This window comes from Erigeron canadensis, chromosome 2 (genome assembly GCF_010389155.1).
Source record: "Erigeron canadensis isolate Cc75 chromosome 2, C_canadensis_v1, whole genome shotgun sequence".
NCBI classification, from domain to species: domain Eukaryota; kingdom Viridiplantae; phylum Streptophyta; class Magnoliopsida; order Asterales; family Asteraceae; genus Erigeron; species Erigeron canadensis.
Genome location: NC_057762.1, coordinates 36,999,588 through 37,053,347, shown reverse-complemented (window position 1 = coordinate 37,053,347; position 53,760 = coordinate 36,999,588). Strand labels below are relative to the sequence as shown.

The window sequence follows — 53,760 nt, the reverse complement described above, 5'->3', positions numbered from 1 at the left end:
AAAACTTATAATAATGTGTATGTGTATAATAATTGTAAAATTGACTCTTAATTTCTTTTTTTAGCATTATGCAAAGCGCTTCATCTCTAATGGTCTTTACGTCTATTTTGGGACGGATGCCACTACAGTCCACAGAGGTCATAGACAACCTTGATAGCCAAAAATTAAAAATAAGTTTGTATGGGCAAACCAAAAATTCATCCTAATTCAAAAAAAATTTGTCATTTAATGGCTGGCCTCACGATAAAAATTTGTCACTAAAAGTAATTTTTCTAGTCGTTAGATCGAGTAAGTTTACACGACTACACACATGCAAGGTAACTTGTTTTCATCATCCACGTTTAGGTACATATACGAAAAAGGATGGGTGGGTTGACTTTGCAATTGGATAGTTATATATTTGTAAGAAAGATCCAGGACCAGTCAGTCTATTAAGGCAATAATAAGCACAACCCAAAGGTCAGCAAGTAAGGCTGCTTGCCTTTGACAACCTTGGAAAAGCCAATATCAAAAATAATTAAGTACGTCTTGGATTTTATTCTATTCATTTGTAAAGTGGAGTTGAAATTCCTTCTAACTAAATCTTCTCTGACCAGAATAGATTCTCTATTGCTATAAATGCTCGATTATTATCAATAGATCATCATGCATGCATATGTCTGAAATACACCAGTCTATCTCAAACTTAAAGCTAGCTAGGTGCCAATATATTTAGATAGAGAAAATGCTTGCATATTATTCGATGCTTTTAGTCCAATATTATTGCTATATAAATACGACCGTGAGTCCTTGATAAACCATATATAGGAAATTGTCGATCAGTTAAGTTCTCTCAACAAAAATCTGATCAGTGGTGTGTATGGTAATAAGAGAGAGATAGTTTGACAAGCCAAGGATGACTTGCCTGTTAGTTTCTTCCTTTCAAAGGGTACATTTCAATGATTTGAGACGACCCTTGTTTGGTCGGTTACCAGGTAGTCATCCTGGCTAACCAGACAATCTCTCCTCTCTCGTATGCACGTATACTATACGCACATCGTTGATCATTATGTCTTTTGTTTCTCGGCTTTTAATTATAGGATTTTGCTAACCATAGCCCCTAAGGTTATGGTTAAGAATTCTATTTTTATAATATTCTCCAATAAATGCTATCAATATTAATTTTATAAAGAATCTCTAATAATTTAATTATAGTCACGCCTCACAACAATATCATTTTTTTTGGCAGATCGATCTTTGCGAATCGAAAAACCTTGTTGTATGGCATAGTTTTTGTAGAATATGTGTGCCTCTTCAAAAGTCGAAAAGGTTTGGCCAACGAAGGGCTCTTTCTCAAATGGTTGGGCAATCAATGATTCATCCTCATTCTCATTTGGAATATTATTCAGATCAATATTACGCATGACTCAATGTTGTGGTATATAACCATAAACATTAGAATTAAAACTAGTGTAACATACAAGAATATGCATAAACAAATCAAATATAAATAAATAGACAATAGCATGGCAACATATCACTTACAAAATACACGTACAAAAGTTTATTTAGTGAAAGGAGAGAAAAAGGTACCTTATAAGACTGATGACTGCTAATGGATGAATAGACTGTATCTTTTTTCTCAATAGGAATAAATCAACGAAAGAAATCCATAAACATGTTTGACTATTCTATTTTCTATTGACCGTAAAAGATGTGTAAATTAAAAAGATCAATATTGAAAAATTTAATAAGCTACTATAATTAGATAAATTAGAGATTCTTTATAATATTAATAATATTGATAGCATTTATTGGAGAATAATTAAAAAATAGAATTCTTAATCATAGCTTTGGGGGCTATGGTTAGCAAAATCCTTAATTATAATATAGCATATAATAATTAGACGATCAATTACAGAGTAATTAAATATGTTGAAAGTGACACGGTTGTACGTACGTCGCCTCCTTGTATTAAAGGTAAGACAATGAAGCAACTTATGAAGCGTGTTGGGCCTAGTTAAGACGCCACCCCTTCTATCACTACCACATTTAGGGTACGTTTAGTTTTCGAATTGAAAATGTTTTCAACTTTTCCCATTTCTGATTTTCCGTAAAATAAAAGTAGTGTTCTCATCTCTTGAAAATGTAAAATAAAAGTAGTGTTCTCATCTCTTGAAAATAAATGAAAACTTTGAATTGAAAAACCAAAAAATGAAAAGTAAAAAACAATAACAAAAAAAAGGTTATTTAATTTTTTTATAGAAAAGTGGAAACCAATGTTTTTTATTTTCATAAAAAAATATTTTTTGAAAATTATGATTTGAACACGTTTCCTGTTTTCCATGTTTTTACGGAAAAATTTTTTTGAAAAACAAAGAGTATTTTTTCAACTAAATGCACTTTTAGTTTTCCTAAAAGTTTTCTTTAATTTTAGCTCAAACACATATAAATTATTTTAAAATGAAAATTAAGCCTTTAGTAATAAGACAGTAACCATTAGCATCAATCTTATTATGTTTATGTACAGTATTCCAATAGCATAAAATAAAGTAACTTCCAATGTCGTCTTCTATGGATTTTGGGTCCCAGTATCGTCAAGGATGGTGTATGAGGGAGGTTGATATGTAGACTACTTTACCCTATCAAAAGTAGAATGGCTGCTTACCAAAGGTAGAAAAGAACCTCCAGCCTTGTTGGACATGAGGATCAAACTTATGACCTATGTCTCCAAAGGCAAAGACTTCAACCACTATAAGCAAGTGTAAGCTAGTGAAGTGTGTGGATCGTGAGATTGGTAGAAGAATAAAGGAAGATTAGCATTAGTTTCCTGATGCTTAGACTTCCCCGTTAGCTATTATTTGGCTACTTATTAATGACTTATGTTTTATGTATTGATGTATCATGTATGATATTTATGTTGGTGTCATAATTTGGATTTATTATTTATTGTTGTGACGATACGATTTAGTAACAACATCTTTATGAAATGTATCATTCAGTTACGGATGTGGCAGTCTTATATGTAGGTTTTTTGTAAAGTTTAAACGTCGTTAGATAAAGTTTTTATAAATCTAGGTTTTTAAAATGACGGATCAATTGGTTTTCAGTATTCCAATAACATGAATACCAAAATTAATTAATTTATTAACATGCATGCATATGATTTATTTATTTATTTGTTTTGACCAGCGTCATTTGATTTATATATTGCTTTTAGTTTCTGAACACACAATTGCAAGACAACATACACATAATAAACAATGGAAGATCAAAGAGCTCCAAACAAGTGGCAGGATATTAAGAGTTGGTTTAGTAAATAAACAATGCAACAATACTATAAAAACACTAAAAAAAAGTTTTCGTTTGTACGTACCACTTTTTAAAAATGTGAAAATTTTTCCTAAGTTGTTCGTACTTAAAAATATGTACAAATAGTCTACACTAAAAAGTGTGAAAAAAAGTTGCAAGTTTCACATTTAAAAGTGCGAAGAAAATTTTTACACACTAATAAGTGTGTAAAATATTAGATTTGTACGCACTTTTATTTGTAAAGATAATTTTTTCGCGGGTGATTTCTACGCACTATAAAAATCATTTCTTCGCATGTGAATTTTACACAAGTGCGAAGAAATCGGCCGCGAAGAAATGATCTCCACACTTATAAGTGTGTAAAGTATAAAATTTGTACACACTTATTAGTGTGAACATTTTTCTTCACACTTTTAAATGTGAAGTTTCTAGCTTTCTTCGCACTTTTTAATGTCGACTATTTTGTACACATTTTTAAGTGTGTAGAAATGATTAATTTGTTGTAATGAAAAGTGTCACTCAAAGGCTATGCTTTGCTGCCTGTGTTTACATGGTATGGAAAGAAAGGAATGCAAGAATGTTTAATAGCTGCAAGGTACCTAAAGAAAAGTTGCAGAGTTTGATTGTGGAAGTTATTAGAAACAAACTAGTCACCTTGAAATTTAAAGAGGGGATTTCATACACAAAACTCAAGAGGAAGTGGAACATATGAGAGTTCAAATGGTAAAGGTGTTATGTGTTAATTAATACTACTGTATAATATTAGGAGATTGATGTTATGTGTTAATTAATACTACTGTATAATATTAGGAGATTGATGTTATGTGTTAATTAATACTACTGTATAATATTAGGAGATTGAGATAGATAGTTGAGACAGATTGAAGGTAGAGGTGGTATAGATGATTATATAGCTGTACACTTGGGTTGGTCCAAATTTCATTTTTTTTTTATGAATTGTAATTCTTTTTGATTAGTAATAAAATGAGATGTTTATATATATATATATATATATATATAAAGGATTATTTGAGAACTCTTAAAAAAGAACTCAAAAACTCCTCTACACCCTAGGATCAAAGAAAATGGATGGACAAGATTAAAAATAAAAAAACTCCTCTCAACACTAGAGGGGTATTTTCGTCAGCTCATTTTTTTTCTCTCTCTTACTTTAATATAATTCTATCTAATTCACTAAAAACTTTTTATCTCACAAACCGTAAATCGTTAGATGAAAAGAAAAGCAATGGTAGTCTTAAAATTTCATCCTCTTTCATTAGAGATGCGATTCGATATACTTTTGATGACTTTTTAAATTTCGTTTTTTTTCTCATCACGTTCATCTTACACATGTGTAAGTTGTACTTACCCCTAATACATCTCGCTCTAGGGTTTAGGGTTTGAAGGTCAAGGGTTAGCCGTAACCCTCGGGCTTCAAACCCTAAACCCTAGAGTGTGAACCCTCATCCTTTTTAGGTTTTTAGGGTTTAGCATTTAGGGTTTAGATTTTCCAGGGTTCTTAGAATGTAGCGTCCCCCAGGGATTAGCAATTAAGCTTTAGGGTTTAGGGTTTGGAGTTGTAGGGTTAGTCTGGTTAACCCTACAACTTCATACCCTAAACCCTAAAGCGTACCGTGTAGGCTAACCCTCGGGCTTCAAACCCTAACCCCTAGAGTAGGAACCCTCATCCGTTTTAGGTTTTTAGGGTTTAACATTTAAGGTTTAGATTTTTCAGGGTTTTTAGAAAGTAGCTTCGCCCACGGATTAGAAATTAAGCTTTAGGGTTTAGCATTTAGGTTTTTACAATGCGTCCTCATCTTTTTTGAACTTTATAAGTAACTTACCCATGTGTAGGTTGTACTTACCCATGGGTAGGTTGTACTTACGCATGGACAGGTTATACAACTCACTACTTCTAGGTCTTTCCTACACATGTGTAGGTTGTACTTACACATGTGTAGGATGAACGTAATGAAAAAAAAAACGAAATTTAAAAAGTCGTCAAAAGTATATCGAATCGCATCTCTAATGAAAGAGGACGAAATTTCAAGACTACCCATGCTTTTTTTTCCGTCTAACGATGTACGGTTTGTGAGATAAATTTTTTTTAATGATTTAGATATTTTTTGATTTAATAAGAGGAGAGAGAAAGAGAGTGCTGGACAACTTTTTTAATAATGACAAACATGCCCTTCTTGATCTTGATGAATGGAGGGCTGAGATTGGTTCTCGTGTTCTTTTTTTTTAGTGGTTCTCAAAATAACTCACCCCTATATATATATGAGATAATTTCAGTCCAGCTAAAAAAATTCCATTGATTTTCGTAACTTACACACTACCATCATCATCTACTACGATATACAAGACTTTTTTGTAAAAACACTAACATTTTCCGGCGACAGGCCTACTGGAAAATCATGTGTAAGTTACTTACACATGTGTAAGTTAACTTACGCATGATTTTCCGGCGACCCGGTAGCCGGAAAATCATGGTGGTGGTCGGAGTTGTGTAAATTACATGGACTTTTTTTAGCTGGACTGAAATTATCTTTCACCTATATATATATATATATATATATATATATAGGGGAAAGATAATTTGAGACCAATTAAAAAAAGTCCAAAAAGGACCATTGATTTTCGTAACTTACACACCACCATCATCATATACTACGATATACAAAACTTTTTTGTAAAAACACTAAGACTTTCCAGCGAGGGGTCCACAGAAAAATCATGTGTAAGTTAACTTACACATGATTTTCTGGTGGGCCCGTCGCCGGAAAGTCTTAGTGTTTTTACAAAAAAGTCTTGTATATCGTAGTAGATGATGATGGTGTACAAAAATCAATGGTCCTAGTTGGTCCTAAAATAAGAGGTGGTTTCAAAATATCTCACCTATATATATATAGGGAAAAGTGAGTATGGGGTTGTTCCCCATCTAAGCTTAGATGGAGAACCACTCACACACAAATATTTTAATAATATATGTATTTTAAACAAATGATGGGGCCCCCATGATATTTATGGATTAAAAAACTAAATTGTGAGGGGTTCCCCATCTAAGCTTAGATGGGGGACAACCCCATATATATATATTAAAGTCGGATAAGTCAGCTAGTATATGTTGTCTTTTTGTTTGTTGCCGACATATATACCATCGATCTTCTGCCACTTAAGTTTTTTTTAATGCTGTACGGAACACCCGTGGCCCTATATTAACAAACCCGTTTGCTTTCTAAACATTTTTTTGCAACATAATATTAGGAAAAAAAACGGTAGATTGATAGGAACCGTCTAATTCCATGTACTGAATTGATACCCACATAATCCCCAGGAATAGTGTCAAGGTAATTCAACCACTTAAATTCAATTTTGCCTCTGGCAAGATTCGAACCCAGGTTACTCTTAGAAAGTGGCAGCTGGTGGCCAACTCTTCTACGAAGAGTTGGTTGCAACATAATATTATCTCTTTCATTTGTTCCTTTTTTTTTTCTTTTGTAAATTTCAACCGGAGTAGATCGATCAAATAAATTAGAAAGAATATGGAAGGGGGAAACACTCGCGAGTATGCTAACCTTGTCCGACAAACCGACGAATATGGGAACCTGATTCAGGGAGGAGTACTACAAGATGATGATGGAAACATGGACCCCGGTAGTCGTTATGGGCTGGGGACCAACGTGGGTCATGCCACTGGTGGTGTCGGGTGCTATTATGACTTTGGTGATTCTGCTCCTGCCGGTGCTTACATAAACCAACTTGGTCACACTGACGCGGGAGGCCGCCGTGGGGAGAAGGAGGAGGAGAAGGCCCATGGTGGTACTTCGGATGAGCTAGCTAGAGAACACACAAAAATAATAAACATGTACCCAAAGCTGACTAGTATAATTAACCATATAACGAGTATTTTGTACGTGTAATGTATTGTTTATTTGGTTTGACACGTAAAATTATATATAGATGTATCCAAAGTCTGTCAGTTTATTTCAAACTTTGTGTATATATTAAATATAAATTTGAAGAGTTAACTTGATCGTGTTTTATGTATACTCTTAACTTGTTTGTACGTTGTTCACTTGTTTGTATCAGCTGTGTTCCATTTCAAGGAACTCCCTTGGTCCCTCAACTTGGAGTTTGTTTATTCTAATTCAATGACTTTGTCTTAAAAAAAATTAGTAGCAATAATTTCAAATATTGTCATTAGTAGATACGAATATGTATAAAAAGTTCAAAGTAAATAGTATTGGAGTCTTTTAATACTTTACTACAATAATATGTGAATAACAACCCAGTCATTAACAAAGTTAAAAGGCAAAAAAAAAAATAAAAATCAAGTCACGATCGACTCGAGTCTCCCAACAAATTAAGAAACGAATATTAAAGGCCATTTCAAGATACGTGGATACTGTGGATGGGCCTAACCAATGGGCTTGTACATTAAAAACGGAAATTCAAGTTATTAATGGAGATGGATCCATGAAACCTAGCGGTCCATAGTATATCCCTATCTACTACTATTTAATTTTGTTTTATCTCGCATCCGTTCGAATTTTTAACTACATGTTACTTAATAATAACCTTTTGCAGATTTTTTTTCCCTTTCGGGTTCCGACCATGAAACTTTTTCATGACCACATACAACCCATATCACTAGTTAGATTTATCATATCGCATCTTGTTTAAGTTTTTCAACTAAGTTTTCATACTACAACTTTTTCGCGGTCACATCCAATATCATTATGTACCACGACTTTTTTCACACTTTTTTCATTTAGCGTTTTTCAGAAAACTTTCTTATCAACATTTTTTTTTTCTTTCAAATTTTGAATTTTGGTTTAATGCATGTATACAATATATGCATTCCATTATATAAATTTAGAAGCGATTGTGATTTTAACTTTAGATATATTGTATATCGTGAAGTTTTTATCTAACATATACAGTGACATGTCATCAATAATAAAGCGTAATCACAATACATAACTAAATCTATGAATGGTACAATGATTTTTAATTAAATACATAAATAAAAAATCTAATCTAATCTAAAAATATACTTAAGTACTCGGTTTGTTACTCGTATTTTAGATGGAGAAACCAGGCCAAGGGTAATTTGGGTAAATAACACGAGACTAACATCCTTTTGCCAAAAACAACATTTCTGGGGAGAGTGTTTGAAAGGGGGGCGACAGGGGTTTATCAGGTTTGTCTCATAAAACCATCATATTTCTACCTTTTTTATTTTTTATTCTATATCAATAATAATTACAGCATTAGATCTTATTAGGAATGTTGTGAATATATCTATTACAGGGTTTATATATATCAACTTTTTGTAGGGCATTTATCTGTAAATTAAGTTGTAGGTTTACAAAGTGATTACTTTCTCAATGACATGTGGATTATTACTATTTTTTTTTTATTAAGTGATGATTAACTTTTAAAGAAATGTGGATTTTGTTTAAGTTAATGGTATTGTTTTTTGCAAGATCAATATTTGCAATTCGATTAATAATAAAAAAAAAACTAATTAAAGTACTGCTTTTTGCAAGATCGGTTTTTACAATTTGAAGATTGGAAAAATCGGAATTCTGATATTAAAATTAGAGATATTTAAGTTTCTTTTGCATCGATATCGATTCATTAGCTGAAATCTCACAGTTAGACCAACAAAAAGATAAAAGGAAGCCTTTAAATGTAAGACCTAATACAACTTCATAGCATATTGTGTGCCTTTAGCAGCGCCTTGTACGTATGCTTTTTCGTATTCTAAAACGTTTAATTTCAGTTTTGTTTGGCTTTAAGTTTTTGCCTTTGGTATTGTCTGTTTATGTTCTCATATAGACCTGGCAATCTCAAATCCGAAGAAGAAAAACTGGTTTGGTGTCGGTAAAATAATTTAGCTCACGGGTTGTTTTGGGTATGTCAGAACCATGATTACGGGTCCAAATGGGTGATACTGAGATGTCTAGTAAGGTATGAGCAGATCGAACGGGTTGATGTAAGGGATGCCAACCAACTTCTATCGCCCGTGTTAGTAAAATCAGTGTTCATAGAAGATTCAGTGTGACTAAGTGCAATTATCGTTTTGGCTACGCAAGTTCCCTATTAGATGTTGGTTGTTTCGTACTTTTGTTATTCATCAAAGCCCTAGAAACTGTTAAATTGTGGCATTGAAAGTAGTGTGCCCTGCATATATAGCTTAAATTGTAGACTTAGGTGTCATATGATACTTCTTTTTAAGTGCTAGTTGGCTTGTGGTGGTTGGTGATATGGTGTTGCTCTTCAAAAAAGATTTGCACACTAAGGATTTATTGTACAGTACTTCTTAAGTTAGTGTTAAATATATAAGATGATCAAAAGTTGGACTAAAGCTTCATTAGTTAAAGTACCTACTGAAAGTTCTAACCAATCAATTCTGTTGCAGATATAATCTAAGGAAAACATCATGTTCACCACAGCAGTAAAATATCTTGGTACAAAGCCAAAACCAGCAATGAAGGCATTAGAGCCTAGGTTTAGGCCGGAGCAGAATCAAACCATCACAAGGGCCATTTTTGAAATCCTGAAGGAGCATGGTCCTCTTAGTGTTGCTCAGACATGGGAACGTGTTCAGGTGTCTTTATATGAATTTTCCATCTGCTCATTATGATTTATGTTTGACGCTGTAATGTAATGTAATACATATTTTGTTTGAAGTTCTCATTGTTACAAATATTTTGCAGCAAGTTGGTGTACCAGATTTGACAAGCAAAACTCAGATGAAGACTGTATTGAGATGGATGAAGGAGAGGCAGAAGCTTAAGCAAATATGCAACCATGTTGGTCCCAACAAGCAGTTCCTGTACACAACATGGTTCACTAAACCACCCACTGTCACCCAGCCAAGAGCCACCAGGGTCAAGTCTTGATCTAAAATTTGAACTATATAGACTGGAATAATCATGTGCTTAGACTAGCTCTTTGTTACGCTTTTGTCCTTGAAATATGACTTGCTTACATCATGTCCCAGATTAGTTTTGGTTATGCAAAACAAGTTAAAGATCAGCTTTGCAATAATAAACATGTGTTGTTTTGCCATTTTGTTTAGCTTTATGAAGCTTATATTTTTGTAATCGGTAATATTATACATAGTGGTTTGATGTGTTCTGAAGAGTCTTGTTGAGATTCTTGCTATCTACAAAGTTATTGTGCCTTCAACGAACAATGCCGCATTCAGAGATTTAGAAAGTTATCATTCTTAGCTGATATGTGATGTCAATTTAGTCGTGAGATGGGTGAAATATCTTAAACCCAGTGTCATTAGGACTGGGTATAACTAATGTGGACCATGGTTGACCCAAACCAGTCTTATATTTTGCTGATGCTTTACTATCATGGTTAGACTGCATCAGACACATATGATTGTTATGTATGTTGATCTCGAAATCATTTAATTTTATCTTCAATCTAATCAAGATCATGATTGACCTTTGTTCTAACGGGATCAGGTACTTTCAATCTCTTAATGTAATTCAATCTTGGCAGATCAATGATTGTAAAATCTTGAATTAAAATCATGCATCAGTTACATAGCCTTTCAACTGACTACATGATCTAGATTCTAATCAAAGCCTGTAGTGTGCAATTGGGTTTATAAGACCATAATGAATGACCAGCAAAGGCTCAATCCCTTAAGTGTGATTTGCTAGGTAGCAATATGGCAATATTGTTGCAGACTGCAAGACAATATTGCATTGATTCTCGATACTCTAACTACTGGCATAAGGGGGATGCCAATCTAAATGAGAAGAATAAAGTGTAACAGCCTGATCAGCAGAGTTAATGTTAGGTTCAGGGGTCTTCTGGTGAAGGATGTTGCCCTGTGGCTCCAATTATTAGCACGTAAAAATAACGGTGGTATACAAAAGAAATTTTTATATATGCAGTTCAACTAAACATGAATCAACTATAGATTGCTGTCCTTTGCAATTCTGATTACAGACCAACAAACATAAAACTCGTGCAGAAGACAACAACTTTGCTATACTCTATCTAATATACAAAAAACCTTTTCAGGAGAAAATCGACATTAATGGTGGCCCTTTGCCGTTTGCAATACATCCTTTAGAACACCAGCAATTCTATCTGCCATATGTCGCTCTAAAAACATTTGTTTCACCCTCTCATACCCTCTTTTCCCCATCGTTAGCCTCTTTTCCACATGTGTAGCAAGTTTCACAATATTTAAAGCTAGAGGAGTCACCCCTTCTTTTCCAGCAGGATGCAGAAACCCTGTTGACCCGTTCACCACAATTTCTGCAGTCCCTCCTGCTGATGTTCCCTGTCATTTTACAAATGCAAAATGTAAATAGGAATCATCAATATAGCTAATAACTTTTGTTACGTGGACAGGGGATAAAGATGTATACCAATACAGGTAACTGGAATGCCATAGCTTCAATTGTTATCCTTCCAAAACATTCTCCTCGGCCCTACACAGAAAAACAAGATAAGAAATTGAAGTCAAAGGTCGAGTTCCATTTTGTATGGTTACAACAAATACCTAGAACAAATCTATTGCTATTTGCTAAAGGGTAGGAGCTTTGCTGTACTCCTTAGAAAGAAACCAAACTGTGTACCTGAGAATTCTGAACTAAGACATCGATTGCTGCTAGATACGGGGCAACAGTAAGAGTTTTATTCACAAAATGAACTCGATGTTGGATTTTCTTCTGTGCTACAAAATCCCTAAGTTCTGTTTCAAATTTTGTTTGGACACTCATATCACTCCCTACAATCACTGCATGTATTGATGGCACTTGTAGCTTCTTTTCTTGGATCAATTGTAAGCTCTCATAAAATGAACGTAGAAATAAGTCTTGACCTTTTCCCCGTGAAACACCTGCACATACATCATTAATTCATTATTATGTGCATCAGAAAAAAAAAACGTCACATTTTATCAGAAAAATATGATAGATAAGGAGATTGTTCAAATAACACCAAAAACACCCTCCCGAAACCTTTTGGCTAGAAAATATGATTCTATCTTCTAGTAGAAACAAACCTAATCACATTAGAGTTGAAGTCTTACTGTTGATAGCAGCATATAGTATGTCATCATTCCGCACCCCAAGGGACTCTCGGACATGCTCTCTCAAAACCCTATTGGCCACATTATCTTCAGCAACATCCATAAGTTCTTTGCTATTACCAAGGTGAACAACATATGTCTTTGGCATCTTAATTCTGCAAATTGAAAAATATATATATTTCACAATTTATGAAAAATGATCAAAGAGCCAAAGATCAGATTTTTGTTTGCAGGAAAGAAGAAGGATGAAAGGGCCTACTTTAAGCGTTCTTGAGTCCTGTTCTCCCAATATTCAGCTGTTACATGGGAATCAATCATAGAGCCAGCAACAAAAGGAAGGTGTTTGACATAGTCCAATTTGAAGTAATGGCCTCGCATTTCGTGAATCCACCATAACACCTTTGGCAGTACACGAGGAACATCTTTGTTCAATACAGCATCAAGCCATTTTCCAGCAACAGCAGTGTTTAAAACTACTAAATCAGCTTTTAGGGCTGTATCTATAGCTTCTTGACCCTTGGCAGAGAAAACCTAAAATATGCTAGAGAACATTAGAAAGCAAGCAAGAAACATAAGGTGGCATCTAAGTAAATATTGAGAATTACAACTATCACATCAAGTGAAATCTTGTTTAAAAAGATTGCATTCCAACATATTTTAATATATGACTAGCCTTGTATCCATGCAATGTGGGGGTGCTAGCTAAAAAGAAAGAAACGAGAGAGGTTTTGTGTTTTTTGGCGTGTTAGTGTGTGTGCACGATTGGTTGTTTGTCAATAAAGCAAAAGGGAAGAAGGGGTTGTTTGGTTATAGATTTAAGATATATCAGGACTGAGAATTTTTAAGGAATTATCCAAGGGTTGGGAGTCCCCAGCTATTCTAAGAACATTGCCTCACAATTTGGAGGGACCCACAAGATAAGTCCTTTATATAATACTCCTTGGTATATAATTCAGAAATCGAAGACGTACCTGCACTCCACGGTCCAACATCTTGTTCTCCAGGTTGTATATCACCTCATCTGTTCCAGATGGTTTTTGATTTGTTATCCAGTAAACTTCGGCACCAACACCACGCAATAAAAATGCCAGTTCCATTAAAAGCAATGGACCACCTAGACAATTAGAAAATGAAGCGATTATTTGTGGTACTGATTACTCATTTTTTCAATTATACTTTCTTTGATTTGAAAGGAAGTAGATCATTAGGAATACTCCTCTTTCTTTTGCTATATGATAAAACTAAAATTTTGCATGCAACTTTTCTGTAGTTCTTTTTTGAACAGCAAGGACTCACACACCTATATATAAACTACTTTGATACACTCATCTCTCAATTAAGTCTCGAATTCACAATCTCTTGATTGACAGGTCACCCGAGTACTGCTAGGCCAAAGGATAGTCAGTAATTGCATGTATGACTAATTGACTAGTAGTCGAACAAAGTTATTAGCAATATTCAAGTGACGGAAGGTATATTTAACATTCATAGTAAATTCACAATATAAAAAAATGACTTATAAAACTGTTTGCAAGTCAAGGCCTTAAGTGACTCCAAGCAATTCTACAACAATATACACAACCTACAGGGGAAAAGTAACTTCCCAAACATACGGAGAAAACCAAGAAGTAGGCATGGTTATATTTTTCTAATACAAGGCCACTGGTAAAACTTTTATGTTTAAAATGTATTAGAGCATATATCCATAGCAGAATTGTATTTCCTCAGCATTGACTAAGTATTACAAGTGAACGCGAGTCAGAAGATCACTTAATTTAGAACCACCCATTTTTACTTGTTATAATTCCATTATCAGAGATAACAGTGAGAGACGAAATAGACGCAAAGCCAGGCAGATTGTAAACAACTTATCCGTAAACCAGCTTCAAATGAATAACATAAGAGCTGAAAAACTATCTGAAGTTCCTACTGCGTTCATAGAATCTACTCCTATGCATATGCTAAACTTTGTATCAAGTCAACTAAACTTTTTGAGGTCATGAGTTGAAGACTATAAAATCTGAAATAAACTGGAAGGAATTTGAGTAACAATTGTTGGGGATGTCCAAACTATAACTTGGATGCACATGAAAAAATAGAGAGCAAACAGAATTATATGGTTGGGCAGATCAACTCAATCTGCTTAGTCCACAACAGAAAGAGAAAGATATTATATGATTTTGATACAATCTTTACAATTACATTGAGGTCCATATGCAGAGAGTCTAATTACTTGGACACTTGCTCCCTAAGCCAAATACCCCCACACCCTCACCAAGGAATATGCCAACCTGCCTAAATCTCAGACCTAAAGTTCCAAAAGAGCCAAACATATGTATCAAGCCAACTAAACTTTTTGAGGTCATGAGTTCAAGACTATAAATCTGAAATAAACTTTAGGGAATACAAGTAATCCAATGATATTGGAAGGCGATAGTAGGTTGTGTCTAGACAGTAATTCCAGTAACAATTGTTGGGATGTCCCAACCATAACTTGAATGCACACGAAACAATAGAGAAAATAATTATATGGTTGGGCAGATCAACTTAATATTCTTAGCCCGCAACCGAACTAGAGTGAATTTTTTGATTTCGAGGATACAACATTCACAATACATTGAGGTCATATGTATAGAGTCTAATCACTTGCTCCTTAAGCCAACTACCACCGCTTCATTCAAGGAAAATGCCAACCGACCTAAATCTCAAACTTTAAAGTTCCATACGAGCCAAACCAATAATTCTAATTTTTCATCTAGGGGCTACCCTTTGACGCACACCTAACCGAGTCACTCAAGCACCCTTGGACTCATACTTCATGGACTGGAATCGGGTCATCATCACAAACATCAGACTCCAAAACTCAGCAACCATAATCTAGAGAAAAGATACTAGTAACTATTGTTTCTAACATTTTCTGAATCCGAACTCTCTTCAATCACCATAAATGTGGTTTTATTGCATCATAGGCAAAGGGGCCAAAAGGGGTTCTTTAAAGTTTCATTCTTTCTACTTCAACAAGGCTTCTAAACTGTAAATTATCAACTACATTATCTGGGCAACAATAAAGATGAAAACTTTATACAATATATCTACAACCAATCTCTAAAAACCATACAAATTCTTATAAAATCATTAATTAAGGGATAAAGAATTACCAGAAAGGGAGAGTTCATGTGAAACAAGAAGAACACGTTTAGATTTCATGAAACTGAGTGGACTAGTACTTGTTTCAGCTTCACTCGATTTCGGCCGATTACCGACAACATTAAAATGTTCATATTGTTGAGGAGAATGATTATCACAAGAAGAATCATAAGCAGCCCTAATTATAAAAGCAACAGCTGTTGAAACAGACAGCATTGCTAACAGAAGTAACAGCCAGTGTTTCTTCTGGAAACAGGGTGCTGATGATGTTAAGAAACCTGATGTGGATTGTTTGGCCATAAATAATATTTTATTTTATTTTTTGTTTGTTTCAAAAGTGGTGTTGTTGTGTAGATCGCATGTTGATGATTATAGATTGGTGATTTGTTATATATGTAGATGTATATATATAACGAGCTAGGTTGTTGGGAATCTGAAGCTAAAATGTGTTTTGATTTGACTCAAAAAGAGTGAGTGTGAGTGTGGGTTTTGTTAACTTACACAATTTGGGTTTCTTGGTTTATACTCATTGGGTGTCGGTATGATCTGATCTCACCCTCGATTCTATATGGCAAAGTGCTCGAGTAAATTTTTAAAAAGCACCCAAAATACAACGATATCCGGAGAAGGCTCTTTATTACCCAAGAGGTAATCACATTAGCGTTACATTATTTTTTATCGTTTTTAATTTTATTGGTTAATTACCTGTTTATTTAAGCCTATCGACTTGGGAGGCTAATGTCAATAGTAGAGCTACACAATATGTAATTGGCGAGGGTGATAGGGAGCAACGATGGGGGCGTATAAGACATGGTTGATTTAATTTGAGATTTCTAAAATTTAAAAGAAAAAAAAAAGAAAAACGGACAAAAAAAAATATTTTTTTTTTTATTTTCTATTGAAAAGTAGATAGCAATGTTTTCTGTTTTTTTAAAAACTTTTTTTAGGAAAATATTATTTAATCACGTTTTCGTTAATTTTGTTTTCTTAATAAATAAAGAATGTTTTTCCCTAACTAAACGTCTCCCTAGTTTTTATGATGTGCCAACTCATAAGAAGGCAAACATAAGGTGCCATAATCACATGGTGGAAATGTGGAAGGTAATACAATAACATAAGTTCAAATAAAAACATATAATTTAGGACCTTTTGTAAACAAAGTTTTAGATTCTTTGAATAATGTACAAGTTTTAATGCAAAATATGCTAAAGATTTTGGCAGTGATCATTGAGCTCTAAATTTGAGAAAGAGATACCTAATGATTGAACAAACATTTGTGTAATAGTTGACCTAATTCCACAACAATACAATTTCAGCCACTCCATATTAGAGTGAAAAGATTAAAGGGACCCTAAATTTGGTAGCAGGAGGTAGTAAGATTGTACTATAAGTTCTAGATATAGACATTCTAATCAAAGTAATTAAGAAGTAATAAACTTTCTAGTCATATTCTTTAAGATATTGTGTGCAGTAACCTAATTTTGGTTCGTGCGTAATATTTGATTTTACGTCACGTCCCAAGGTGTAGTTTTGCTTACAGCACGAATCATTTCCCAAAAATAATGATATAACTATTATGTGATTATGTCATCGGATTCATCATTAACATCTTAAAAAGTAGAACATGAGTTGAAAACTAGATCAAATTTCTAGAGATGGTTTACTTAGACATATATTTTTATAAGAATGGAAAAATTGAACCGAGGTATACATAGATTTTGATCAGTTAAGTACATAAATTTTGTTTAATTGAAACAAATACAATATTGATGGTATTTTTGACCCTTTATTTGTTAACAAATACGAGGATTTCCCCAACCCCACCACTTTCTATGAGTAATACCCAGGATTTCACTTGCATCATAAGTTACTAAAATAATAGCCTTCATTGACCATACAAGTCTTGGGCTATCATTGCTCCAACAATGGCCAAGTCACCAACAATGACCATGACCATAACCATAATGTTCATAGCTATCATTGCTCCAAACCCGCTTTGCTACTCTAGGATAACTAGTGGAGGTTACCGGCCTCTACCGTAGTTTAATTGGTTTTAATAAGTTAGAAAGATCGAAAATATATTATCAATGTCTTTTAATTAGTTTTAATATTTAATGAATATCTATAGTAGTTTGCAAAATATAAACAAATATTAAGTTAGATCAAGTGGTTTGTGCATAATAATAAAAGCTAGATGTCATGAGTTCTAATCTTGTATTCGACTTTTATATTTGCTATTTAAAATTAATTAAAAAAAGAAGCAAATATCCACGTAGGCAAATGATGATGTGGCAAATGAAATGCCACATGGGCATTAAAAATATAAATTTAAATGTCAATATATCTAAAAAGACATTAAAATTATCAGAAAATGACACCTAAGCAAAAAGCCTAGTTGGCACGAAAAGAGAAATGACACATAAGAAAAAAACCTGTCATCTCTTAGTTATATAGAGAGAAGATATTGTGTGAACCAACATGCTTGGTTCATGCGTAGTTTTTGATTTCACGTATCAAGAGATGATCCGTATATATATCAACCACGTTAGACGCAAGGTGTAGTTTTGCTTGCAGCACGAATCATTTCCCAAAATAATTATCTATTATCCCTTATAAAATATATTGGACTCCTTATTTCAACAATCTTTTCAATATTTCCATATTACCCCTAATTCACACATTACCTCTAATTCTATATCTTTAAACACAATCAGACAAACACATTACCAAGATATAACACACAATCACTTATTTCTCTCATTTCTATTTACACACACACATATCGATTCCTCCTCCACTGTTTTGTATTATCATCACCATTTAACCGCCGCAACGCGGGGGCACCAACCCTCGTATAACTATATGTCATTTGACTCACCTTTAACATCTTAAAAAGTAGAACATTAAAAGTTGAAAACTAAATCAAATTTTTAAAGATGGTTTACTTACACATATTTTTTTATAAGAATGAAAAATTGGATCGAAGTATACATAGATTTTGATCAGTTAAGTACATCAATTTTGATTTAATTGAAACAAATACAAAACTGGTGGTTTCGACCATTAAGTTATCTGTTAACATACACGATTCTAGATTTCCATCAACTAAAATGGTCTTTAGCTCATAGTTGGAGTAACTCCACACCTATTTCAACTTAAAAAAGAAAGAAAAGGTACCAACTCTCTCCTAAACAACCAACCCCAACCCCACCACTTTCTATAAGTAATACCCAGGATCTCACTTCCATCATAAGTTACTAAAATAATAGCCTTCATTGACCTGACCACACAAGTCTTTGGCTGAAACCATATCACATAGTCACTAAAATGGCCAAGTCACCAACAATGACCATAACCATAATGTTCATAGCTATCATTATTGCTCCAAACACACTTTGCTACTCTAGGATAACTAATGGAGGTTACCTCTACCCCCAGTTCTATGATCAATCTTGCCCACAGGCTACTAACATAGTCCAAAGCCTTGTTGCAAAAGCCGTTGCAAAAGACCCTCGAATGGCTGCTTCATTGCTTAGACTCCATTTCCATGATTGTTTCGTTAAGGTTAGTGAACTAGAAACTCTTCAATATTTCACAATTTCATAATTTTGACATTATTGATGTTATTGCAAAAATGATCATATTTTTAGGGATGTGATGCATCAATATTGTTAGACAATGGTGGCGCACGTAATGTAGTTAGCGAAAAGGGGTCTCTACCAAATAGCAATTCGGTTCGTGGATTTGAAGTCATTGATGATATCAAAGCTGCACTAGAGACGGCCTGTCCACAGACCGTCTCTTGTGCAGATATTCTGGCTCTGGCAGCCAGAGACTCCACAATGCTGGTATATATTTTGTATTCTAACAATCCTATATAAATGATCAAGTTCTATAGTATAAATATTAAAAGAAAACTTATATATATATATATAACAGGCTGGGGGACCGAGTTGGGAAGTCCCGGTTGGAAGAAGGGACTCACTAGGTGCAAGTTTGCATGGGTCTAATCACAACATCCCAGCTCCAAATAGTACTTTTCAAACCATCCTCACCAAGTTCAAGCTCAATGGTCTTGACATTGTCGATCTTGTAGCACTTTCAGGTAATTATTTATAAAAATAATGACAAACAAGTAAACTAAAATTACCTATCATTGTCAAGAAACCACATGTCATAATCCAAGAAATTAAATATTGCATTGCAGGAAGTCACACCATTGGAAATGCTAGGTGCGCCAGCTTCAAGCAAAGGCTATATGGAAACACGGGCAACGGGCAACCTAACCAATTGTTTGCTGCACAACTGCGTGCAAACTGCCCGAGATCAGGTGGAAATGACAACTTATCATTTTTGGACAATGTGACACCAATAAAGTTTGATAACGAATACTACAAGAACTTAATGGACACCAAAGGGGTTTTGAGTTCTGATCAAATATTGTTTAAGGAAAACCAAGAAACAATGCAGATTGTGAAAGAATATGCTACCAATGAAGACATGTTTTTCCAACAGTTTGCCAAGTCAATGGTCAAAATGGGGAATATTAGTCCATTGACCGGATTCAGAGGACAAATCCGAAAGACTTGTAGGAATGTCAACGCTTAATTAAGATCGCTTTTGCAGTTCGTATGTCCAAGTGGTGGAAAGTCGAAACTATTCATAATTAAGGTTCTAATGAGTCTGAATCTTCTAATCAATAATGCCTAATAAGTTGTGAAAGAAATGTCACCTCTTAGATACATTTATCATGCATAATGCGCAGTATGTTTCTTGTTATTTAAAGTTTTATTAGTTGTATATCTCATATGTGTATGTATTGTGTTAGAATTATAGAATGTATTGATGATTTGCTGTGTAATAGTATGATGAACAATAATTCAGGGATGTGATTTGTAATTACTCGAAACATTTTTAATTCAAGAGCAAAACGTAAACACTAAAAGCTGAGGGGCTGAAAGGAAACATAATTGTAAATAAAGTATAGAAAAAAAAAAGATTGGTGTGACCGCCGGGAGTCGAACGCAAGTCTCAACGCCCACAGCAAGGAGTTCTTACCACTAAACTACAACCACCTAATGATTATTTTATTATATTTTTTTAAAAAAATCCATAGTTAAAAAAAGAAAAAAAACATAAGTTGTCTAATTTTGAGCTATTAATATAAATGTCGATAACCAACGTGATCTACTGATCAAATATATTCACATCTTTTATAAGGTCTTAGTGTTGGAATTTTACTAGTTAATATCTTAAAATTATTTACAAAATGATTAGAAACTCACGTACCAATAAATTAAAATAGGATTGTAGACTTCTTAAAACTACATGTGGCGTAATCTTTATACGACATGTATTTTTTTGAATTATAATACATTTATTATAATTATTATTAAAACTTTTAAATAATTAGTATCTATACATTTATTAAAACGGTAGAAATCCGAATAATTCTAAAGACTCAAAGAGCTCAAACCTATCTTATAATATTGTCACGTAAGATTATAGCTCCCATCAGTTAAATCTTATAAATGTTACAAATAATTTCAAAACTCCATTCAATAATTGAAATTTTTAATTAAATCTACCAATAAACCAAAACAATATTGTAGCCTTTATTTAAGAACACGTGACATTTTATTAAAGCAACAAGTATCTTTTTAGTCATGTATGTTAAGAAAACCTTTTTAAGTAATAGTTAATTAAATAATATACAAATTAGTATATATCCCTATTAAAAAAATACTAACACGTTACACGCGCAATGCGGCGGTGGTCGTGACAATGCCGTTGTAGTGGGGGGTCGAGTGTTGGTGGTGGAGACGGCGTCGAGTGGTGTGGATAATTGATGTAAATGGTTAATGAAAATATATTAAAGAATAAAGGATTGATAGTGTAAATTAATCATTAATATTATGGGGTAGTGTATATGGAAATATTTTAAGGGGTGCTAAGTGAAAATATTACATATTTTCAACACTTCCATAAATAAAAGGAGCTATTTCTTTTATAATACTAGCATGGTACCCGCGCGTTGCAGCGGATACCATTGACAATGCGTTCAATGTCGTGATTACCAAAAACAGTATCAGTGAACAATTAATTAAGCGAGATACTACGATGATACCTTAGCTTCAATATCAACCAACAGTAACAAAAAATACACGTATTAACAATATAAATGGATATTCAATTGAAGTGAAATTGTGAAAATAGTTTAAATAGGAATGCATTTTAATTGAAATAAAGGAAGAGCATTCTTGTACATTCGTATGGTTACATTTCAACATTTGATGAGAGAGATTGTTATTTCTTTTATATAATAGTATAGATAGTATAGATAAATGTTATATCCATATAAATAATAATTAAACATATATACATATCCGTATATAACACTTTCCATGTGTGTCATTCTCCAATTCTTTATGTTTTTTTTTTTTTATTATTCTCCAACCACTTCCTTTATTTTGATTAATGATTGATAATAATATTTTAATACCTTATATATAGAGTCTTCGAAAACCTATATATACTTTCAAGAGGATTAAGCTTACAATCAATAATTAAATCGCTGTTTTTAAAGGTTTTAAAAGAGTAAAACAATCATTATTATATCATCCGAAATTAAACTAATTGTATTATGTTGTTTCATTGTTTTTGAATACACTATTAATAATATAGTTATATGTCTGATGTTAAAAAAATTGTTTTGAACGAGTTAATGGTAAGTAGTTAACAGTTTATCTGATGTTAAATTACATTGATTATGATAATTATAGCTTTTTAAAAATATTACATACTGTATATACATTTAGTATAGTACTATAGTATATACATATGATTATGATGAGATTTATTATATAAATATATATTGAACCAAAGTTAATGATTGTTGATCATTACCACTTCAATGTTTTCGAAAAAATTGCACACATGCGTATAGTATATATTCTATTCTATTCGTATGATACATATGATGGGATTTATTATTGGTATAATTTTGTTGACTACATGTTAAAACAAGGTGGAGACTTCTTCAGGTTATTTTTAACTTGATAAGTTAGAAGTATCTTCACTATTTTAGCTCCTAGATGGAAATCAAGGGATAACTTTGATTTTCATTTAAGGGTCAAGTTTTCCCGACTTAACTTAAGCTGGGGAATTAACTTGAAGAAATTCTTATCCATTAAAATATTTGTTACCATCAGACATAATGACTGTCACTGAAAACATCATTGTTATTACTGACATATTGATAGAAGATATCACTCGCGAAGCAATTGATCTTTCAATTTGTTTCCACATAATTCAAAGATGGAAAACACCTTTTCTTTTCCCAATCTATTGTTGCCTCAAACATTGAACATATCTTTGTTGATCAAAAAGTTTACATTACATATTTTTAAAATAAAAATATACATAGTTATAAGTCAACCATGCATCGTGCACTGGTATTAGGACTAATATATAATATATCTAAGTTAAAAACTCATTTTTCATACTTCCCAAATAACTTAGAGGGTGTTTGGTTCATGGAATTCTTAGGAATTCCTTAGAATTGGAATGTTGAATTCTATTCATGGGGATGTTTGGTTGGTAAAATGATGGAATTGGAATTCAAAACTTTCCATTGAATTCCTTAAAATAGAGAATCTACAATTCCATCAATAACTTGATGGAATATTTAACATTTCATGTAATTCATACTTCTTTTACCAAAATACCCTCTCATAATTTAATACCAAAACAAAAAACTCTTCCCCTTTTGATGTACTACTGATGTTTGCTGATGTCGTCTTTAAACCACCATCACCGTCACAATCCACCACTTGATGTTCCACTAATGTTGCTGGCTTGCTGCCGACTTTTGACAGCCATCATCATCTGCCATCATTGCTGGCTACTTGATTATAAAAGCAGGAGATCTATGTGTATATGTTGTTATTATTATTATTATTATTATTATTATTATGAAAATGAATAATGGATAAAAGATAAACAAAGTTGAATGATAGAGTAAAGCTGCCGATGATGGTGTGTTATTTGTGTGGTTGTATGGTAGGTGTGCACAGTATAAACCAACTCAGATTTATCATCAATTAATTTGTTTATTATTATTATATTTTTTATTATAATTATTAACTAGAGATATACAATAATATACTCGTATATGTGAATAATAATAAAACACAACACAAAGGTTACTTTTGTCAATTTATATAGCTTATGCTTAAATTCTTTTAACTGAATTCCATTAAATTCTGTAACCAAACACAACACAAATATTAAAAGTTTCATATTCCAATTCCTTTAAATTCCAATTACTTTACCAAATTCCAATTCCCTCAAAAACAATCTGCGAATCAAATGCCCCCTTAAGATAGAAAATATTCATTCATTCCTGTATTATTATAATAGTTACTAAAGTTGGAAAACTTTATAGATGAACACATTTACTGGTATAAGTATGTGTGTAGATTCATAAATTAACATACTCAGATGATGATATGATCAATAATGTGTAATATTATTCATCACTAATTAGCATAGTGATTTAAGTTTAAAAATCTCAAGTGGAGATACATGTTCAATCTCTGCTTTTGGGTCAACCTCCTAGTGCATATATAACTCAAATGCTATGTAGGGAAAGAGTTCGAAAATATATAGTCGCATTTCTCCATACACTCTCTTTAGCAGACTGTCGTTGCTTTAAACATATCGTACTTAGACAATAGAAACATTGTCTAGATCGCATTGGCTATTAGTGTTTTATTGACCATCTGTGGTTAATTTATAAATGGTGTTGACGATGAATTAACAGCCAATTATAAAACTTGTTTTGGTGAGCATCAACTACATGGCAGTGTAAATTTTTAAAGTCATGATTTACAACGAATTTTGTTAATTAATGATAAGTCTCTTGTATTCAATAATATATCTCAGATTAGTATCGATCCGTAGAATAGACGATCACTAATGACTACATGTGATATCCTCATATTTGTTTAGGTTTAGCAATCAGCTAAAGCTTACTTAACCTATTCCTGATAGTCCATTTGAATTTCAGAAGTTAAACTTGATATTAATAATAAAAGATACAATATGTTAGTTGCATGTATCCATGAATCCAAGGAACGAGAGTCTTGGTAAATTACATATATTACCATCATTAATTCAAAAAAAAATAATAATAATAATCTATCCACTCTTATCTTAATTTTTTGGACAATGTGACGACTGACACCAATGAAGTTCTGTTCGATAACAAATACTACAAGAACTTAATGGACACCAAAGGGGTTTTGAGTTCTGATGAAGTATTGTTTAAGGAAAACCTGTTGAGAAATATAAGTTGTCACAATCTTAGCTTTCTACGTGAGCATATGGAAATTAAGAAAGAGTTACCACTGATGATAATGTGGGCTAAATAGAAAAGCTTAATGGGCCAATGTTATTGATGGGTTGAATATAATTGTTGGGCCAAATAGGAATGAATGTCAACGGTCATATCTAGTTCCATATATCTATTCAAGAGAAAAGAACATCAGATTGTCACACTCACGACCAGATAGCCAGTTTTTTGTGTCTCTTCCTTTTTCCCAAAGTTCACCTCACTATGAGTTTTTTTGTATTTGTTTAGTTTAGGATTCATCCCACTTTTGGGTATTGAATCATGTATTCATATATCTTGTTTAATTAAAACTCTTCTTTATCATCAATCTTTAATTTATCCAAATCTGATTGTTTAATTGTCGTTTATTGTTTCTTATATTTTCTTCTATATCTTTTATATCCATATCTATTCCTCATATTTTAGCAAAACCAAGAAACAATGCAAATTGTAGAAGAATCTGCCGGACTATTAGTCCATTGACAGGATTGAGAGGACAAATCCGAAAGACTTGTAGGAATGTCAATGTGTAATTAAGATCGTTTTTGCAGTTCGTCCGAGTGGTGGAAAGTCGAAACTATTCATAATTAAGGTGCATAATGAGACTGGTATTGAATCCTCTAATCAATAATGCCTAATAAGTTGTGAATGTCACCTCTTAGATGTATCATGTATAATGAGCAGTATGTTTCTTGTTATTTAAAGTTTTGTTAGTTGTATGTCTCATATATTTATATGTATGTATTGTGTTAGAATTATGATGATTTGTTGTGTAATAATATAATGAACAATGATTCAGGGATGTGATTTGTATTACTCGAAACATTTTTAATGCAAGAGCAAAACGTAAACATTAAAGTTGAGGGGCTGAAACGAAACATAATTGTAAGTTAATTATATATAAAAAGAAAAGATTGGTGTGACCAATGCGAGTCGAACCAGGTCTCAATGCGCACAACGAAAAGTTCTTACCACTAAACTATAGCCACCAGATGATTTTTTTATTATATTTTTTATTTAAATCCATAGTTTCAAGAAAAAAAAAAAAAAAGACAACGTAACTTGTGTTATTTTGAGCTATAAATATAAATATCGATAACCAACGTCATCTACTGATCAAATATCTTCACATCTTTTATAAGGTTTTGTGTTGGAATATCACTAGTTAATATCTTAAAATTAATTACAAAATGATTAGAAACTCACGTCAATTAAATCACATATATAAGTTAAAGACTCCGTTTTCCTTACTTCCTAAATAATTTAGATCGCGTTTGGTTCGTGGAATGTTTTTCAAAGGAATGAAATTTGATGGAATGAAATTTAATGGAATGAAATTTGATGGAATGGAATTAAATTCAGTCAATGTGTTTGGTTTACAAAAATATAAAAAGAATGTTTTGTCATAATTGTTAAAATGACATGTTTGCCCTTTTTCTTTATATACTGAAGTAACAAAGTTCATTTTTGATAAAAAGCAAATTCCCATTTAATCAAGAACACTTTCCTTCACCAAACATTTATCTCCCTTTTCCTTTTTATCCCAGCCTCCCTTCTTTAATTTTTCGGTCAAAAATTTCCCGACCACATCACCAACCTCCATGGCTACTTGCTTGTTAGCTATCAGTTAACCTAAAAATAGTCAGCTTAAAGATTGTCGCTAGCCGTGCCTTAGGTTGCGTTTGCCATCCACCGCTTCGTTTTTCCGGTAACAGAATCGGCAAACACCGTTGTCCTCCATTAAAACCGACCTACAGCTAAGCGCCATCTTTTTTTCTTTCTATTAGGATTTTTGTTACATATTCCCAATTTATTCTTTTATATATAACAACATATGCAATCACCATCTAGCTATAAATTTTAAAAAATACTATCTTCGTAAAAATCTCATGTTTAAGATTACTTCAACAAAACATTGGAAAAATTTATTAGGAAAAAATTCGAAAATGAGTAGTTATGACCACATATATATTTTAATTTTATCCAAGAATTCATCATTTTTAAAATATAATAATAATAATTAATAATTTATTATTATTATTATTATTATTATTATTATTATTATCATTATTATAAAGTTTTTATCATCTATGCTCAAAATTTTTTGGATTAAATTTTGGCTAAATATGGGTATTATAGTCTTTTGAAGATAAAAGTTGCCATGGAATCAAAATCCACCCATATCACCTAAGGAATGACAATTCGGTGAATAAAAGAATCTTCTCACTCCATAGAATTTGATTCATTTAAAATTTTCCAACCAAACATACAAATGGAATGGAATTAGATTACAATTCTATCAAATTCCTTCAAAATCCACGAACCAAATGCGCCATTAGAATAGAAAATATTCATTCGTTCCTGTATTATTGTAATAGTTACTAAAGTTGGAAAACTTTATAAACACCATTTTTTATGTGACTCCCTGGATTAGATGAACATATAATTTTTATACATTTACCCGCGGTAAGTATGTGTGTACATTCACAAATTAACATACTCAGATGATTATATGATCAATAATGTGTAATATTCATCACTAGTTAGCACAGTGGTTTAAGTTTAAAAATCTCAAGTGGAGATCCATGTTCAATCTCTTCTTTGGGGTCAATTAACCTCCTAGTGCATAGCTCAAATGCTACGTAGGGAAAGATTGAGTTCGATTATGTAGTCGCATTTCTCATCATGAACATACACTCTCTTTAATTAGCAGACTGTAGTTGCCTTAAACATATGTCATTGAGACGAGAAATATAGTCTAGATCGCATTGGCTATTACTAGTGTTTTATTAACCCTCAGCACAGTGGCGGCTTAAGGTTTTTAGAGTCCTCAAACGAGATCAATTTTGGGGCCTAGTTCGTTACCATATAAATTAAAATAGAAAAAAAAGCAAAAAAGTAGCTCGACTTTTGTTATTCAACTACTAAATGTGCGAAAACCAAAAAAGTGTTACTGCAATTCAAATTATATAATGATACTTAGTCAAGAATCCAAACATTAGTTCTAATATACAGAATATTAAGGCTTTATAAATTTGGGGGCCTAAAACGATCACTTAATCCCATAGTATTGTTGAGCCACTTGTGCTCGGCGGTTACTTTATAAATGCTGACGATACATTAATTGCCAAAACACTTGTTTTGGTGTATCTTGAGCATCAACTAGATGGCATTGTAAAATTTTAAAGTCAAGATTTACAACGGATTTTGTTAATGATAAGTCTCTTGTATTCAAGAAAATATCTCAGATTAGTATCAGTAGAATAGACGATCACTAATGACGACATGTGAATATATATGTGATACCCTCATATTTGTTTAGCAATCATTTAAACTTTTAAAGCTTACTTAACCTGTTCCTAAGGCCGGTTCTTATAAGGACTAAAGTCCTCAAGCTTCTTGTCTGCCACGTCAGCAGGACCCTTCACAGGACTCTCCTGATGACTCTCCCTGCCTATAAAGGCAAGCTTCTTTACATCTTGGTCCCACCTCTTTACATTCTCCCTCTCTCTTTATCTCTCTCTCCGTTGCATTTTGGTCCCACTCTCGTGCGTCCTTCATAGTCCTCGTGAGAACTCTCTGCCCAGGACTCCCATTTTGGACGCTTGGTGACAATAGCGTCTTGCGTCTTCTTCTTCAAAGACTCCCCCAAGACTCCCCTATAAGCAGGGGCCTAATAGCCAAGTTGAATCTCAGAAGTTAAACTTGATATTAATAATAAAAAGATGATATTATTACCTATGAATAAAACTAACTATGAGAAAATGTCTATGTTATGTAAATATCTCGTAAAATGTCTATGTAATGTATTGAACTTTCAACTTTTGATTATTGGATGTACTCGGATATATGTGTCAATCATATAAGCTGTCACGTGTAAGTTTTTTATTAGTTAGGTACATCCAATAATCGTAATTTAAAAGTTCATTACATGACATAGACATTTTACAAGATCTTTACATAACATAGACATTTTGTCATAGTTAGTTACATCCATAGGTAATAATCCCTAAAAAGATACAATATATTTGCATTTATCCATAAGGAACGGAAGTCTTGGTAAATTACATATATTAACATCATTAATTCACAAAAAATATTTATAAAAAAAAACACACACACACAAAATTTAATCTATCCACTCTTATCTTAGTTTTTTGGACAATGTGACACCAATGAAGTTCGATGATAACAAATACAAGAAGAACTTAATGGACACCAAAGGGGTTTTGAGTTCCGATCAAATATTGTTTAAAGAAAACCAATAAAAAAGTACTATGCGCTACCAATGAAGACATGTTTTTCCAACAGTTTGCAAAGTCAATGGTTCAAATGGAGAATGTTAGTCCATGGACAGGATTCAGGGGACAAATCCGAAAAACTTGTAGGAATGTCAAGTTCGTTCAAGTGGTCGAAAGGCGAAACTATTCATTAGGTACATAATGAGTATAAAATCCTCTAGCTATTCAATAATAATGCTAATAAGTTGTGAAAGAAATGTCACCTCTTAAATAAATATCATGTATAATATGTTTCTTACTATTTAAACTTTTGATAGGTGTATATTTCATCTCATATATATATAGTGTTAATTAGATTTATAGAACGTATTGATTTGCTGTGTATTATATATGATGAAGTGTTGAACAATAATTCAGAATGTAAATTGTAATCACACGAAACATTTATTATGTAAAGCGCAAAAAGTAAACATTAAAGGCTGATGGACTAAAAGAAACCATAAACGGAAGTTAATTAAAACTTATGGTGTGGCTGCTGGGATTCGAGCCCAGGTCTCCACGGCCACAACGTGGAATTCTTACCACTAAACTACAGCCACCAGATGTTTATTATATTATTTTCTAAAAATTATATAATCGAGTTTTCTAAAGAAAACTTAAGTGTGTACAATTGGGCGATCAATGTAATTGTTGATATAATACCAACGTGATCAACTGATCAAATATCTTCACATCTTTTATAAGGTTTTAGGTTGCAATTTCACTTGTTAGTATCTTAAAGTGACTAGTAAAAAGATATAAAAGTGTTATAAAAACGTCAGTTAAACCACATACATCTGAGTCAAAGACTTGTTTTCTCCGTAACTTAGAATAAGAACAATTCATTCTCATTGTATGATTATAATTGTTACTAAAATTAAATAACTTCATTGTATGATTATAATTGTTACTAAAATTAAATAACTTTATAAACACCATTTTCTGGATGACTCTAGATTAGGTGAATATGTAATTTTAATACATTAGCATAGTGGTTTAGAGTTTAAAAATCTGAAGTGCAGATCCATGTTCAAATGTTCAATCTCTTCTTTTGGGTCAACTTTCTGGTGCATAGCTCAAACGTTATGTAGGGAAAGGGTACGAAAATATAGTACATTTCTCATCGTGGACATACACTCTCTCAAGCAGACTATCGTTCCCTTGAACATAATGTCATTGAGATGATGAATTAATAGCCAAGACACTTGTTATCGTGTATCTCAAGCATCAAATACATGGCAGTGTAAATTATGAAGTCAGGATATACAACGAATTTTGTTAATGATAAGTCTCTAGTGTTCAAGAAAATATCTCAGTAGAATAGACGATCACTAATGGACCTGCATGACACATCCTCATACGTATTTGTTTAGCAATTATCAAAAGCTTACTTAACCTATGCCTGATAGTCAATTTGAATTTCAGAAGTTAAACTTGATACTAATAATAAAAGATACAATATGTTGCATGTATCCATAAATCCAAGGAACGGAATCTTGGTAAATTACATATATTACCATCATTAATTCAGAAAGAAAAAAAAAACACAAAAATTTACTCTATCCACTCTTTTTCATTCAGAGTCGGAATCATAATTCGCAGAAAATCTCACAGTCCTGCGTCTACTTTCATCATATTCAGCTTCTTCATCATCTTTCTTTTTCTTCTCGTCAATTATGCCTACACAACAGATGGGAATCAGCGAATAAGTTACCACCATCAGCAAATGAGGTGATAAAATGAGCGGGTAAGGAAGGGGGTCGAAAATGGACTGCGTTAGAGATACATTTTGGAGAACTAAAACCTGTTTAAACCGATTAACCAATTTGAGTCATTTGACCCCTTAGAGATAGAAGATAACTGATACATTAGTTTTGTAAAATAAATAAAAGAATAAAGATTTAGCATCAATTGTCAAATAGTAATAGTTAGGGGGGTGTTTTGTAATATTTCTTGTTTAGTCGTTGTAACCGTTTTTTGGGTTGTTAAATACCCGATCATGAGCTAATAGACAATTTCGGCTTTTGATTGAACTAATTCTCTCTCTCTCCGAATTTTCTGCATCATTTTTGGTATCAGAGACAGCCACTCCGGTTACGATCAGATTCCGATCAAAATTCCGGTGGAAGTCTTCTTCTCCGGCAATTCTTCTTACAGTTCCGACGAAATTCTCTTCTATCAATAAAATTTCGTCTTCTTTTATCAATTTACGATGGTTCAAACACGAGAAACGTATGAAGTAGAGCGTTTAACGAAGGAATTATCACTTTCTCAAGATCAGATCATTATGAAGGCGGCGATCGAAAATCAGCAGAAATCTATGGCGGCGATGCAGAATTCCAGCCGAATGATAAACCTAGCAGATGAATCTCGAATTAACCATAACCGTTTCACTAAAATTGAGTTTCCAAAGTTTGAGGGAGATGACGTGGATGATTGGATATACAAGTGTGAGCATTTCTTTAATATTGATGCTACACCTGAAACGTCCAAAATCCGTTATGCTGCTATACACATGACTAGACGAGCATTATCTTGGCATCAAGGTTACATGAAATCTAGTGGAAAAACGATGGAAGATATAACTTGGAATGAATACTCAAGATCAGCGATGGCTAGATTTAGTACCACACACATGGAGGATGCCATGGGAGCGTTGAAGGCTTTGACTCAAGATGGAGAACTGGATGTTTACTGTGATCAGTTTGACAGATTGCTCAATAAGGTAACTCTTTGTGAAGAATATGCTGTTAGTCTTTTTGTGGAATGACTTAAACCGGATATTAAGTGCTACTTGAAAATGTTTAAGCCCAAAACGCTAAGAGATGCTTATTCTTTAGCTAAGATACAGGAACAAGCCAATAAAATGGTGGGGAAATCACATGTAGGAAATTATGCCTCTAGCAGTAGGAATGCTAGTTCTATTCCTAAGTATTCTAGTCTTCGTAATGCTGGAAAACCACCTCTGTTGGCCACACCAGTTAATTCTGCTCCAAACAATGCTATTGTACCAAGAAAAGTGAATAATAAACTTTTTGAGGAAAAAAGAGCAAAAGGAGAGTGTTTTTGGTGTAATGAAAAGTTTGTTCAAGGCCATAGTAAGGTGTGTAAAGGGAAAAAACAACTTTTCCTGGTAGAAGTAGAAGAGGAAATGGAAGAAGGGGTGGATAATGTCACTTTGGCAAATAATGCAGTCAGTGTGCAGGGGAACCCACAGATTTCACTCAATGCCATTATGGGCATCCCTTCTTATTCCACAATGCAGATTTTGGGAAGAGTAGGAACTAGGAATCTACACATTCTAGTTGATGGTGGATCTACTCATAATTTCATGAGTAAAGTATTGGGTGAGAAATTGAAATGTCTTTTGCTGGAAATTCCCAATATAAATGTGACTGTGGCCAATGGTAATAAGATGGATTGTGTCAAATTATGTAAGGATTTCCAATGGTGCATGCAAGGGAATTGGTACACTGCAGACATGTTACTCATTGAGCTTAATAACTATGACATTGTCTTAGGAGTGCAGTGGTTAGAAACACTCAATGATATCATATGGAACTTTAAAAATTTAACCATGAAATTCCATGTGGGAGATCAAGAATTTCAACTCAAAGGGGTAGTCCAACATGGGGTCCACTTATGTTCCATGGAGAAGATGTCATCTCTTCTGCAGGCTCCTGAGAATGTGGTACAGGCTCAACTTTACACTCTGCAGGATGCATCTGGTCATCAACCACTACATAAGCCTACTCTGACTGAGTTTACTAGTGATGAGGAATTGAAAATTTTGCTTGAGAATTATGCAGATGTCTTTGAAGTACCCACTGGATTACCTCCATCTAGAGAATGTGACCATAAAATACTGCTGAAGGTTGAGAAAGTAAACCTTAACTTGAAACCTTATAGGTATCCAAGAGCACAAAAAGATGTGATAGAACAAATGACACAGGAACTACTTGATTCAGGGGTAATCAGGCATAGTACAAGTTGTTTTGCTGCTCCAGTAGTCTTGGTGAAGAAGAAGGATGGCTCTTGGAGAATGTGTATAGACTACAGGAAACTGAATGATAATACAGTCAAAGATGTTTATCCCATTCCTTTAATAGAAGAATTATTGGATGAATTGGATGGAGCAAAATACTTTTCCAAGTTGGATCTCAGGTCTAGATATCATCAAATAAGAATGTTTGAGGAAGATGTACACAAGACAGCATTCAAAACTCATCAAGGTCATTTTGAATTTCTGGTATTACCTTTTGGACTGACTAATGCACCTGCAACTTTCCAGTCTCTCATGAACCTGACTTTTAAGGAAGTTATGAGGAAATGTACACTGGTTTTTTTGATGATATATTAGTCTACAGTCAGGATTTGAAGCAACACCTTCTAGACTTGGAAAAAGTCTTGCAACTAATGAGGGAAAATTCCCTTAAAGCAAAGAAAGCAAAATGTTCTTTTGCTGGCACAAGGGTAGAATATTTGGGCCATGTGATCACTGTAGATGGGGTATCAACCGATCCTGCAAAATTAGTGGCCATTAAGCAGTGGCCTGTGCCAACAACTATGAAGCAATTGAGAGGATTTTTGGGTCTCACTGGCTACTACAGAAGATTTATCAAGAATTATGGTCTTAAAGCTAAACCATTAACCGACTTATTAAAGAAATATGGGTTACAATGGTCTACAACAGCTCAGTTAGCATTTGATGATATGAAAGAGACACTGACTAATCCTCCTGTGTTAAAATTACCCAATTTTTCAAAAACATTTGTTGTGGAGACTGATGCTTCATCAAAGGGGTTGGGGGCAGTATTGATGCAAGAAGGACATCCAATTGCTTTTATTAGTAAGGCTCTTTCTGCAAGACAACAAGCACTTTCTGTGTATGAAAAGGAGCTTCTAGCCATAATTTTGGCAGTCAAGCAATGACACCACTACTTATCTATAACTCATTTCATCATTAAGACTGATCATCAGAGCCTTAAACATCTCTTGGAGCAGAAAATAGTTACACCCTTACAACAAAAATGGCTTTCTAAGTTGTTGGGCTATGACTATGAGATTTCATATAAGAAAGGAGCAGATAATGTGGCTGCTGATGCCTTGTCAAGGGTTCAAGGAATGACTGTATTGGAAATGAGTATAAGTTCTTTGGATGGGTTATTATGGGAAAAGATTAAGAATTCTTGGCAGATGGATACAGAAGCTCAGGAATTAATCAAGAAAATTGAACAAGGTCATTCAATAAAGAACAGAACTTGGGATGGTGTGGTTCTTAAAAGAAAGAACAAACTGTGGATTGCCAAAGATTTGGAATTATGGAAGGAAATTATGAAATTTTGTCATTCATCTGCAGCAGGGGGGCATTCTGGTGTGGTTCCCACCTTGAAGAAAATTAAAGATTTGTTCTATTGGAAAGGGTGCAATAAGGATGTGCACAAATTAATCAAAGAATGCCCAGAATGCCAGAGATCTAAGTATGAGAATGTCTCCTATCCAGGATTAATGCAACCCCTACAAGTGCCACAATCTATTTTCACAGATATTTCTCTGGATTTCATCTCTGGATTCCCAAAGGTTCATGGAAAAGACACAGTGTTGGTGGTGGTTGATAGATTGACTAAATATGGCCATTTCATTCCATTACAACATCCTTATACAGCAGCTTCAGTGGCTAAGGTTTATTTGGATAACGTGTTCAAAATACATGGAAATCCAGTGAATATTGTGTCTGACAGGGATCCCATTTTCATGAGCAAATTCTGGCAGGAATTTATGAGATTGCAAGGAATAACTCTTTCAATGTCTTCTGCTTACCATCCACAATCTGATGGTCAAACAGAAGTACTCAACAGGTGTCTGGAAGCCTATCTTAGAAGTATGTGTATGGAAGATCCATTGCAGTGGGTTAATTGGCTGCCTTTGGCTCAATGGTGGTATAACTCCACTTGGCATTCTTCTATTCAAATGTCACCTCATGAAGCTCTTTTTAGCATCAAACCTCCTGTCCACCTACCTTACATACCTGGGGATACTGCAATTGCTGCAGTAGAAGATTTGCATAGGTCCAGAGAACACATGATTCAAAAGCTTAAAATGAATTTGCATGCTGCAAGGAATAGGATGAAGCAGATGGCTGACAAATAAAGAACTGATAGAGAATTCAAGGAAGGAGATATGGTTTTGGTCAAACTGCACCCATTTGCTCAACAATCTTTGAAGAAACACCATAATAGGAAGTTGTCTCCTAAGTACTTTGGCCCATTTCAGGTTTTGCAGAGGATTGGGAAGGTTGCATACAAATTGGCTTTACCTCCAGAGGCTCAAATGCATCATACATTTCATGTGTCTCTTCTTAAACAGGCACATGGTTTTAATCTGCCAGTTATTCCACTGCCCCAAACTAGGAAATGGTCTCTCCATCCTAGATCTATCTTGGACAGGAAAATAGAGAAAAAAGGCAATAAAGCTGCAGTGTAGGTTCTTGTCCATTGGGAAGGGCTCCCCATTGCTGATGCTTCTTGGGAGTCTACTGAGGAGATTCAGGCTCGCTACCCAGATTTCGCTTTTTGAGGACAAAAAGTTCTTAAGGAAAGGGTATTTGATACATTAGTTTTGTAAAATAAATAAAAGAATAAAGATTTAGCATCAATTGTCAAATAGTAATAGTTAGGGGGGTGTTTTGTAATATTTCTTGTTTAGTTGTTGTAACCGTTTTTTGGGTTCTTAAATACCCGATCATGAGCTAATAGACAATTTCGGCTTTTGATTGAACTAATTCTCTCTCTCTCCGAATTTTTTGCATCAATAACCCGAATCAAGTAATATGAAAATGAATGCATCATAATTGTCATCTTTAATCACCAACTTGATACCAAGACCGATGAAGAAAAGTAGTGTAAAATTAAATGACAAGGAACACAGTGGTTGGGGGAGGCAACCCTTGGGAGTATTTTTAAACAGAAATGCTACCTTTCTTTATGAAATACGCTTCTAGCTTCCTTGTGCTAAAATCGTCTTTTCCTCCCAGATCTTGAAACCCAACCAGCCTATCTCCGGCAATTCCTTTTCTGGAAAGAAATAAAAATTAATATTCAGCCCCATATTATACTATGGAACACTAATACTGAATCCTCGATTACGCTTAGCATGCCGAATTGAACAAGACCTGAATAATATTACACATGGCAGCGTCTTGATTCCAAGTTTGGTGACGAAGAACGGGGAGTTCTGCAAAACATGTGAACATGATGATAATCATATAGCAAGTCAAATCGAATTACATATAAATGCAAAATACAACTGTTATGGTCATAATGTAACAGAAGAGTGATGTTTGAATACCTAGAAAATTTATCACAGAAACATACCTCCGCATCTACTCGGATAAACTTGGCATCTAGATAATTAGGGGCAAGAGACTTTAAATGCTTGTCCATTATCCTAAAAGATATATCAACATTATTATGAAGAAAAAAGCTATAATAAACAATTACACATGTATAATATACGCAGAAATATGGGCCTGTACAGAAAACATCTAATGATCTCTAGTAACGGCAAAATGAGTGGGTAGGGTAAAAAGTAAAAAATATGTCTGGTACATGTTGGGTGACCCTGTACGCATTTTTGCCCAATGTTTTGTTATAACCGATAAGTGTGTAACATGATCACAAAACTTATACTATTCAAATACATACTTCTTAATAATGAAATATCCTTTGAGGTTTTGTGCATTAAAAATACACTTTTGGCAACTTTTGACACGTGTGAGATAAAAAACCATAATGTGTATTGCCTCATTCATATGTTATGGGTCATAACAATCATCTATGAAGTGATTGCACTTAAACATTACCTGAAGTTATGATCTACGTATCGAAAGAAGCAAGTTCTTACAAACGGGATGATACCAACCTTAAATAAAGCTTATTGGAGCATCTACAAGTCATGAACCTGAACGAACTTATAAGGGCATTACACTGTTAACATGTAATAGTCGTCAACTAGACAAGCAGGGCTACCTCAAAGCTGAGCAAATTTGTAAGGGCATTTGATAACACTTCTAAGACTGTGTTCTTTATAATATACACAGGCTGGCGGACCTGTTAAAGCTAAGGTTAATTACCTCCTTTACTTAAATGAATGCTATGCTGATACCAAGAGGCATTCAATATATTGGTGACGTAAATATATGTTTAGCATGGAGCTGGAGGAAACTTCTCCAAATTCGTCCATTGGTAAAAAAATTCTTTTGGCATCGTGTGAGAAATGCTAAAACAACATCTGCCTGGTTTGACAATTGGTGTGAGAATAGCCCACTACTAGACCAATTGTCACCTAGGGAAATTGCTTCTGCAGGTTACACATTAGATGCTAAAGTGGCTGATTTAATTAGAAATGTGGAGTGGAATTGGCCACGTGATTGGTCCAACAAGTGCTCTAATGTTAAATGTCCACAAGTTGTTGAAAATTTGTGTGACAAGGTTGTCTGGCGAGATCGTAATGGCAAGGAATGGGATTTTTCAGCTCAAGTAGCTTGGGAGGATTTACGACCACGGGTTAATGTGGTTACATGGTGTGATCTTGTGTGGTTCAACCATTGTATTCCTAAGCATGCATTTATTACATGGCTTGTATTTAGAAGAAAACTCAAGACTCGAGATCTTCTTAGGCAATGGGATGTGCATCCATTGAATGCATCTTCTGCTGTGGTGTGCCCGCTTTGTAAGTTGGTTCCCGACTCACACACATTCATTTTTTGAGTACCAATATTCTCATCAGGTGTGGTCTCAGTGAGTATGAAAGCTGGGATGCACCAATTGGCATATTCTTGGGACACCTTAATTTCGAATTTAACTCCTAAGGCAACTTTCGATGCAGAGTGTTATCACAAAGTTGTTGTTGGAAGCTCTGTTTACTTTCTTTGGCAAGAGCGAAACGCAAGGCTTTTCAAGAACCAGAGGACGTATACAATACTTGTCGAGGCCATTCTTTCAACTGTAAGACTCAAGCTTTTCACATTCCGGTACAAGAAGACTAAAAATGTGGAGCGATTCATGGCTGCTTGGGACCTTCCATTTATAATTTTATATTAGTGAATCAAGTGTAATTCTTTATTGTTTTTAGCTGCTAATTGGTACGTATAGTAGCTATTAGGGACTTTTGGTATGTGGGTGTTGCAATTTTGCATGTACGCAATAGCCAACTTAGTGATTTATTAAGTTGCATATCTTTCGTTGATATTAATGAAATCTTACAAAGGTATAACCTTTCACCTAAAATATATGTTTGGTCACTAGATGAACCTAAAACAAATCCGACAAAAGAACCCAACTTCTAGTAGATTCATACCTTACATCTATTAAATAATATCTATAGTATTATATAGAACACTTGTATTGGCGTCGTCTCTTTTCTCCTAAGCCTATAACCAAACACCCTCAGTCTTCTCTATTACTAGATATACAAACAAACAACACACAAACATTAACACGGCATAATAACACAAACACACCTTAGTACCAAACCCCTCTATTTTCTTTGTACTCCATTAGTACCAATATTGCATGGGGAAAATGATACAAGGCAAGTCAAAGTAAGTTTACAAGATATCCTAATTCTACTATTACATATTTACATGGTGTCTCGATATCAGTTTAAACTTCAAATCATTAAGAAAACAAATTCAGTGAGTCGTCCCACCTGGTGTGTCTCTTGCAACCATAGCATGTACAGTTCACTTTATCTTTCTAAGCTCACATCCTAAATTCCTAATTTTACAATTTATAGTAAGCTTATATCTCTGCAGTTTTGAAAAAAATTACAACATTTCCTCATCGTGCTTTAATGGTAGACAGTAAGAGCAACTCAAATAGGAAGGAACTCAAAGCAAGACTATGAAAAAAACACTTACTTGCAGCGATAGAACTCACGATGGTAGAAGTGGCAAATAACCTTTTCACTCCCAGTAACTTCACCCAAAAAGTCTCCTTCGGTTATCTCCCTATACTCTCCATGTCCTTTCTTCGTCAATGATTGTCGTTTTTCAGCTTCTCTCTTTTGAAAAATAAGAATGTTAGAAAAGACTTATGACTTATCTCAATTCCACGTACTACATACGAGTATACGTTATGCATTATTAAAATAGTCAAGTAACAACCTTAAGAGCCGCAATCCTATCGGCATGTAACTTTTCCAGCTCAGGGTCCTGATATTCGATACGAGTGGATTAAAACGACAAATTAACAAAATTTTCGTTTGATGGTCCAGCAAACAAATTGTTACATTTTCAAACAACTTACATCCATTAAGTCATCAAGATCAACCTCCTCATTAACAGAAGATGATGTCTGTGCCTTTTCTTGAGCTAATATTTCCTATATATACATATAAAATGAGATATATTCTTGAAATGCATATACAAAAATGATGTACAAATTAAAGGGTATTGTAAAAATGTATACTTTTTGATAATTACGAGCAGCAGCAGCCATAACATTTCCATAAGCTAACGTTTGCAGGGTCGATTTTACTGAATCCGGATCCATGTCTCTATCTCTATATATATATATAAATATATATATAAATGATAAAAATTGGAACTTTAAATCAAAGATCATAATCTTAAAATTAAAAAACAAATGAAAAAGCAAACCAACCTGGGATCTCAGATTTGGAACTATTGCAATATGGTCTGGTCAGTGTTTGAAACTTGGGGATTTTTTCTACCTTTTTTTACCCCAAAATTTTATTTTGGCTAAATTTTCATCACGGGTCCCTCTACTATAAGAATGTGTTATGGATTGTCATCGAGTTCGAGTCAAGCCAACTGGTTTTTTCTAAAACAAAGTCGGAGGCTCGGAGCCAACTAGTTAGTTTTCCAGTTGAGTGGAATAACGAGCTTAATAGATCTAGTAATATAAATGGACAGGGCATTCAATGAACTGTTACTAAACTACATGAGCTCTTTTCAACAACAAAAAAAAAAGGATTAAATACGGTCTAAAGACTGTAATTAATGTGCATATAAAAATTCTACATTTGCATATCAAAAGTTTACAATCTGAATTTCATGATAAGTGTACAATTATTTAATGCATGTTAACTACAACTCTTAGGGTTGTAATTAGCAAGATCCTTTACTTAAAGAAGTGAACATGAACATAGATTTGGTTCTTTCATTCATGTTTGTGATCAACCTTGGAGAAATTTTGCATAAACATTCATTTGTTTAATTTGTTTATGTTTGTCTTCGGACATTTTGGATTTCTTTTGTGAAGTGCTTATAATTTTTTTCAAATGTTAGGTGATGTTTTGAGTAATAAAATAGTTTGTCTTCGTTCATGAATACAAACAAACAAATAGTTAAGCTAAACAAACAAATAGTTAAGCTAAACAAAAGAACGTAAACAAATCTCTATCACATTCGTACTAAGAACCATAGATACATCTATATGAATGCCACCAAGACACTTCGGTGTTAAAAGTTCTTTAACCCCTTTGTTCGGTATGTATAGTATTTGTTACTTTAAGAACTTTTTCATTCTTACTACATTTCACATACATCTATCCACTAGGCCCCGGAGTTACATTATATCGTATCCAGTGTTCCTAAATAAAGTATGATATATTGATATTCATGAATATTTGAATTACTATGAACTACGGTGGAGTCGCAGAACCTGTGAGATAAGCGTATTAATATGGCATATACAGTTACAACTTTTCATGTATGAACTGTAAATCTACATACAGACAGAACTAGACGTGCATTACAAAGTTTCTGATATGCGGAATGAAATGCATGTCATCCTGCTTCTGCAAGCGAGTATACTTCTACGCCAAGGATATAGATTTATATTGCTGAACAGTTCCTTTTATAGCTTGTTCAACAGGTAATCTTTCCAAACTTGATGCCCCGTAAAATCCATGAACTCCATTAGTGTTCTTCAATATGAATTCTGCTTCAGCTGGACCAGATATAGGACCTGCAAAAACAACACTATTAGCATATTTCCAGGAACTAATGTTATACACTTAAGCCGCCAAAAAAGTTAAAGCTTTCTTAATGCAATATCAGCAGGGCATAATGAATTAGATATGATAGAAAACCGCGTACCTCCATGGCAAAGCACAATCACACCAGGATTCATTTTATGAGAAGCATCAGCAATAGCTTGTACCCGGATTACACTTTCTTCCAATGAGACGGCTGTCTTTGCTCCAATTGAACCGCAGGTTGTGAGCCCCATATGTGCTACAATAATATCTGCTCCAGCTTTTGTCATTTCAATGGCCTCATCTTCATTGAAAGCATATGGTGTTGTTAAAAGCCCCATTTTATGAGCTTTACTTATCATCTCAACCTCCAAGCTGAAACGAAGAAAACAAGATACCATAATTTGGACAAGTTAAATTTGAAGGAAGCCATTAGACATTGATAGAAAAAGCAAATATAGTTCAAATATCTACCCGTATCCCATTCCAGTTTCTTCAAGATTTTGCCTGAAATTACCATCAAACAGGCCAACAGTCGGAAAGTTTTGAACACCACAAAATCCAATCGATTCCAACTGTTTTAAAAAGTAATCCATTCTGCGAAAAGGATCAGTTCCACAAACTCCAGCAAGAACAGCTACGTCTTTGACTACCTATAGCTTCCTGTGTCATATTGCTGTAAAAAACAACCTAAAAGTCCTATTAACTAAATTATATGTTACTTACGGGCAGTACTTCATTAGCCATGTCAACCACAATAGCATTTGCATCAGCAAACGGTAACAATCCCGCTAAGGAACCTCTTCCTGCCATCCGAAACCGCCCTGAATTGTACAACACAATGAGATCAACGCCACCCGCCTCTTCAAATTTGGCAGATATGCCTGTTCCTGCACCTGCTCCTATTATTGGCTTTCCTTGCAGTATTTGGTATCTCAACATCTGTAACACACTCTGAGTTCTTTGCAAAGTCTCTGTTATACAACATAGAATCAACCAATAAAGCTTGTGACCTAATGTTTACTTTTTCTAATATGTATTTTTTGTCAAGTATCAGGGCAAAAGAAAGAATCAAAGAATAACACTTACCTGGCTTTGCATCAGGGAAGTTGGTTAAGTTATAGTTAATAGTCTTGTAAGTCTGAGAGGGAGTGCCTTGATCAGGTTCAATAACCCTTTGTTTCGGACTAGAATTGGTAGGTTTCTTATGTATTTCTAAAAATGAGTCAACCAAAGCTTTCGCAAACTCAGTGTCATTGATGTGATATTGGTAAACCTTCACCTAAATTATTACAGAACAAAAATTTGATGGGCTTACACCATAACCTAAAATATTTATAAAAAGTAACATATTTTGATCAGCAAATCAACTAACCTTCCTATCTTCTGTAGTCTCAATTAGTCTCTTTAGTTCCCCTATAAGTGCACCAGTGGCATTGGTATCATAGAAAGGCTTTCCAGGTGCATCCAAAGCAGAAATGCCTATTTCTGGTAGGCAAACACAAACCTTCGATGATGATTTGTTCACCTTTCGAGCAATAAAGGCAGCGAATTTCTTGTTTTCCTCCACTGTGGTTCGCATCAGTGAGACCTGTCATGATGAAGGCATCTTAATTTTTTTTTTTTAAAAAAAAGAGAAGGTGGTTCAAGTGTAAATAACAAATTCTAAAGGGATGATATATTGTGGCCACCAAATAGTTGTACCATTACGAAAATATTAGATACAATTAAAAGTAAGCACCCTTGTTTTATTAATTTTTTGTATGGCAAAGATATTAAAAAAGGAATACAAGCTGTGACAGGGATTGAACATGCGAGCTTATTATGGATGGAGGCGCCCTAACCAGTGCTACTATGTTTTCAAGCACCCCTGTTTTAAGTTTCACTGTTTAAGCTGAGTTCATACTTCATACTAGAAGAACCCCTATAGTACAGGTGGCTTCGACACATTTACTAATTAATGGGTTGATTTGGGTTGTGTTTTATCTCATACAGGAAGCGGGTCAAGCCATCTAAAAGGTGAATGGCTTAAAAAATCAAATGTGTCAAACACGTTGTAAGGCATGAGAATCTTTTCTAGCTCATACACCCTCCTAAATAGGTTTATTTGAAACTTCATTATCTTTTAAATCATCCTTTGTCAAAGTTTAATTCACTTAAATTACTTTTGTAGTAATATTGTTTTAATTTGTATTAACACATTAGTTATTTTTACAAAAAAGATTCCAATAATGAACCAAAAACTGTATGCAGGTCAGCCCAAACCGAGCCGGTCCATGTTGACTTTGTTGTAAAAATGGCATGTCTCAACCTGAACCCATTTCTGACCCATTGCCCAACTCGCTCATCATGCCGCATCTACTAAAAACAGAGGTATATTAAAAAATTAGGACACTTTTACCCTAATGGTCAATCAATAAAATGTCAGTCAAAAATATTTTTGAGCAAACCAGTAGAACGGTTAAAGACTACATTTACTGACAAATTTCTTATATGCCGGGATATTATTATTACCTCAATAGCTGGCATCAAATAGTGGATAACTTCAAATGCAAGAGTAAACTGAATCAAATAAGTCCTACAGAAAAAAGAAGAGAGGAAAGTGTCATCACCTGTTCATTGTGCTCAAATATTTTTCTCTGCTGAAAACTCGTAGGTATTGTATTCTTGACACCAAAGTTTACCATATCTAAGGCTCCCACACTAAGAACAAAAGGAATCTTCTTTTCTATTATTGCATCAAAACGGGATTCGTCACAAGCCATAACACCTCCAACCACATGATCCGCAACCTCTGTTGTTGTAATGTCCAAAACACCCTTCTCATAGAATATAAATACAACATTAACCTCTTACGACACAATTTCCAATTTCAATCTAGAATTATACTCAAGAATGCAAAAACAATATTCAAGAATTACCTGTATAAATCCTCCTCTAACGAGATCCTCCATAGCTCTGCCTCCAACTCCAGTTGCATGAAAAACCAGCGTCTCGTAACCTTCTTTATTCAATCTTTCTTTGACTGCATTCACACATGGAGTTGTAACCCCAAACATGGTCAAACCAACCGTAAACTTATCATCACTAGAAGATTCTTTTGAACCCGCAAGCCGTCCCAAAACCATCCCAGAAAAAGCAGCACCAGCATTAGACAAAACAACGCGGCTCACATTATTAATACCACATATATCCACCACAGACGGAAACAAAACTAAATCAGACGTTCCAACATAAGGTTCGGTCTGACCACTGGCTACAGTCGATATAATAACTTTCGGTACTCCAAGTGGCAAAGACCTGAAAGCAGATGACAACAATGAGGTCCCTCCACTGCCACCGAGCCCAATAACACCAGCAAGAACACCATGTTCATGAGCCCTTTTAATATATAAAGTGAGTGCTTTACCCATAATTGCAAGGGCTTCACCTCTAACATCTGGAATTTGAGTTTCGGGTTGGTTTTCAGATTTAAAGTAGCTAGAGAGAAGCTCCTTTCTCGACACAAACTTAAAATCCTTAAAGTTGCTTATCTCATTTGGTCCAACTGATACATCTACAACTACAACTTGTACCTGCGTATAAATACATATCCATATAAAGATTCATTCAGGAATCACTCCAAAATTAAAAACCAATTTTAAGTTGATACAAAATGTGCCATTAAAAGTTGGACTACTTGGTCCCATACTGATGCAGCCATGTGAGATATTGGAATGTTTTGTTGATGGATTCTGCTTGGGAGGTGGATATACTATTGCTGGTCTGCATGTCATTTTGTTAGTATAACAGTTGGAGTCTGTTTTGATTTTATGGTGAGTTTTTGAATTGATAGGTATAGATGACAGTATGAGGAATCTGGATATATCCTTGATACTTATTATGTAAATGTGTACATTCTTGGATAGTAATACAATTCACAATTTTCACAAAAATGTGCCATTAACTTAAACAAATTCAAATCATCATTTATACATATAAAGATCCATTCAAGCATCACTCTTAATTTAAAAAGCCATTAACTTTTTCAAAATCATATCTTCATATTATGGGGTGTACGGGTACCTATCTTTACTCCTTTATGATACAAACTGTCTTCCCCCTTTTAAACTTTCTATCTTTAAAAACCCAAAATACTCTTAACTTCCAACATATCCTCAACTCACACACTACGACTACCAAAAATACCCCTAAAATATTTTTCACCTCCTATCTACCCAAATTACCTCTCTTCTCTATTCACTAATTTAAAGACACTCACCTAATATCTCTATATAATATCCTTAAATTAATTATTTACAACCTAAATCCCTCAACCTTTAAAATAACTACAATACCCCCTTCTACATCATTTACTTGTACATCAATAACTACACCGCCACCGCCCCTGCCGCATTTTGTGCGGGTACCCGACTAGTATTATCATGTGTTGGTTTGTTTTGTGTGTATCCAAATTCCAAAAACTTCAATTATATGTTTCAAGCTTTAGATTCGTTCCCATTGCATGCATCCATCTTTTCATCGGGCAACAAGCATTTTTGCCAACATGGCAAGTCGACACATCATCAAAACTGGTGTCACGTCATCGGTTTACAAGCTATCATGATAGGAATTTAAAGTTTGATTCATATACTAGAGGTTTTGAAAGTTAATAGCAAAAACGCAACGAGTTTAATACATTTTCATGCACTGCTACCATTAACTTGGTCATGGGGGTTCCTCTTTCTTTTTTTTTTTTCTGTATGAAATTTTAAAACTTAAGCTACAAAAGTAGAGATAGATACATTATAAATATGTATACAAATAAAAAAAAAATAGTACCTTTGATGTAGAATTAAGGGAAAATGCAGTGAGATTTGAGTGAACAGATTCAGAAAGATATAACAATTCTTGAAACTTCGTATCAGCAGTCCCAATACACAAAACTTGGATCAAATCTTTTTGATTTCCCATGATTACAAATGATTTAAAAGTTGGAATTATTGATCAATTGAAGTGATTTGAGATGAAAGATTATTGGTGTGATTTCATGAATCAAAGCAGCAGCAGCAGATTGTCGGTGAAGAAACTTGACTTGGTACCATACTTGCCCAAAAGTTTTACTTTTAAAAGCTGGTAAAAAAATTAAAAAGTATCGCCATTTTTTTCCTAATAATAGTTATTTTGTAAAAGAAATAAATAAGAATGTGTAGGAGGTTTTATGAAAAGAAATAGTCTATGTGATTGGTAAAATTTTATTTTGATTTCTTTTGGATTTTTATAAAAAAAATCAATAAAATTGCAATAAACCGACAAAAACAGAATAAGATTTTCAAAATTGCAATGAGAACTTCAAAAATCACAATAAGATTTTGCATGATCGCTACAAGGTGCTGCAGAATCGCATTGCCATTTTGTCAGTATATTGCGATTTTGTTGGCTAATTTATAAAAATCTAAAAATAGTTGGCAAATTTGATATAAACACAATGAAATTTGACTAATCTCGTGATTTTCTCTTATGAAAATAGTTTGCCTCCTCCAATGGTAAAAAGCTTTTCAAAGATGATTGGGGATTAATGGGTACCAAATGATACATGAGATCAAGAAGTTTTCATTCAATTACCCGTTTTAAAAAAAAAACAATAGTAATAAAGTAGTACAAGAATAGGTTCAACTTACCTATATGTTGATGGTTATCAAGCTTTTCATCAACTCTCACGTTTTAAAAATCATTACTTTATTTAGTTTTAAGTTTTTAAAAGTTTTTTATCATTGGAGATAAAGTTTCTTTTATAAATAAGTTAATTGTACAAATCACCCTTCTAGTTTATACATTTTAATGATTTTCATCCCTTAAAGTTTTATGTTTAGTGGATTTCGTTTTTCATCTTTAATATTTTAGTACCTTACATCCTTTTGAGGGATAAATAGCACAAAAAGTGTGCAAACTTTTTTAGCAACTTACATCCATCAAAAGGATGTAATCCACTAAAAACGTATAGATGAAGGACGAAATCCACTAAAAATAACTTCGAGGAATGGAAACCACGAAAATATGTAACCCACGAGGTTGATTTCTGCAATTAACTCTTTAAAAAAATAATTAAAAAAAAAAGCTTCTTACACATATTCACATTTTTTTCTATAAAAATTCCATTCAAAATCAACCATTAGAAATGCTCCAATCTTGCTAATATTGTGTAATTAGTGAATTGTTGCATTTTTTTAAATTTGGGTAAACTACATTCTTCGTCCATTAAGTTTACCAGATTTGCACTTTTCATTCCACCCAAAAAATCTTAAACATGACACTTTTTGCATTTTTCATCCCCATTACTAACTACATTTATTTTCTACCGTTTAGTTGCCCCACATGAGAAACACCCGGGGGTATTTTGACACGTGTTTCGTTTTTGACGTTTCTTTTCTTTTTTCCCACGTTTTTCTCAAGATTTTTTTTCACGTGGGGCAACTAACCGGTAGAAAACTAACGTAATCAGTAGCTAGAATGAAAATTGCCTAAAGTGTGAACTTTAAAATTTTTGTTTTTCTTTCATTTTAGAAATGAAAAGTGTAAATCTTACCAACTTCAAAAATGAAAAGAGTAATCTACCCTTTTCTTTCTGGGTAATGGTATATATTCCAAACTCTATTCTTTTTATAATCCTCGTAATGTATTTACTGAATGTCAAGTATAATCTATTGATAATCTCTCAAATCTTGTTATTTGATATATTATTAACTCATCTTTATTTATATATATATAACATTGTGCGTGGTTATGAACAGTGAAGCAAGTAAGCAAACTGTTTGTTACGCAGTAACCTGTCAGCCTTTTTTTTTTTTTTAGATTTTTCTTTTTATTTTTTGTCACATAACTTTAATTTTTTTATTTTTGATACGAAAGTTTTGTTTTATTTAGTTTTTAAACTTTCATTTTTCTAACTTTTGCCACGAAAGTTTCATTTCTTTACTTTTTATGACATAAATATACCAAAGTTTTCGTCCTTTTACTTTTTGCCACATCGCTTTCGTTTCTTTCACTTTTTACACGAAAGTTTAATTTTATTTACCTTTTATACTTTTATTTTTCTAACTTTTGTCACGAAAGTTTCATTATCTTACTTTTCACCACATAACTTTTGTTTTTTTAGCTTTTGTGAACTAAACGAAACTTCTAACTTTTTTTATTTTTTGTCACAAAACTTTATTTCTTTTACTTTTGGCACGAAAATTTTGTTTTATTGAGTTTTTAAACTTTCATTTTTCTAACTTTTGCCACGAAAATTTCATTCTTTTTACTTCTTATCATATAAGTTTACTAAAATTTTCGCCTTTTTACTTTTGCCACATCACTTTCGCTTCTTTTAGTTTTCGCACGAAAGTTTTTTTTTATTTTACTTTTTATACTTTTATTTTTCTTATTTTTCCCAAAAAGTTTCATTATCTTACTTTTCACCATATAACTTTTGTTTTTTAAATTTTTGTCAAGCTTTTTTCATTCGTGTCACGAAACTTTTAACCTTTTTACTTTTTGTCGCATAACTTTATTTCTTTTACTTTTCGCACGAAAGTTTTGTTTTGTTTAGTTTTTAAATTTTCATTTTTCTAACTCTTGTCACGAATTTTTCAGTCTCTTTACTTTTAATCACATAAATTTCTTAATTACCATGAGTTGTAAATTTTACATGTCGTTATCTTTTCTGGGGCATCGTCCAAAGACTGTGGGATGACCAGTGCTTTTTTTGTCTTCTTCTGCTTTTATCGTGCATCCGCAATTATTGCAGCCTGCAACGCGGACGCTGAATCTTCTCGTTAAGTGACAAAAACACATGAACAAAAAGGATGACTAAATAAAATATGACAATTAAAGAAATATGGGAAAGCATGAATAACCGATGATAAGGACAACGCAAATGAAGTTATCTATCGAAAAAATCATAAAGTTTCTTAATAAAGTAAAATATTTCCAAAAGTTGTACCTAATCAGGAAATATGCAAAGAGTAAAGAACTTTATAAATGACCATGGAAGAAGAATAGTAAAACCAGAAGGTGACGAAACAAATGATTGTGTATGTAAGTATTTTATTACCCACATGTGAGAACGGAGAATAAATAATATGTTGATGAAAAGGAAATATCAAATTGATTATGTATAATCGATTTATCTTATTTTTTCTCTCTCTAGAAAGAGCCATTGAAAGCTTTCTCCGGCTTCTCTTTGGATCTGAGATTGAGATCTCCTCTTCTTTTTCGGCTTTGCTTTGGTTAGCGTCGAGACTATTTTTTCAAAGGTAATACTCTAGGTCGGAGATCCTTAGGAAGCAGCCTATTTACCATTAGGTAAGGGTAAGGTTGTCTACGTTTTACCTCTCTGAAACCCCGGCACTCGCCAGGATTGAGTACCGTTGTTGTTGTTGTAGTTGTGGACAACAAACTAATTAGTTTCTTTATGTATCTAAAGACTTTTTAAGTAATAATAGTAATATTGATTAAGTGCCTAAGTTTTGAGAAGAAAAAATATGGCAAATGCATTCGAAGTTTCAAAAAAAAAAAAGCAATGATTTGAGTTCAACATAAGAAGAATATTTGAGCTTGTGATCGAGTCCCTAATATTTTAAAATTTATAACGTAGACAAAGTATTTCAATTTCATTTTAAATTAAATTTTAGTTTTTATCAACTAATCACTATATGTTTGCCACAAAAGCTTCAAATTGAGGTTGTGCTAGAGGTTTGATGTTTGGGGTTGAGCTTTGAGAATGATTATTAGATTATTGCATTTGAAAATCATTATAAACAGTTTTTGGGGGAAAAAATTAACAGAAATCATGATCAGAGAGAGTGATTGGGAGAATTATGTGATATTATTTCAGTATATATAAATGAAAAATACAGAACATATATTATACAATCTCCTAACCGCCTAACTACCTATCTTCAAATATATACACAACTGACTCTTCTTCTATTATACTATATACAAAACTATCCTTAACTTATATTAATTACATTGTGTCACATAGCCAAAGACATTTCTCCAATATAGGTTTCATCTTTGTACTTGATCTGGTTGTAGTATGAGCTATATTCACTTTTGCTATTGTTGTAGTAATATTTTCAGGGCTATTTGTCTTAGATACATGATATGTATCTTCATCCCCCCCCCCCCCCAAGTTGAGAGTGTGTAAGGATTACAACTGCTCAACTTGGATAGACAATTATAATGAAGAGATTTGGAGAGGCCTTTGGTGAGGATGTCTGCCAGTTGTGCTTTTGTGGAAACAAACTGAGGAATTATTTGGCCTGCCTTGATCTTGTCTCTCACAAAATGGCAATCCAACTCAATGTGTTTTGTTCTTGCATGATGAACTGGATTGGAGGCCAATGCAATAGCAGAAGCATTATCACACAGCATTAAGATGGGTGTAGGAATGGTAACACCTAGATCCTTTAGGAGACATGTGAGCCAAGTGATTTCACAGGTGCTATCTGCAAGTGCCCTGTATTCAGCTTCAGTGGAGGATACTACAGATTGCTTCTTTGATTGCCATGAGATTAAACTAAAGCCCAAGAAAATTGCAAAACCTGAAACTGATCTTCTGGAGATGGGACATGAAGCCCAGTCACTATCACAATAGTTTGTCAGTTCTAAAATGTTGAAAGTAGGGAAAAAGAGGCCTTGACCAGGGTTAAGTTTGATGTATCTAAGGACCCTGTGAAGTGCTTTCATGTGGATATCGGTAGGAGAATGAGTGAATTGGCTTAATAGTTGGGCAGCAAAAGATAGATCAGGTCTGGTGATGGTTAAGTATATCAATTTGCCAACAAGAGTTCTGTACAAGGTACCATTTGGGAGAGGTGTACCAGAAGTGGGAGTGAGTTTGATTGAGGTATCAATTAGAGTGGCTGTTGGTTTGAGATAAGTGATATTGGCAGTTTCAAGGAGATCTAGGGCATATTTTCTATGTGACATTGCCATACCTTTGGCATTTCTTAAAAACTCAATGCCTAGATAGTAATGCAGGGGTCCCAAAGCCTTAATGCTGAATTCTTGATGAAGTTTTGATTTGATTGATTGAAGAAGAAGTTGATTGTCTCCACATAGTAGTATGTCATCCACATAGACTAGAAGTGCCAAGAAATCTGTAGTAGTGGAGTAGGTGAATAAGGATGTATCTGCATAGTTTTGCTTAAAGCCAAGAGTGGTCAAAAAAGTGGTGAGTTTGTTAAACCATTGTCTATTGGCTTGCTTGAGACCATAAAGTGACTTTTTGAGCTTGCAGACAGTATTTTGTGGTAGATCAAGGTGGTAACCCTTTGGGATAGACATGTAGACTTCTTTTAAAAGATCCCCATGGAGGAAGGCATTGTTAACATCCAACTGTTCTAGAGTCCAATTCTTTTGTGTAGCTACATCAATGAGGGTTCTAACAGTAGTCATTTTGGCTACTAGAGCAAAGGTTTCTTTATAGTCTATGCCTTCCTTTTGAGTGAAGCCTTGGGCAACAAGTCTGGCTTTGTATCCCTCTATACTTCCATCAGCATTGTGTTTTATTTTGTATACCCATTTGCAACCAATTGGTTCTTTGCCAGGAGGAAGTGGCATTAAAGTCCAGGTATCATTCTTTTCTAATGCATTTATTTCTAAAGTCATAGCTTCAATCCATTTAGGATCCTTAGATGCTTGGAGATAAGTATGTGGTTCTTTGTGTGTGTCAATGGAATTGATAAAGTGAAGAGAAGGAGGGTAGAGGTTGAGATAGTTAAGATAGTTGGAAAGATGATACTTAGAGTGAACAGAGTTGATGGAGGAAGAAGGTAATTGATAAGCATAATCTTTAAGTTTGGTAGAAATTTGTTTTTGTCTGTTTGATTGTCTGAGAATAGGTTGAATGGGAGGTGGAGGAGGTGGTAAGGAAGGATTAGGAACAGAGTTTGAAGTGGAAGGTGAATTGTGAGTAGTTGGAGTATTGGAAGGTGAAGGAGTAGGGGATGAAGAGGTTGTGGTAATTGGAGGTGTTTGTGTAGTATTATGGTCAGTGGATGTGGAAATTGGAGGTGTATTGGTAGAAGTTGGTGATGGTTGAGTTGTAGGATAAAAGATAGGAGAGTATGATGGTGGTGATATAGGAGCAGAATTGGTGATGGTAGTATGAAAGGGAAAGCTATGCTCATGAAAAGTGACATGCCTGCTGACAAAGATAGTTTTGGTGTCAAGGTTATATAGTGTGTATCCTTTTTGATTGTGGGGGTAGCCAAGTAGGACACAAGGAATGGCCCTAGGAGCAAATTTGTCAGTAGTATGAGTGGAGGCAAAGCATTTGCAACCAATGACTTTGAGATGTTCTAATGATGGTGGTTCATTATAGATGATTTCATAGGGAGACTTGAAGTTCAGTGTGCTACTTGGCAATCTGTTTATGAGATAAGTGGCTGCAAGTATGGAATATCCCCAAAGGTGAGTTGGAAAGTTTGCTTGAATTTGAATTGCTCTAGCAAGTTCTAAAAGATGTTTATGTTTCCTTTCAACCCTTGCATTTTGTTGGGGTGTGTAAGGGCAGGAAGTTTGATGGATGATGCCATGAGTTTGTAGAAAATTGTTTAGGTCATAATTGATGAATTCAGTTCCATTGTCTGAACGAACTGTTTTGATTGATTTCTTGAATTGATTTTGCACATAAGAGTAAAAGATCTTAATGGTGGAAGTGACATGTATTTTACTAGGTATAAGATACACCCAGGTTGCTCTTGAGAAATCATCCACAATGGTAAGGAAGTATTTGCATTTATTGACAGTGGGGTGCCTATAAGGACCCCAAACATCAACATGAAGTAAATCAAAGAGACTGGTAGCATGAGAATTGCTTACAGGAAATGGTAACTGAGTTTGTTTAGACATAGGACACATAGTACATTTATTCTCATTATTACATACAATAAAAGGAGAAATGGAGGAAATTTTCTTCAGAACTTGAAATGATGGATGCCCAAGTCTGGCATGCCAAAGATGAGAGGTAGTAATCTTGGCTTGAGTAATTGAATTGCAGAGTGTCTGAGAATGTGTAGGAGAAGGAATGTAGATGTAGAGTCCATGTAGAATTGAACCAAAAGGAATCATTTCTTTATGGACCTGCAAATAACAGTTGTCATGAGTAAAGGTTACTGCACATTTTGCAGATTTAGTGAGTTTCCTAATGGATATTAGATTGTAAGCAAAGGTGGGAACATAGAATACATTGTGCAGAGTGATGTCTGGATGAAGTGTAATTGTCCCTGTGTGAGTGACTAGGACAGATTCTCCATTAGGAAGAGAGACAATGATAGGAAGGGGGCATTGTGTAAGAGTGGTGAAGCTGTCTTTATTGTTACATATATGGTCAGTGGCACCACTATCCAATATCCAAGCATCAATAAGATCAGAAATGTATGAAGTAGCAATATGATAGATGCATGTAGAAATGAGTGAGTACACTAGATGTTTAACAGTTGATGGATTAGAGATACCTTGAGAAGTCTGATCAGAATTGTTTGCAGGAGCTTGTTGCATCATCATCATCAGTTGGTTTAGTTGATTTTGGAGTT

The 53,760-nt window shown here is 33.9% G+C and overlaps 5 protein-coding genes and 1 non-coding gene across 6 annotated transcripts; 2 read left to right on the top strand and 4 right to left on the bottom strand.

Annotated features, from left to right (window-relative positions):
• The first annotated feature begins 8,401 nt into the window (after positions 1-8,401).
• On the top strand, positions 8,402-10,374 carry LOC122589310. Its single transcript, XM_043761589.1, has 3 exons — positions 8,402-8,497; positions 9,722-9,910; positions 10,020-10,374. Exons 2-3 carry the CDS (start codon positions 9,743-9,745, stop codon positions 10,203-10,205), a joined length of 354 nt encoding a protein of 117 aa, XP_043617524.1. The 5' UTR covers positions 8,402-8,497; positions 9,722-9,742; the 3' UTR covers positions 10,206-10,374.
• An 822-nt stretch (positions 10,375-11,196) lies between these two features.
• On the bottom strand, positions 11,197-16,046 carry LOC122588600. Its single transcript, XM_043760747.1, has 7 exons — positions 15,529-16,046; positions 13,342-13,484; positions 12,630-12,901; positions 12,371-12,525; positions 11,916-12,178; positions 11,706-11,768; positions 11,197-11,617 (listed from the first exon to the last, which is right to left on the bottom strand). Exons 1-7 carry the CDS (start codon positions 15,815-15,817, stop codon positions 11,366-11,368), a joined length of 1,437 nt encoding a protein of 478 aa, XP_043616682.1. The 5' UTR covers positions 15,818-16,046; the 3' UTR covers positions 11,197-11,365.
• Positions 16,047-18,835: 2,789 nt separating this feature from the next.
• On the top strand, positions 18,836-20,317 carry LOC122589384 (peroxidase 72-like). The gene is made up of 4 exons (XM_043761677.1): positions 18,836-19,081; positions 19,168-19,365; positions 19,457-19,622; positions 19,725-20,317. The coding sequence occupies exons 1-4, from the start codon at positions 18,845-18,847 to the stop codon at positions 20,123-20,125; spliced, it is 1,002 nt and encodes a 333-aa protein (XP_043617612.1). The 5' UTR covers positions 18,836-18,844; the 3' UTR covers positions 20,126-20,317.
• Positions 20,318-29,679: 9,362 nt separating this feature from the next.
• Positions 29,680-29,751, bottom strand: TRNAH-GUG. Its single transcript has one exon. It is a non-coding gene; the product is annotated as a tRNA-His (tRNA).
• Positions 29,752-30,610: 859 nt separating this feature from the next.
• On the bottom strand, positions 30,611-40,012 carry LOC122588578 (thioredoxin domain-containing protein PLP3A). Its single transcript, XM_043760717.1, has 9 exons — positions 39,856-40,012; positions 39,661-39,754; positions 39,499-39,573; positions 39,357-39,404; positions 39,111-39,253; positions 36,565-36,637; positions 36,363-36,424; positions 36,167-36,264; positions 30,611-30,871 (listed from the first exon to the last, which is right to left on the bottom strand). Exons 2-9 carry the CDS (start codon positions 39,742-39,744, stop codon positions 30,765-30,767), a joined length of 690 nt encoding a protein of 229 aa, XP_043616652.1. The 5' UTR covers positions 39,745-39,754; positions 39,856-40,012; the 3' UTR covers positions 30,611-30,764.
• Positions 40,013-40,804: 792 nt separating this feature from the next.
• Positions 40,805-46,248, bottom strand: LOC122587435 (toMV susceptible protein tm-1(GCR26)). Its single transcript, XM_043759601.1, has 9 exons — positions 46,016-46,248; positions 44,116-44,769; positions 43,807-44,013; positions 42,570-42,785; positions 42,284-42,476; positions 41,921-42,168; positions 41,669-41,847; positions 41,316-41,569; positions 40,805-41,184 (listed from the first exon to the last, which is right to left on the bottom strand). The coding sequence occupies exons 1-9, from the start codon at positions 46,145-46,147 to the stop codon at positions 41,033-41,035; spliced, it is 2,235 nt and encodes a 744-aa protein (XP_043615536.1). The 5' UTR covers positions 46,148-46,248; the 3' UTR covers positions 40,805-41,032.
• Positions 46,249-53,760: the final 7,512 nt, after the last annotated feature.

Bases quoted from the DNA above. Each gene is read 5' to 3' on its own strand.
- LOC122589310 (XM_043761589.1), top strand. From the start codon at position 9,743: ATGTTCACCACAGCAGTAAAATATCTTGGTACAAAGCCAAAACCAGCA. The intron at 9,911-10,019 runs GTGTCTTTATAT...AATATTTTGCAG, and splicing joins AGACATGGGAACGTGTTCAG to CAAGTTGGTGTACCAGATTT.
- LOC122588600 (XM_043760747.1), bottom strand. From the start codon at position 15,817: ATGGCCAAACAATCCACATCAGGTTTCTTAACATCATCAGCACCCTGT. The intron at 12,526-12,629 runs GTAGGCCCTTTC...TTCAATTTGCAG, and splicing joins AGGACTCAAGAACGCTTAAA to AATTAAGATGCCAAAGACAT. The intron at 11,769-11,915 runs GTACACAGTTTG...TTTTCTGTGTAG, and splicing joins TCTTAGTTCAGAATTCTCAG to GGCCGAGGAGAATGTTTTGG.
- LOC122589384 (XM_043761677.1), top strand. From the start codon at position 18,845: ATGGCCAAGTCACCAACAATGACCATAACCATAATGTTCATAGCTATC. The intron at 19,082-19,167 runs GTTAGTGAACTA...TCATATTTTTAG, and splicing joins TCCATGATTGTTTCGTTAAG to GGATGTGATGCATCAATATT. The intron at 19,366-19,456 runs GTATATATTTTG...TATATATAACAG, and splicing joins CCAGAGACTCCACAATGCTG to GCTGGGGGACCGAGTTGGGA.
- LOC122588578 (XM_043760717.1), bottom strand. From the start codon at position 39,744: ATGGATCCGGATTCAGTAAAATCGACCCTGCAAACGTTAGCTTATGGA. The intron at 39,254-39,356 runs GTTGTTACTTGA...ATTTTTCAAAAG, and splicing joins ATAGGATTGCGGCTCTTAAG to AGAGAAGCTGAAAAACGACA. The intron at 36,638-39,110 runs GTAAGTGTTTTT...TATATCTTTTAG, and splicing joins CGTGAGTTCTATCGCTGCAA to GATAATGGACAAGCATTTAA.
- LOC122587435 (XM_043759601.1), bottom strand. From the start codon at position 46,147: ATGGGAAATCAAAAAGATTTGATCCAAGTTTTGTGTATTGGGACTGCT. The intron at 41,570-41,668 runs GTAGATATTTGA...TCTTCGTTTCAG, and splicing joins GAAACTGGAATGGGATACGG to CTTGGAGGTTGAGATGATAA. The intron at 41,185-41,315 runs GTACGCGGTTTT...TTGTTTTTGCAG, and splicing joins GATTGTGCTTTGCCATGGAG to GTCCTATATCTGGTCCAGCT.